Source organism: Dama dama, chromosome 28, assembly GCF_033118175.1.
Source record: "Dama dama isolate Ldn47 chromosome 28, ASM3311817v1, whole genome shotgun sequence".
In the NCBI taxonomy this organism is placed as follows: Eukaryota; Metazoa; Chordata; class Mammalia; order Artiodactyla; family Cervidae; genus Dama; species Dama dama.
In genome coordinates, this window is record NC_083708.1 from 34,571,122 (window position 1) to 34,643,210 (window position 72,089).

The window sequence follows — 72,089 nt, forward strand, 5'->3', positions numbered from 1 at the left end:
GCAGCCATCCTGACTGGCGTGTAATGGTACCTCATTGTGGTTTTGATTTGCATTTCTCTAATAATGAGTGATGTTGAGCATCTTTTCATGTGTTTGTTAGCCATCTGTATGTCTTCTTTGGAGAAATGTCTGTTTAGTTCTTTGGCCCATTTTTTGATTGGGTCATTTATTTTTCTGGAATTGAGCTGCAGGAGTTGCTTGTATATTTTTGAGATTAATCCTTTGTCTGTTTCTTCATTTGCTATTATTTTCTCCCAATCTGAGGGCTGTCTTTTCACCTGACTTATAGTTTCCTTTGTAGTGCAAAAGCTTTTAAGTTTCATTAGGTCCCATTTGTTTAGTTTTGCTTGTATTTCCAATATTCTGGGAGGTGGGTCATAGAGGATCTTGCTTTGATTTATGTCGGAGAGTGTTTTGCCTATGTTCTCCTCTAGGAGTTTTATAGTTTCTGGTCTTACATTTAGATCTTTAATCCATTTTGAGTTTATTTTTGTGTATGGTGTTAGAAAGTGTTCTAGTTTCATTCTTTTACAAGTGGTTGACCAGTTTTCCCAGCACCACTTGTTAAAGAGGTTGTCAATTTTCCATTGTATATCCTTGCCTCCTTTGTCAAAGATAAGGTGTCCATAGGTTCGTGGATTTATCTCTGGGCTTTCTATTCTGTTCCATTGATCTATATTTCTGTCTTTGTGCCAGTACCATACTGTCTTGATGACTGTGGCTTTGTAGTAGAGTCTGAAGTCAGGGATGGCTGCTATCCAAAAGTCTACAAGCAATAAATGCTGGAGAGGGTGTGGAGAAAAGGGAACCCTCTTACACTGTTGGTGGGAATGCAAACTAGTACAGCCGCTATGGAAAACAGTGTGGAGATTTCTTAAAAAACTGGAAATAGAACTGCCATATGACCCAGCAATCCCACTTCTGGGCATACACACTGAGGAAACCAGATCTGAAAGAGACACGTGCACCCCAATGTTCATCGCAGCACTGTTTATAATAGCCAGGACATGGAAGCAAGCTAGATGCCCACCAGCAGATGAATGGATAAGGAAGCTGTGGTACATATACACCATGGAATATTACTCAGCCATTAAAAAGAATTCATTTGAACCAGTCCTAATGAGATGGATGAAGCTGGAGCCCATTATACAGAGTGAAGTAAGCCAGAAAGATAAAGAACATTACAGCATACTGACACATGTATATGGAATTTAGAAAGGTGATAACGATAACCCTATATGCAGAACAGAAAAAGAGACACAGAAATACAGAACAGACTTTTGAACTTTGTGGGAGAATGTGAGGGTGGGATATTTCAAAAGAACAGCATGTATGCTATCTATGGTGAAACAGATCACCAGCCCAGGTGGGATGCACGAGACAAGTGCTCCGGCCTGGTGCACTGGGAAGACCCAGAGGAATCGAGTGGAGAGGGAGGTGGGAGGGGGGATCGGGATTGGGAATACATGTAAATCCATGGCTGATTCATATCAATATATGACAAAACCCACTGGAAAAAAAAAATAAAAATAATAAAAAAAAAAAGAAAAAAAACCAGAAAAAAAAAAAAAGATGAAAGACATATAGGAAGTATGATCTCTTTACCAATATGGAAGCCATGCCTTACTTAACAGATGCCCCAGTATGTGTTAGTATGGGATGTTGGGAAGCTGGGAACGTAGCATCTCTCTCTTGCTTACTCTAACCTTGAGGCAGTCTAGTTTCCAAAATAGCACCATAGCTGAACTCATTATATGATGCTGTGGATGTCATGATGAAGCCTGGTGTGTAATCTGGTGAAAAATAGAAAAATGATTCCAATAGGAAAACTATTTCAAACAAGAGATAAACAACTGCAAAGGCAGATTTAATCAAGATTTTAATATGATAGATCCAACAAAATGCTATTATCTTCTTTTCCTTTTTTAAAATTAATCTTGCCTCTCAAAGAAATATAGACTGAAATTATTGCTTACCTTCCTATAGGTTTTCTATCATCCTTGAAGACTGAAAACATAAGGAGGAGGAGACAGAGGGGGAGGGGAGCAGAAGAGGAGAAAAATAACTAAAACAACTACTGGAGTTCCAATAAACATGGTTCACTACCTTGTCAGTGAGAATTCAATGGCCATTAATGTCACCATTCCGAAAGAAAAATTACCCCCCACTTTATCTATCAAATCAATATCTACACAGAAGAGGGAGAGTATCATAGATTGCAATCAGCAAGCAGCTCGATAAATTGTCTTAGGTTCCTAAGCCACATTAATCAGATCCTTGTTTTAACTGATATTAATGCAACATTTTCACAAACTGTATTGAATATTCACCTCTGCTATTTCAGGGATATTCTTGGAACCCCTTCAAACATTAAATTGTGGTTTATAATTCTATGGAGGTGAGGGACAGAAGTGGGGAGACAATATTTACATATTTGCTAAGTAATATTAAATTTTATATAACATTTCTTAATGCAGAAATTGAATAAATATGTTAATGCTGAGAGAAAACGACTCAGGTTACCTTCATAAAAATGATGCAGTGTGGTTGTGTTATATTGGATAAATCATTTTCTTCCTTACTGATTCTAGTTTGGCTATTGACTGTCAAGTATATGTTTTCTGTATCTCAGTCCTTGAACCTTTTAAAAATATTTAAAAGAAAAATCTTTTATTCACTTAATTTTTCACTTATAAGCTACCATTATTTTCCTAGAATACACTGATGAGAGATTCACTTGTTTTGTAGAAGCTATCATTAACTGCATGATCTGGGCATCCTACTTGATGAGGTAGCGTACTCTAAAGTACTCCCTCCCATATACCTTCAAGTACAAATTTCCTTAAGTGAAATGTTTCTTCTCACATAATGTCTTTCCTAAGTGCATTTTGTTCTCAGCTAGACACTGTTTTGCTAGGGGCCAGTTAAATTCCTGCTGAGTATAGGTATAGATATAGAAACAGCAAGTAGGGAAGGCTTTGCCTTCTGGAAATACTTTATTAATTCTAACAAGGAAGTTAGATACAAGCACCAAAATACTGAATGGAATGTCACTAAATGCTAGGGTTCTGCAAGAAGAAAGTGAATTTGCAGACAAGGCTAAATATGACTATTTTAGGGATAGGTGGGTCATTTTATTAAACAGTTTCTTTAGTGTTCAAGAATGAAACAAACAAGCCTCTCGAAAGATTCTGTGAGCTGGACTTCTCTTGTTTCCCCAGAACCCTGGTGGCCCAGAACACTGACAAAGAAGCATCAAGTGGCAAAAACTGATGGTCGGTATCAAACACTGGCCAGGGGAAAGGGTAAGTAAGACAGACATTGTCCTTTATGGCATGCAGCGTAGTGTGTTATGGGGGAGATCAAATAATATGAAAAGAAAATAATAATAAACCATGAGTGATTCAAATCTCATCTATCCCAGCTTCTGTGCTTTTTGTTTGCTGGGTCTAGTGATTGTAAAAGTGGCAATTAGTATCAGATTTTGGTTGTTACACTTTGTTTTTTTGGTATTGTGATTTTACACTATATAGAGGTTGAACTCTAGGTTGAAACATAGTGGCCCAACAGTGTCCAAAACATTGGTTACATAAAACATTGTGAGGAAATATGGAAGTAGAAATAGAAATGTAGTAAAAACACAATGCAGTGTCCCATCCTCTATTCCATGGAACCAGAGAAGATGCCTTGGGAAAATAAGCTTAAACTGATTCCTCTTATGTAAATCAGAATTAGCCAGGGAAAATAAGGTAACAAGGGTGTTTCACTCAGATGTGTATAGGTCTACAAATGAGAGTTTTAGATGAATGAAGGCTGTGGATGTATGCAGTCTAATTTTCAACACTGGAATATTTTCTAGATACATTTCTGTTATTAACTTCTGGTTTGATTCACTATGGTCTGAAAAAATGTTTTATATAGTTTTATTCCTTTTAAATGTGCTAAGGCTTGCCTTATAGCTTATGATATGATCTACTTTGATGAAGTCTATATACATGTGAACTGAATGTATATTCTGCTATTGTTGAATATGAGGCTATTTATTAGTTGGATAAATTAAGCTGATGATATCATTTAGTTCTATAATGTTCAGTTAAGTATTGAACAATTGATTATAGAGAAAAAAAAGTGGAAGATGCCATGTGCAATTGTACATTTATTTTTTATTTCAGCTTTATCAGCTGTGGCTTTATGTCTTTTGAACTCCTCTATAAAGCACTTAAAAATTACTGTTTTGTGGTGAATTTATGACTTTTTCATTATGAAATTTACCTGTTTATCCCTGATGAGTTTCCTTGTTTTGGAAGTTGCTTTTTTCTGCAACTAACATAGTTACTAGTCTTTTGATTAATGTTTGCATGATTTTTGCTCATTTTTTTTTATCTTTAATTTACCTGTAGCACTACAGTTTAATTTTTTAGGGTAGTAGGTCATTCAGTCTTGGTACTTTACACTATCCAACAATTTTTGTCTTTTAAATAGTGTTTAGACTATCTTTTTTTTTTTTTAATAATAAAATTAATTTTTATTGGGTTGTAGTTGCTTTACAATTTTGTGTTAGTTTATAATGTATAGCAAAATGAATCAGCATACTAATACATATATTTCCACCCTTTTGCACTTCCTTCTTACTCAGGTCACCACAGAGAATTAAGTAGAGTTTCCTGTGCTGTACATTATGTTCTCATTATTTATGTTTTTAAAATATATAAAATATTACATTATACTACTATTGAGTTGTCTTAATAGTAATTGTTGTTGCTGTTATTCAGTCGCTCAATTGTGTCTGACACTGCGACCCCATGGACTGCAGCATGCCAGGCTACACCAATTCTTGTCACAGTCTCAGAGGCATGACATCCCTGGAAGAATCAGCCTGTTGTCTAAAACTGTGGATAGGGAAACAATTTCAGGCAAGACCCTAAATTGTATATATCTCTTCTAGTTTATGTTAAAAATGAGTGCTCAATTTAAAAGACAGCTCCATTATTTCAGGAAACTCATAAAGATCATTTTCAATTACTTCCATGTAATCAATTGCTTCCCCAAAGGGCAATTCCATTCATGGGACTGGAGATGTGCTGAATTCTTTCTTTCTTTTTTTTTTTTTTAAATTTTTTTATTAGTTGGAGGCTAATTACTTCACAACATTTCAGTGGGTTTTGTCATACATTGATATGAATCAGCCATGGATTTACACCTCTTCCCCATCCCAATCCCCGCTCCCACCTCCCTCTCCACCCAATTCCTCTCGAAACATCCCACCCTCGCCTTCTCCCAGAGAGTTCAAAAGTCTGTTCTGTATTTCTGTGTCTCTTTTTCTGTTTTGCATATAGGGTTATTATTACCATCTTTCTAAATTCCATATATATGTGTTAGTATGCTGTAATGTTCTTTATCTTTCTGGCTTACTTCACTCTGTATAATGGGCTCCAGCTTCATCCATCTCATTAGAACTGATTCAAATGAATTCCTTTTAATGGCTGAGTAATAGTCCATGGTGTATATGTACCACAGCTTCCTTATCCATTCGTCTGCTGATGGGCATCTAGGTTGCTTCCATGTCCTGGCTATTATAAACAGTGCTGTGATGAACATTGGGGTGCATGTGTCTCTTTCAGATCTGGTTTCCTCAGTGTGTATGCCCAGAAGTGGGATTGCTGGGTCATATGGCAGTTCTATTTCCAGTTTTTTAAGAAATCTCCACACTGTTTTCCATAGCGGCTATACTAGTTTGCATTCCCACCAACAGTGTAAGAGGGTTCCTTTTTCTCCACACCCTCTCCAGCATTTATTGCTTGTAGACTTTTGGATAGCAGCCATCCTGACTGGCGTGTAATGGTACCTCATTGTGGTTTTGATTTGCATTTCTCTAATAATGAGTGATGTTGAGCATCTTTTCATGTGTTTGTTAGCCATCTGTATGTCTTCTTTGGAGAAATGTCTGTTTAGTTCTTTGGCCCATTTTTTGATTGGGTCATTTATTTTTCTGGAATTGAGCTGCAGGAGTTGCTTGTATATTTTTGAGATTAATCCTTTGTCTGTTTCTTCATTTGCTATTATTTTCTCCCAATCTGAGGGCTGTCTTTTCACCTGACTTATAGTTTCCTTTGTAGTGCAAAAGCTTTTAAGTTTCATTAGGTCCCATTTGTTTAGTTTTGCTTGTATTTCCAATATTCTGGGAGGTGGGTCATAGAGGATCTTGCTTTGATTTATGTCGGAGAGTGTTTTGCCTATGTTCTCCTCTAGGAGTTTTATAGTTTCTGGTCTTACATTTAGATCTTTAATCCATTTTGAGTTTATTTTTGTGTATGGTGTTAGAAAGTGTTCTAGTTTCATTCTTTTACAAGTGGTTGACCAGTTTTCCCAGCACCACTTGTTAAAGAGGTTGTCTTTTTTCCATTGTATATCCTTGCCTCCTTTGTCGAAGATAAGGTGTCCATAGGTTCGTGGATTTATCTCTGGGCTTTCTATTCTGTTCCATTGATCTATATTTCTGTCTTTGTGCCAGTACCATACTGTCTTGATGACTGTGGCTTTGTAGTAGAGTCTGAAGTCAGGCAGGTTGATTCCTCCAGTTCCATTCTTCTTTCTCAAGATTACTTTGGCTATTCGAGGTTTTTTGTATTTCCATACAAATTGTGAAATTCTTTGGTCTAGTTCTGTGAAAAATACCGTTGGTAGCTTGATAGGGATTGCATTGAATCTATAGACTGCTTTGGGTAGAATAGCCATTTTGACAATATTGATTCTTCCAATCCATGAACACGGTATGTTTCTCCATCTGTTTGTGTCCTCTTTGATTTCTTTCATCAGTGTTTTATAGTTTTCTATGTATAGGTCTTTTGTTTCTTTAGGTAGATATACTCCTAAGTATTTTATTCTTTTTGTTGCAATGGTGAATGGTATTGTTTCCTTAATTTCTCTTTCTGTTTTTTCATTGTTAGTATATAGGAATGCAAGGGATTTCTGTGTGTTAATTTTATATCCTGCAACTTTACTATATTTATTGATTAGCTCTAGTAATTTTCTGGTAGAGTCTTTAGGGTTTTCTATGTAGAGGATCATGTCATCTGCAAACAGTGAGAGTTTCACTTCTTCTTTTCCTATCTGGATTCCTTTTACTTCTTTTTCTGCTCTGATTGATGTGGCCAAAACTTCCAACACTATGTTGAATAGTAGTGGTGAGAGTGGGCATCCTTGTCTTGTTCCTGATTTCAGGGGAAATGCTTTCAATTTTTCACCATTGAGGGTGATGCTTGCTGTGGGTTTGTCATATATAGCTTTTATTATGTTGAGGTATGTTCCTTCTATGCCTGCTTTCTGGAGAGTTTTAATCATAAATGAGTGTTGAATTTTGTCAAAGGCTTTCTCTGCATCTATTGAGATAATCATATGGTTTTTATCTTTCAATTTGTTAATGTGGTGTATTACATTGATTGATTTGTGGATATTGAAGAATCCTTGCATTCCTGGGATAAAGCCCACTTGGTCGTGGTGTATGATTTTTTTAATATGTTGTTGGATTCTGTTTGCTAGAATTTTGTTAAGGATATTTGCATCTATGTTCATCAGTGATATTGGCCTGTAGTTTTCTTTTTTTGTGGCATGTTTGTCTGGTTTTGGAATTAGGGTGATGGTGGCCTCATAGAATGAGTTTGGAAGCTTACCTTCATCTGCAATTTTCTGGAAGAGTTTGAGTAAGATAGGTGTTAGGTCTTCTCTAAATTTTTGGTAGAATTCAGCTGTGAAGCCATCTGGTTCTGGGCTTTTGTTTGCTGGAAGATTTTTGATTACAGTTTCGATTTCCTTGCTTGTGATGGGTCTGTTAAGATCTTCTATTTCTTCCTGGTTCAGTTTTGGAAAGTTATACTTTTCTAAGAATTTGTCCATTTCATCCAAGTTGTCCATTTTATTGGCATAGAGCTGCTGGTAGTAGTCTCTTATGATCCTTTGTATTTCAGTGTTGTCTGTTGTGATCTCTCCATTTTCATTTCTAATTTTGCTAATTTGGTTCTTCTCTCTTTGTTTCTTAATGAGTCTTGCTAATGGTTTGTCAATTTTGTTTATTTTTTCAAAAAACCAGGTTTTAGCTTTGTTGATTTTTGCTATGGTCTCTTTAGTTTCTATTGCATTTATTTCTGCCTTAATTTTTAAGATTTCTTTCCTTCTGCTAACCCTGGGGTTCTTCATTTCTTCCTTCTCTAATTGCTTTAGGTGTAGAGTTAGGTTATTTATTTGGTTTTTTTCTTGTTTCTTGATGTAAGCATGTAATGCTATGAACCTTCCCCTTAGCACTGCTTTTACAGTGTCCCATAGGTTTTGGGTTGTTGTGTTTTCATTTTCATTCATTTCTATACATATTTTGATTTCTTTTTTGATTTCTTCTATGATTTGTTGGTTATTCAGAAGCATGTTATTTAGCCTCCATGTGTTTGAATTTTTAACAATTTTTTTCCTGTAATTGAGATCTAATCTTACTGCACTGTGGTCAGAAAAGATGACTGGAATGATTTCAATTTTTTTGAATTTTCCAAGACTAGATTTATGGCCCAGGATGTGATCTATTCTGGAGAAGGTTCCATGTGCACTTGAGAAAAAGGTGAAGTTGATTGTTTTGGGGTGAAATGTCCTATAGATATCAATTAGGTCTAGCTGGTCCATTGTGTCATTTAAGGTTTGTGTTTCCTTGTTAATTTGAAGATATAACAATTATAAATATATATGCACCCAACATAGGAGCACCACAATATATATGGCAAACACTAACGAGTATGAAAGAGGAAATTAATAGCAACACAATAATAGTGGGAGACTTTAATACCCCACTCACAACTATGGATAGATCAACTAAATAGACTATCTGTTTTTAATGTATTTATTTTATGGTTACATTATGACTCATTATTTTACTTTTTGATTTTTGTTTTTCTTTTCTTCTTTTTCCCATTTCCTATCTTCTTTTGGATTATGTCAATATTTTTTAGAATTTAATTTTTACTTACATTTGTGTTTTCTCTTTCTATTTTTTAAATATTTTATTTGATAAACATAATATATATACATTTTTATACCCTCTTCAGAGTTAATATTCTACACCTTCAGTTAAAAATCCAGAAATCTTACAACTGTACAGTCCTTTTGTCATAAATAAGACTTAAAGAAAAAAATAATTTATTCTAATTATCCAGAAATATACAGCTTCTGTGACCCTTCCTTATAGCTTTCCCCCTGTTAAGTCTCCCTTTTTTGAAGAACTACCTTTAGTTTTTCTTTTATATCAGTTCTGTTGGCAATGGGAAAATTCTTATACTTTTCCTTCAGCTGAAAATGTCTATCTTTCTTTTTCCTGAAGATATTTTCATTGGATACAAGACTCTGCATTAATATTTATTTTGTTTCAGTCCTTTAAGAAAAGTGTTTCCCTCTTCTGTTATTCTCTATTTTAATTTATTCTGGTAAGAAATCTAAATACATTCAAATATAGTTTCCTCTTTGTGTAATGTATCATTTTTTTTCCCCCTGCCTGTTTCAAGATTTAATCCTTATATTTGTTTTCTGATAGTTTTATTTTGATGATTCAGAGAATGATTTTCTTTAGGTTTAGCCTTTTGAGGATTGGCTGAGCTTTTTAATATATACATATATGTCCTTTGTCAAATTAAGTTTTCAGTCATTATTTCTCCAAATAGTTTTCCTTATCTCTTTCTATTTCTCTCAGTGACTCAAATGTTAGGATTTTGGTATTGTTCCTTCAAACTTGGGCTTCCTAGGTGCTAGTGGTAAAAAGTCTGCCAGCCAGTGCAGGAGAGGTGGGTTTGATCCCAGGGTGGGGAAGATACCCTGGAGGAGGAAATGGCAACCCACTCCAATATTCTTGCTTGGGAAATACCATGGACAGTGGAGCCTGGTGGGCTACACAGTCCTTGGGGCTGCAAAGAGCTGGACAGGACTGAGTACACACACATGACACCCTCCTCTACCAAACTCAGTTCCCTGAGTTTCCATTCATTTATTTACAGTCTTTTTTATTTTGTTTGCTTCTACTATTCATAGTGGTTAATTTCTATCAGCCTATCTTAAAATTTGTTGATTATTTACTTTGCTGTCTCCTCTCCCTTATTGAATGCATTCAGTGAATTTTTATTTTAGATATCATACATTTTAGTTCTCTAACCTCCTCTCTTTTCTCTTTTTATGGTCTTTCTTTGTCTCTGTTACTGAAAACATATATATATATTTCCACACATTTCTAGAGCCTTCATTTTTAACTCATAAAGCATGATTATAATACCTGCTTTTACAGTCTTTGATATTTTTTGCTTTTGGCATTTGTTTATATTCTTTTCTCTTCTTATTTTGGGTTGTGTCTTTGATGTTTTTATATCATGTTGTGGGACTTAAGCCCTGTTAAAGTCATCTGGAGAATTTTAATTTGTGTGTGTTTGCTGTCAATAAGTTCTGTTAGATTTAGAATACAAAGTTGATCTCCTCTTCTGTGTGCAGTGGTTCCAATTTCAAGTTCAGTTTTCAAATTCATTGCTATGCTCTTTAGATCTGTGCTATGCATGCCCCACTCTGAAGTTAATTTAGGACTTGGCCATTGATTTATATAACAGTTCAAAGCCTGTGCTATTGTGTCTTTGGATCTGTTTCACACATGTGCAGCTCAAGACTTAGTTCACCTGGAGCCTAAGACTTATGTTGTTCTGTATATAGAAATTAGTGTATAAATGTCTTTAGCTCTCCTTCTTTGAGAGTTCCCCTGTATTCTCTAGCTCCTGGAAGTCCTTTCCCATTTCATCTAGCCAGGAAAATTGGTTTACTTCATGGTTTAAGACCCTATGCTCTTGTTCAGCAGTGGGCAGTGGGGTTGCCTTTGAGGCAACAGAGTAATACAAAAGGGCAAAAGAAAAAAGAGTTCTCTGAAACCCTAACCTAACCCTTTTCTTGGTTCTTCTGACCAGAATACTGGATTTCCTGTCTGAACTTTAGGTACCCACACTATTGTTTTTCTTTGGGTAATGCAGTTTAGAAAAGGGACTAACTTCTTTTCAAAACCAAATATCAAAGGAGGAAAAAATAACTAGGAAACTCACCATTGATTTATCTTTCAAGTCTTGACTTTCCTTGTGAACCCTTCTGTATGTAGTTCCTTCTTGTTCATGCTTTCAGTTTATATTCTGCCCAGAGTTTACAGAAGTAATTCATGGTGGAAATAGGCTGTAGTTGGCTTACTCCAGGTGACTGGCATTTGGAAGTAAATAAAATGATTTTAAAGGACCTATGGACTTATGGGCGATCCCTATGGTTATCTCTCGTTAGAGCTATACTTCTGCATTGTAAGGGCTCTCATGGGGTTCAATTTGAGATTCATATATAAGTAGATAGTAGTTGAATCCATAGAAGTAACTGAGAATACCCAATTTGTTGAGTGTAAACTGAAGAAAAAGAAGAGAATCTTGGCACCAGCAACATTTAAGTGGCATTTGAAGGAAAGAGCTGCGCAAAAGACAGACTGAAGGGGATGTGAAATCTATGTATGTCATAAGAAAATTACAGAGTATGGGTTCTCAAAACCTATAAATTTGAATGCCCCAGGTTTGACAAATGAAATTTTGAAAAGAAAGGAGTTGTTAAAAGTTTTAAGTTCTACCCAGAGATCAAGAAGGATTAACATCTGAAAAGTATCCATTTAAGGACATAGATGTCATTGGTAACCTTGGCAAGAACAGTTTACATAAAAAGTCACTAGGGCCAAATGATAGTGATTGATTGGTAAATGGGAGTTGAAATAGATACTTCAAGTTTAGACAATGCAAAATGGAATGTGGCTGTGCAAAGGAGAAGATAGGACAGACGCTGGAGGAAGAAGTTTTAGATTTGAGATATTTCTTTTTAAGTTTTATTTTTAGGGGACTTTCTTTGTTCCTAAACTGGAAGTGGCCTCAGTACTTTAAAATGCTAATAGGATGAAACCAGTAAAAAAGGAAAGGCTAAAAGCAGAGAAAGAAATGAAGTCTCTGAGATGGTGATAAAAAAAGGGATCCTAAGCACAGGTGGAGCAACTCATTAAGAATGAAGAAAATAAAACTTCAGAATAATGAAAAATCTTCAGAAAAACTCTGGAGAACTCCAGTGAATTACTGGCATATAAGTGGCTTATTCCTGAGTCTATTTCTGAAAAACCCAAACTAGACAACTCTACAAGTATTAATCTAGCCCTGATTTCACATTCTTTACAATGTTCCAACTTCATCTATGCAAATGTCTATTTTATAACTATACTTTTTAAAAGAAAAAGTATCTCAAGCCTAATATGTTCAAGGCAGAACTCTTCATTTTTTTTAAATGCTGTTCTTTTTTTTGTTTTTTTTCCAGCCTTCCTCCTTGTAGTAAAACCCATCCCTCCTTTTAAGACAAATAATCATCTTTCATTTCTCCCTTCCCCTTTCAATTTTCCCTTTAACCATCAGTAAGTAGAGTTGACTTTGAGATTTCCAGAATTTGTTTAAAAACGTCCATGTACTTTCATTTGTATTGCTGCTGCTATACTAAGCCCCTATTAACCTTCTATCTGTATTAACACAATTGTCACTTGTTTTCTCTAATTGCTGCATCTTTACAATCTAATTAATCAAATAATTGCCACAAAGGTCTTTGTAAATACACCTGAAATCACATGCTTTGATATTTAGGAAACCAGTGGTTTCTTGCTGAACTTAGAAATTTCTGCTTATTACCATGTGTACATGCAGAAGGATATGAAATAAATATTTAACAGCTGGTGTGGAATGACCATTCACCCGTGGGACAATACACTAATCAGATGTATAATGCTGAAGTACTTCCTAATAATGAATTATCAATCTTTCCTGAAAGTGCTACATGCCCACATTCCTCACTCATGCTTCTCCATCATGGTGTCCTTCCAAACATTGCATTTGACTAGAATCTTCCAATTCCTTGCTCTCCCTTTCCCGTCATGTATTATCTGAAACATTATATTCTCTGTGAAGCATTCTCTTACCTATTAATATCAAGTGCTTACCTTGCCTGGCTTAGTCACTATTTCACCTGTTTGTTTCATTTTCTTCATTGGGCTGAAAACTATATATGAAATTATGTTATACATTTACTTGTATCTTTTGTTCCCCTCAAATAGAATTTAAATTTATCAAGAATATGGATCTTGGCTTGTATTCTCACCATAACCAAGGACACTGTCTGTCATAGGGCAGACATATAAGGCTCACTTATTAAATGATTGAACCTAAACAGCATGTTGAAAAGCAGAGACACTACTTTGCCAACAAAAGTCTGTCTAGTCAAAGCTATAGTTTTTCCAGTAGTCATGTATGGATGTGAGAGCTGGACTACAAAGAAAGCTGAGCACTGAAGAATTGATGCTTTTGAACTATAGTGTTGAAGAAGACTCTTGAGAGTCCCTTGAACTGCAAGGAGATCCAACCAGTCTACCCTAGAAGAAATCAGTCCTGAATATTCATTGGAAGGAATGATGTTTAAGCTGAAACTCCAATACTTCAGCCACCTGATATGAAGAACTGACTCATTTGAAAAGACCCTGATGCCAGGGATGATTGTAGGCAAGAGGAGAAAGGGACGACAGAGGATGAGATAGTTGGATGGCATCACTGGCTTGAAGGACATGAGTTTGAGTAAGCTCTTGGAGTTGGTGATGGACAGGGAAGCCTGATGTGCTGCAGTCCATGGGGTCACAAAGAGTTGGACATGACTGAGTGACTGAAATGAACTGCTGAATAAATAAATGTAAGAATAGATGCATTAAAAAGTTGTTATAAAAATGCAAAATAAAAATAAATGATCAACTTTATAATCTATTGATTCTGTTTTTAGCCTACTCATGAGTGTCAGATCTATACTTTGGAATTCCTATTGAAACGCTCATCAGCAACTAAGTCCCACATGCATTCATCCCTTTACCTTGAAGTACTCTTCTTTTATTTGCTGTCATGTTACATGAGGCACACTCATCCCATCACATTTGCGATACAGTTTAAAAGGTGGGCTTTGAATTAGAATTTAATGGGTCCTAAATTCATTTCTGCCACTATCATGTGTGAAAAAGTTGCTTAACATCTTTGTGACTTAATATTCTTCTCTATAAAATAATGATAGTGAAACATTTTTAAAACATATTTGTTGGGAGTATTATAAAGTTAATTAATTCATGTAATTCTTTGAGATTATGCCTGGCAGAGAGTAAGCATTCTTTAAAGCATAGGATTAGTAGTTGCAAAATGAGAAATATGGAAGGAATCTTTGCTTCTCCAGCAAACTTACTTTCCTTATCTGCTTGGAACACGGAATCAGCAAACACTTCCCCAATTTAACTTCTCTAATAAGCTCTCATTACAATTCATATCTGCACCATATCTTCACTATTTACTGCTGGAAAAGCTTTACTATTCCCCTGTTGCTCTATCTCTGCCTTCTTGTCAATTCTATCATAATGTTCTTTCTAAAATAAAAACTGGTTTATGATTTTCCTGCTATAATTTCTCAATAACTTTGTATTGTCTTTAGGATAAAGCCTAAACCTAGAGAGATAACCTGTCATTTTCCATCACTTCCTTCTGGAATCCCATCCTTAATCCACACTGATGGTTCACAATTGTGCCCATGTTTCAGCTTCTCTCTGGCCTCTTGAGCTTTTGCTTATACTGCTCACTGTTTGAAGGATAGCCTTCTCCCAACACCCTTTTTATTTAGCAAATGCCAATTAGACTTTTCTAAAAAATTAATTTGAACTTCTAATTTTTAATTGGCATATAGTTGATTAACATGTTGTGTTAGTTTCAGGTGTATAACAAAATGATTCAGTTATACACATACATATATCCTTTTTCAAATACTTTTTCCATTTGTTGTTATTCAGTTGCTAAGTTATATCCGACTCTTGGGGGATTGCAGTGTTTCAGGCCCCCTTGTCCCTCACTGTGTCCAGAATTTGCCTAAGTTCATGTTGATTGAATCGGTGATGTTATCCAACCATCTTATCCTATTTATCCATTTAAGTTACTACATAATACTGAGCAGAGTTCCCTGAACATGCTGCTATATTTAAAATGGATAACCAACAAAGACCTACTGTATAGCACAGGGAAATCTAATCTGCCTTTAAATTTCTCATCACCTCTTTATTTGACTGACTTAATGAATGAAGATCTATTAAGGGCCTATCACATGCCTGGGTACTTATGATTATTGTTGCCTAAATATTGTCAATACACTGTGAGCCAGATTTCTTCTTGTAGGCTCTTTTTTTTTATTCCAGACTACATTTGACTTAAGATTTAAGATCTCAGCCTTTATGTAGCTAGGAAAACTGCATTTTCACAAGTGATTATTTTTCCAAATAATTTTGATTTAATTGAACTTCCTTGTAGTTCCTCCTCCCAACAGCTGGAAATATCATTGAAAGGGTTTCTTAACTAATTTCCCAGATATCATTTTCAAGTTCCTGTATGTCTATGAATTTATGTGAATTTTAAAGTTAGAATAGACAAATATCAATAAGTGGTTATAAAATAGTTTTTCCATTGTTATTCAGAATTTAATTTAATAAATAAGAAAATTATTATAGTTTAATTACAGGTAGAACATTATTTTGTTATGATTGTTAAGTGGGAAGCAGGTAATGATAATCTAAATACGGTTGGTCACATTCATTGTAATTGTGAAAATTTGCTGATATTCCTGAAAAATAAAGCTAATGTAAATATGTTTGTTAACATGAGAGATCTCTGTCATATTCAGTTCAATTTCAAATTCTTCTTTTTAACAGGTTAAGGTGCATTAACTTCTAAGCTACAGGAATCACTTGGTGAGTGAAATAAGAACTCCCTGGTTATTTAAAAAACTGCACTTCTCTAAACAACTTCTCATCAATAAACCAAAATGAGACCGGTAAAGGATCATAGTTTGACGCAGAGGTTGTAAACGTTTCTGGGTTGCTAAAGATGAGGAAATTCTGAGTTGTTGACTAGAAACATTTATTTTTTGATGAAATGTCCTCCAAATGTTAATTACATAGACCCTGAAAGAACAATTCAGTTTCCAAATCATCATGAAGATAGATTGAGATCTTGAAGTTATGGCACAAAAGTTTCTGTTATTTTAATTCTGTTGTCCACATTACCATAGGTCTTTAAAATTGCCCAATATTTAGTAACAACATCTTATATTTCAAAAATAATGTTTTTCTTGACAGGATTCTCTTCAGCCTGGCCATGAAGCCATTGTTATAAAAATTCACAAATGGTACATCACCCAAAACGGAGACTTCTATATTGTTCCCCTGGGCCCTGAGGGGATTTTCAAGAGCAGTTCCAGTGCTGCTCTGTTTGGAGGAAGTACCGGGGCAGAGCTGAGTGGATGGACTCCAGTCTGAGCTAATATTTTCACTAGAGTGACCCTTCTCTTACATAATTATACCAGGGATGTCTACCTAAAGTTTGAAAATTGGATTCCAGTAAATATTAAGGACAGGATAGAGGTTGAGGTATTTCAAAAACCTTGTACCTCAGCTCCTCATAAATTGTGCATTTGTTAGTTTTATAAACTTATTTTTTAAAGTTAAAATGGATTCTGAGGCTATTGAATGTTTTAAATACATTATTCTCAAGTAAGCCTATTTACCCTTTGAGTACATTAGAAGCCTCTAAATACACTTTCAATTCAATAGTGTTTATTTGAAGCATTTTATAGTATAAGTAGTATACTTATCTTCAGTGAACATTTCATAATCAAAATTACAAATGAATTACAACTTAAAATGATATAAATATGTTTAGGGTAATCTGGGAGTAGTTGTAACCATTTCATAAACCATCCATGGAATAGAAAGTTGTACACAGACACAAACATTCTAATTATTTAACAAACATTTCACAATACAATTCATAACTTTTACAATAACTTGAGTGGTTTCTGGTGTGTTACAATTGTTCTTTGCTTGTAAACCTTACATAAATAATTTGTAAGTTCTCTATGCAATGCTGTTTTTCCCCTTCTACATATCTGGAAGTCATTTTTAAACATATAACTCTTCTTTGCTAAATGGGAATATATCACCATGCAGTAGTACAAGCGCATTTTGGGGGATAATTGTCTTGAGTTTTGGAAATTATGAGTTAAAGCCAGAAATTTAAGCATATACCTCTGTATCAAGACTAACATGAGAAAATTCACAAAGTAAGGAACATCATGTTTGAAACTTACAAAATGAGTCATTATCAATGAATTATTTCTGTATGTGTAGCAGGCACCTACAAAATATTAAGCATCATGGAAAATTCACAAGTAATAAATAACATGATATGGCTCCTTCACTCAAGAAACTTAAATTTCATCTGAGGCAATAGTTATTAAACATGAAATAGTGAGATGGTAATGACATATTCAGCTAATTGCTCCATTTCTAATACGTCACTGCTGTAACAGTCTACCACAAATTCACATAAATGTGGAATTAATAGGCTCTCAATTCTCCTAGTCAAATGTTTTATACAACTCTTTCATCTAATTCTCTGTAAGTTTGTTGTCAAAAGTCCCTGCTTGTTAATACCTTTGAATCATAACCTCACAACCTTCATCATTGGGAAATCAAGTGCATGATAGGAAAAATATCAAAGCCATTCAACACATATTCCAGTTCACTCCTTAAAGCTCAAACAAACAAAATCATCATTTTTACCCCATGTTTATTTGCTTTTTTCCTGGTGGAAAGGTAGGCCAAATTTTTATAGAAGTAAATATTTTCACATACAACTAATACGTACTAATTTCTTTTTCTACGACTTTGAGTCATCATTTTTTTTTCTCTTACATCCTTCAGGCTGTTTCCATCAACTGTATTTTCACTTATCAGTAAACATGCTCAGATCTTAGCTATACTAATCATGCACAAACAAAAAGCAGTAACCACCAAAATAACAACAAATAAAACTTTTCCTCCTAAATTAGTGGCCTTTTTTCCTCTTATAACCACATTTCTTGAAAAAAAATAATCAACCTCTCAGACACATTTTATCACCGTTCAGTCTTCACTTTGAACTCTACTTTCATCCTTAACTATTAAACTGAAATTTTTCTCCTGAAGGTTTCCCAGGTCCTAGCAATAATTCTACTGAAATTGTATTAAGGATCATAGGTGAAACTAAAAGTCATGATGATACTTATTTTGTAAGTATGTGCTTTAAGCCATGAATCTTTGTGATAAAAATGAGTAGAATTTAACACACCAGCCTTTAATACATATGTGCTGAAATGAATATAAAAAATTCTTTAGTCTGTGAAATCCAAGAAAGCCATAAAAGAATCAAATTAGCAGTGGTTCTAGTTGAATTTCCTGTCACTTCAATTTTAGTGTAGCATTTGGTGCTATTGAACCATAACGTTTTCCTTGGAACTTTTTCTCCTATTGACTTTCATTAAATTACTCACATTCTGTTGGTTAAACAGGACTTTGCAGAATATGCTCTCTTAAAAGTTGATGGGCCAAATTGAGTTTTAAAACGGATCTTGGATGGCCAGCGAGGTAGGTATAGGCTTTGCAGATAGATCTGAAAATCAGGAGCACTTAGGTACTGAAAAGATCAGGTTAAGCAGTGGATGAGAGCTGTCAGGCAGACATTACAGACGTGATTCATAACTAGGGAAATCTGCCAACACGCACATTCAGCATGGCAAATAGTGCTCAAGGAATAGGCAGATAGGCGGTTGACATTCAGGTATAAGAGGCCCACACTCAGCATCAGAGGTTTAGGAATGAGGGAGTCTCATCTCCACGCACAGACCAAGGTCTGGAGAAAGTGAGATGGCAATCTTGAGATCTTAGAATATATTATCGCAGAAGTACTCAGGTTCCGGTCTGAGACTCAGTTTTCCAATCTGGTACAGTGCCAGAGAGTGTAACAATTAGCAGATATTCCGATTGTTAAGATATCTGTCTACACAGCTTTTAAGGCCAAGGACAAAGCAAGCAAGATACTTTTCTTAGAAAAAAAATATTTAAGGGAAAGTCAAAATATTAAGTAAACAAGGTAAGTAATATTTCAATGCAATATTTTAAGAATCAAATTAAGGTAAACATTCATGATAAACAAAATATTGAAATTTAAACTGTTAATCTCTTTCAACTTAAGTAACAACATAAGATATACTGTAAAGCCTTGGGCAACTGTCAAACACCTGATATAAACAGTAAGTACTCTAAGTGCAAAAGAACAAAAGAAAATTCTGAATTTGTGAAAACTAGAAAGAGCTTGAGAGTAGGAACCGATATGGATTTTGAAAGAGAAACAGAAATAGCTGATATTAAAGCCAATAAATACAGCTATGTTTTGTAAGGATCACAAACATCCTGTAAAGAAAGGCAAAGTCAGTTTTATTCACCAGATTCTCTCTTGAAGGCCACATTGCCTGCCTTTGGAAAAATTATTTTGATTCGCATCACAGGGTGAGGATTAGATTTTAAGGACATACTTTGAGAAATAAGATACGGTTTATTAATGAGCTTGTTTAAGGTAACTGATAGCCATTTTTTTAATGTGGCAAAACAACCACTTAAATTCATGCTCCCAGCAATTTCTAAGTACAATATAAGACTGTCAACCACATGCATGTTGAGGTGGAACAGGTCTTCAACATCCATATTCTACCTGACTGAAACTCTATACCTACTAGGCAAGCAATAACTCCCCATACCCCTACCTCCAGTTCCTAAGTGAAAGTTTTGTTTGTTTGTTTGTTTTGAAGATTGTAAATGCTTTAACATACCTTTATGATGTTTGGAGACAGAAGCTGAGTAGATCTGAATCTTCTCTCTGTAAAAGAAGAAAGCATCATCAGAGACCAAGATGACTTACTCTTTGTCACTATTTCAGGACATAACACTGGATAGGAAAAGTTATACAGTCATCTCTTACTATGTTAAAAGCATTTTATGAACCAGAAAAAAAAAAAAATGCTGCTGCCTCTTCTTCCAAGAATTGACCTTCTAAAATATAACACAGACAAAAGGAGAAATGAATGAATATATACTGAAACCAAGATGTTTAGTTAGAGGGAAACTGAGAAGAAGGAAGAAGGGATGTCAAGTTCTGGGAACTAGGCAGATGGGGGTCTAGTTTTCCATACAGTAACGTTGACTCCAAAATCATCTGTACTCTTATCATGTGTGACCATATAATTCAAAGATTCTGCCTTTATTCAGCAGCCCTGAAGTAGAACTGATACTTTTCATTGCAATTGGACTACAGTTGTTAATAGAAACTATTCTATATTGCAAAATGTGAAAATATTGAGAAAGCATAAAATTCCACCTCTTCAATCAGTAGCAAACATGAGGTCTGGAAAACTTCTTTAAAATTCTAGGATAAAAATAAAATGAAATAGACGTGTAACTCTATGGCTGGTTCATATCAATGTATGACAAAACCCACTGAAATGTTGTGAAGTAATTAGCCTCCAACTAACAAAAAAAATTAAAAAAATAAAAATAATAAAATAAAATAAAATGAAATAGATAACACAAGAAACTTGAAAGACACTGAAGCATTAAAAAAAATATTTGAGAAAAATGGAACACATTCTTGAAAATAATTTCAAGAATATAAACAAAATAAATGTACTCAAATTTTTTGTTCAAAAACCATTCAAAGCTTTTCAACATAAATACCTCATACAACATTTCTTGCTAGAAGACAATGGAGTGATGTTTATTTAGAAGAAAATGTTGAATATGTATACAAGGGACAGAATGACATGAGTCAGAACATATAAAATTCCTGTGCATATTTTTTGAGAGTGGATTCAAAGATGAAAGAAAATGTTAAACTAATCAAAGTCAGGAATTCAAAAAATTGAAGCACATTATTCCATTGTATAGGTGTAGAATAGGTAAATAATCTCATATTTCTGGAACTAAGAAAAGTAATTAAATTTGCAATTGTTGAGAATTATCTGTTGTATTACTAGTCAAAGCCTGGATTGTAACACTAGATTGCTGCTGCTGCTGCTGCTAAGTCGCCTCAGCCGTGTCCGACTCTGTGCAACCCCATGGACGGCAGCCCACCAGGCTCCCCCGTCCCTGGGATTCTCCAGGTGAGATTACCTGGGTTCAAATTGGGCATGAACCATTACTAGTGTTATGAATTATTTTTCAGTCTGACAAACAGAAATATTAACAGTGCATACCTCTTTGGGTTGTTGTGAAATTATGCATGTAAAGTTATATGTCAGGCACTTTAGTAAGTCCTTGAAAAATGATGGATATTATTGTCAGACTTTCAGACGTCCTAATTTTTTCATTATTATAAGTAATGTTTGGTTCATTTGCTATGCTTCTTTGTATGGAAGCCATAATTTCCAATGAATTAAATAATAGAAGTAGAATCTCTGGGTCAAAATATATAAACATTTCAAAAGTTTTTTAATAACAATCAGACTATATGAGGATATATATATATAAGAATACATTTCCCTTCTTCCTTTTGAAGATGATTCCTTTAACACAAAATTTTAATTAATAGGCAACACTGATATACCATTACTTAAAAATGGAATTTGTAATCACTAAGTTGGCATGTTTTTACAATTTGAAATAATTTTCTGTGTGTGTGAATTGCCTGTCTCTGCAGGATATGCATATTTATACCGGGATATTGATATTTTTATTGTTGATAAACAATCCAAACATTATTGTTTACAAAACGAGAACCATATCATTAAAGTTATAATTATATAGTAGTATGTTGAGTATCTATAACAGTAGATTAAATTAACAATGACTGAAATGCACTGAGATAAACTCTTTATTCTTCATGGTGGAAAATCATGAATATTAGATTATCAATATAATAATAAGAAATAAAACACAGCCTAGCAAGTCAGAAAACAAAATAATAAGCAAGGGAATTTACTAAAAACCAAAAGAGAATTAGAAAATTTGCTTAAAACATGATGAAAGAAATTTTAAATATTAGATTTGACAGTGAATTTAAGTAAATTAATGTTCTATTAAATGATTAAGTATCTTTGAATGGGTTTTAGAAATGACTGAAGTATACAGTGTGGGGGAAAGGAAAAATTAACATCAAATGTTACAGAAAATTTAAAGTATACTTGAATTTTAAAGTAAAACAGAAATTTTTAGTTTCAAAGGAAAAATTAGAGGCTAATTTCCTCTAAGTCATTTTTAAATGTATAAATCTAGACCATTTTCTTTTTAATTTGATACTCAAATAAAAATAAATTAGATCAAATAGTCCCTATGTGAAAACATACCTGTGTAAATGAGGGCTTCCCTCACAGCTCAGTTGGTAAAGAATCTGCCTGAAATGCAGGAGACTCTGGTTCAATTCCTGGGTCAGGAAGATCCACTGCAGAAGGAATAGGCTACCCACTCCAGTATTCATGGGCTTCCCTTATGGCTCAGCTGGTAAATAATCTGCCTGTAATGTGGGAGACATGGGTTTGATCCCTGGTTTGGGAAGATTCCCTGGAGAAGGGAAAGGCTAACCACTCTGGTACTCTGGCCTGGAGAATTCCATGGACTGTATAGTCGTCCATGGGATAAATGAACCTGACTAAGAAATCTAAAAATTAAGGAATTAATTATTAAATAAATTGAGTATTTGGGGAAAAACCAAGTTAGCTGGTTTGTAACTCATACAATACCCAAATAAATCCAGATCATTTAGAAACTAAAAGTGAAAAGTAATCATTTAAAAGAAAAACAGAGGTAAATGTAATCATTTAAAAGAAAAGGGACATTTTAAAAATAAATTTAAAAGGAAAAGAGAGGAAAATGTAATCATTGAAAAGAAAATAGAGGTAAATTTTTACTGAACCTAACAGCACACAAAAGTTTTTCTAAGCTTATGAAGAATGATAGAAATTTTACATATTTACATCATTAAACTTGGCACTATAAAAATAAGATCATTTAGATGTAAAAGAAAACTATAAATAAGTTATACAGCAATTTAAAAACTATGAACATATGGGCCACAAATATGACAAACACTGGGTTAGTGTCATATATAAAGGGATCTTAAAATACACAGAATAGCATTGAAACATGTCTATTATCATATGTGAAATAGATTGCCAGTCCAGGTTTGATGCATGAGAAAGGGTGTTCAGGGCTGGTGCACTGGGATGACCCTGAGGGATGGGATGGGGAGGGAGGTGAGAGGGAGGGTCAGGATGGGGAACACATGTACAACCATGGCTGATTCATGTCAATGTATGGCAAAAACCACCACAATAGTGTAAAGTAATCAGCCTCCAATTAAAATTTAAAAAATAATTTAAAAATACATAGTAAACCAATAAAAGGCCATAACCTGACAATTCCCAGGATATTGATACTCATTAGTGATGAGACTAAAATTAAAATAGCAATGAAATGTTTTCAATATGAAGTTGCTTAAGATATTTAAAACTTATACATCAACATGGATGAAGAGAAAGTGAAAATAGTTACTCTCATGCTCTCCTAGTGAGCATGTTTATCATGTGAACTTCCAGTTATTGCAAAATATATGTTAGGAGCTTCAATAAGGTCCTCAGCCAACCTGGTTATTTTTTTCCCTATATGTTTTTGAATGAAAAGAATCAGACATAGGTGTGTATATGTGATCTTTATACATTATATTATCAGATCGTTATTTATTAAAGCAAATATTAGAAACAATCTCAACAGATTCATAGCAAAGAAGCTATAGATTATAGGGGAAAGCCATGTATAATAAAATTATATTGGAATAGCATACAATAACATGATAAAAAGTTAATTACATAATGTTCAGTGAAGAAAATGGAATATTCATTGAAAACAGTATACATAAAATATATATCTCAAAGACAAAATGGATAGACTATGACAAAATATGGATAATTACTTGTATCACATGGAGGCAAGATTGTTGGGAGAAATATCAATAATTTCAGATATTCATATGACATCACCCTAATGGCAGAAAGTGAAGAGGAACTAAAGAGCCTCTTGATGAAGGTGAAAGAGGAAAGTGAAAAAGCTGGCTTAAAATTCAACATTCAAAAAACTAAGATCATGGCATCCAGTCCCATCATTTCATGGCAAATCGATGGGGAAACAATGGAAACAGTGACAGATTTTATTTTCTTGGTCTCCAAAATCACTGCAGATGGTGACTGCAGCCATGAAATTTAAAAATGCTTGTTCCTTTGAAGAAAAGCTGTGACAAATTAGATAGCATATTACAAAGCAGAGACATTACTTTTCTGACAAAAATCCATATAGTCAAAGCTACGGTTTTTCCAGTAGTCATGTATGGATGTGAGAGCTGGACCATAAATAAGGCTGAGCACTGAAGAATTCATGCTTTGGAACTGGGGTGCTGGAGAAGACTCTGGAGAGTCTCTTGGACAGCAACGAGATCAAACCAGTCAATTCTAAAAGAAATCAACCCTGAATAACATTGGAAGAACTGATGCTGAAGCTGAAGCTCCAATACTTTGGCCACCTGAGGCAAAGAGCTGAATCACTGGAAAGGAACTACTGCTGGCAAAGATTGAGGGGAGAGGAGAAAAGGGCAACAAGGATGAGATGGCTGGATGACACCACCAACTCAATGGACATGAATTTGAGCAAACTCCTGGAGATAGTGAAGGATAGGTAAGCCTGGCATGCTATAGTCTACAGGTTCACACAGAGTTGGACACAACTGAGTGACTGAAAAACAACAACCACACATGGCTAAACATCAGAATTATTTAGGAAATTAAAAAAATAATAATATACCTCAGTTGCATCTACAGATATTTGAGTGGAATTGGGCATCTTCATGTGTAAAGGCCATGATTACTCTTTACTTGACTAAGCTGCACTGGGTAGGGAAGATCTCTTCCAGAAGGAAATGGCAACCCACACCAATCATCTTACCAGGAAAATCAAGACAGAAAAAACAGGATAGAGGAGACTGGTGGGCTATAGTCCATGGGTCACAAAAGTCAGATAAGACTTAGCGACTAAACAACAACAACAAAAACAACTTCATTACTTAAAGCTGAAAATGATTGAACATGGACTAAAAGAAGGATTTTCATTTACAGGTATATACTTCAATAATATGTTCAATAAGACTTATGGTACATTTGGCATTTTTTAAGAAATATACTTGGTGGCTTAGCTAGTAAAGAATCCATCTGCCAATGCAGAAGACACTAGAAATGTGGGTTTGATCCCTGAGGAGGGAAGATCCACTGGAGAAGGAAATGACAACCCACTCCAATATTCTTGCCTGGAAAATTCAATGGACAGAGGAGCCTGCTGGGCTAAAGTCCACGGGCTTGCAAAGAGTCAGACATGACTGAGCGTGCACACACACACATTCTATTGAGTTCCAAAGATTCTGTCTTGGTCTTTGTATTAGTCAAGGGTCTTCAGAAAAACAGAACTAATAGAACATGTATATAGAAAGAAAAAAGAGCTTTATTTTAAGTAGTTGGTTCATGCTACTGTAAGGGCTGGTGAGTTCAAACCCTGTAGCACAGACCAGAAGATGGGAGAGCGAGGAATAGTTGATGTTTCTGTCTTGATTCTGAAATGGATCTGGAGGCTGAATTCTTTGTTCCTCAGGGTACCTGTCTTTCCTATTAAGGCTTTCAAAGAAATGAACAAGGCCTACCTACATTGTAGATGGCAATCTGCTTTACTTAAAATCTTCTGATTTAAATGCTAATCACTTCTAAAAATTACCTTCACAGTAACATCTAGACTGATGTTTGTCTAAAGTTGAGATACCCTTGTGTAGCCAAGTTGACCTATTAAAATTTACCACACAATCTTCTAGTCAAAAATGATAAAATGTTATAAAGTCATTAAAATAAAATATTTTAATTTCCCCAAATGAGATGCTCTAATGATATCCAATAAAACCTTTCAGGAGTTTTCAATTAAATTACATGTCTAAGAAACTTATAAATGTCTACTTATATCTCAGATCAAGCTGCTAGGAGATATTCAACCTGGTGCTCTGTGATGACCTAGAGGGGTAGGATGGGAGGGGTGGATAGGGGCAGGGTCAGTGGCCAGGGCAGGGCAGGGCGGGGCGGGGTGTGGAATGTGTGTACTTATGGCTCATTCATACTATAGTATGTCAGAAGCCAACACAATGTATGTCAGAAGCAAACACAATATTGTAAAGCAATTGTCTTCCAATTAAAAATACATTTGAAAAGACTAAAAAAAATTTTTCAGATTATTAACTGGCATTCTGCAACTTTGTTTACATCAATGCCTCAAACTCATCTAAACTATAGTCAGCCTTTTCTCCAAGTGGGTAGGAAGAAAATAGTTCAGGAGACAGGAGCCTAGTAACAGTTAACTTTCAGTGGACTTAAAGAGCTCACTGTGGGCCATACTGTGTTTTATTTATTTTTAATTTCAGGAGTTAAAAGTGAGAATTTTCAGGTAGATGGGCATAGTCACTGCTTCTTCCCACCTCTGAGTTTCCATCTCATTTGCTTGGCAGTAAATGCTCCAATACATGTAACATTCTTTATTATTTTTCATCATTTCCTGTGGGATGTTTCCTTAGGGTCTCAAGTGAGATCCACCACCATGCTGCATGCTCTGTTTATTGCAGAACTAAATGAAGCATGCCAGGCAGCATCTGAAAACAATTAAAAATAATTGAAATGAGCTGTGGACTCTACTAGTCTCATTAAGTTTAATATTTCATCCTTCTCACATTGAGGGATTTAGATCTGAACTTCCAATCCCTCAGGTCGCCTGCTGGCAAAAGGGATCCATTTCCCAGGGCAGATAAATGGCCATCAGTTTAGGATTCTGGGACTGCAATCTACAACCAGCCAGGGAAAAGATCTGATCACTGCCAAGAGGTTTCTAGAGAGAGGAAGCAACGTCTCTCTCCACTAGCTGCCTTTGAGCAGCTGCTTTATGAATTAATAAACATCACCATGAATATGCACACATTCCTTATTAAGAATTCACAAGCACATTAATCAAGTAATTCACAGGCAACTCAGGATATTAAAGTTAGCTTTTCTATAGCTTTTCTTTGAGAGAAAGAGAGAGAGAGACAGGGACAGACAGAGAAGAAACTAAAATATTTAAAATATCTCTTTATAGGGAAGTTAAAGTAATTTAAAAAGTTTGAAAAATTCCTGAGATGAGACGGCATTACCGAAGCCCACATTATGATAACTTCAACACAAATAACTTTAATATTTCAAATGTTATGCTGGGATCAATTTGATAGTTATGTCAAAATAATATGTATACTCTTCTGCAGAATATAAAATGCCTATCCTCGATGACAGTGTTTCTGAGTGGATAAAGCCATTCCCTTTTTTTTTGTACCCAGAAAGGCCAGGGAAATTTAGTTGTGAGGCAATTATTCTTAGCGAGATATTTAACATGATTCAGTGACAGGTATGAGGAAATGAGATTAGCTCTTACTGTGAAGAATGACTTAGATGTAAGCTTGGAATAATGTGTGTATAAGAAAGATAAAGGCAGGTATTTTATTAAACCGATAGTACTTGTGAAGATTATTCTATAGACAGCACTGCGGATTTGCATGTTTCACAAAAAAGAGCACTGGGAAGCTTCAAAGGACAATTGACCTTTTAATTTTTCTATTTCAGGAAGATCTGATTACCCTTAGGCTTATCTTACAATGTTCTTCCCCTGTCAACTGTGGAACACTAATATTACAATTTATTCTGAATGATCATGTTGATGAGGCTTGGAGAGTTAGAATCCCTTTAATTTCTTCTTAAATGTGTATGAGTAAATAAGCCACTGGAGAAACTCCAACATTTAAAATAAAAGACCCTTTTTACATAATATTGTAAATTATGCTTATTCTCATCAGCGCTATATTTGGCAATAACCCATACCTTTCTGCCTCGTCTAATTTTTTTCCTCCTTGCAAGACATGTTCTTTATGATAATAACACTGAGAATTTATTGAACACTTTCTATGTGGCAAACACTATTCTCAGTATGTTACTTGCACTTTATCAAGGCAGATAGCAGACACAGGAGAGGGAATATTATTATCTCCATTGTTGCACAGAAGAAAAGTTCAGGTAAAGTGGGAATAGTAACTTACTTACATAACAACTGAGGCAGAGATAAGCCTCAGATGCTGATATTCTGGCTTCTATTCATGTACTTGATCATCATACCTACTGCCCTTATGGATCTTGTGTATTCTCCACTGGCCTAATATAGACACAAAGTCTAAAAGAAAAGAGAGGATAGGGCACTTCTGAGGAACCAAAAGAAGTTCAACAAATCTGAAATGGGGAAGCATAGACTAAGAGGGAGATAGTGGTTAGTGACTTAAAAAGAAGCTGAAGACTAAACCAGGTTCTGGAATGTCACTGTTCTCACAATCCCTGGAAAGAAATAGGGGGCTTGTGGAGAGTTTTAATCATGGTAGTTTAACCCTGATTTTTTGAGAAAATACTGACTGAAAATCAAAATCTGTATTAAGAGGCTATTGCCATGGTCTACTGAGAGATACACTTCTATTTTTTGCCTGAGTATGCTAGGAGAGTGACTTATATGAACTTAAACAATGTGTAGATAGATGGAGTCATAATAAATAGTCAGTGACAACATATGTATGAATTATAGTAGTGCTTAAGTATAGAGATAGATAGTTTTTGTTTTGTTTTGTTTGACGTGGGGCTGTGGGGTATGCAGGATCTTGGTTCCCCAAACAGGGATCAAACCCATGGGCCCTGAAGTGGAAGCATGGAGTACCAACCACTGAACAGCAAAGGAAGTCCTGGTCCTAAATACATTTTAATCTATTCATCTCTTTCATAGAACTAAATTGATATATTTGCCTACTTCTTTCTCTTAATAAATGTGTTACATAGATACTCAGGGCTTCCTAGGTGGTGCTAGTGGTAAAGAATCTGCCTGCTAATGCAGGATGTAGAGATACAGGTATGTATGTAAGAGATACAGGTTCAATCCCTGGACCAGGAAGATCCCCTGGAGGAGCGAACAGCAACCAACTCCAGTATTCTTGCCTGGAGAATCCAACAGACAGAGGAGCCTGGCTGGTTATAGTCCACTAAGTTGCAAAGAATGAGATAGGACTGAAGCAACTTACCACATACACATGTACGTAGATATCCAGGTAAGCAAGTATACAAAACAAAGAAAAGATTATTTTCTATAGAAGAGTGGATTTCAAATTTTATTAGCAAACAATAATTCTCAGTGAAAACTTTTCTAGTTGTGTCATTCTTTTTCCTTTTAGGCTGATGGCCAACACTAATCTCCATGACTACATGCAATTACAACTCCCTATTGAGAGGAAAGTGAAAATGATTTTGAGATGATTATTGCTCCATCAATATGCTTCTTGCATAATAAATCTCAAATTTAAAGCATTAAGACAGTCTAAAGGACAGATAGCAATCAAGACTACAATAAAATAATATAAAACACATTTTTTTTGGTGTCCTTACAGTTCTTTTACTCTTTATTGTTCCTCTCCCATTTGTTTAGAAATACAAAAAATCTCACCTATAGATACAGTCCCTTTTTGAAATTCTAGTGTGAGGAAGTGACTCCTGTTGTCATCAGCAAGAAAATGAGACCAAGAATTTGCGGCGTGCAATAAAAAAACAGAACTAAAAGCTATTTTTATGAAATGGCTATGGTTGAAGGTAAAGTTTCTTAAAGTGTAAATATTATATCAAGAAACAGAGAGTATAAAATAACTGTGAAGAAAAAAACTGACACCTTATGCTTTGGAGATCAAACCAGTCAATCCTGAAGAAAATCAATCTTGAATATTCATTGGAAGAACTGATGCTGAAGCTGAAACTCCAATACCTTGGCCACCTGCTGTAGAGAGCAACATTGGAAAAGACCCTGATGCTGGGAAAGACTGAAGGCAGGAGGAGAAGGATGAGATGGTTGGAGGGCATCACTGACTTAATGGACATGCGCTTTTAGCAAGCTCTGGGAGATGCTGTAGGACAGGGAAGCCTGGCATGCGCAGTCCATGGGGTCACCAAGTGTAAGACATGACTAAGGGACTAAACAACAACAAAAATATTTATTTTTCCCTAGGATTTTAGCAGAGCTTCATATAGAGCAGACATGATATGAATGGTTAAACAAAAGTCATCTAAACTTAGCCAGTATTTTAAAACCTTAGGATCTATATAGCAGTCTAGGGAAACAAGTGTCAGACATTCAATTATGCCATCAGGAACATTTGGATAAAAGAGGAAATACAGAAGAAATGTTATTCATGGCTCTTTTTAGCTATAATTTGATTTGTTTTGATTAAGTCATTTTAGAACTAACAAGGAATGGAAGTGTGGTTCATGGATGTTATCTCAGAAGAAGGGAAAATGGAAACAATTGTTCATTTTTACTAACATACAATATCAAAATGCATTGAGATTGTGTTTAGTTGAAATATTTTCTTATAAATTAGTTATAAAATTCTCCTGAGGATTTATTTATGATGATTCTTACAAACTATTATTTTTTATTAACCTTTTTTTGTTAGTGAATATTCTTTTACAAAATGATAAATGTGTTTGTGAATTCCTTCTCTTTAAATAGTCCTTGAAAAAGCTCACTAATCCAACAACCATCTTGTTGCCTTATTATTGTCTGTTTAATCTGTTTTATACCTTGAACAGTACATGTCTATGTAGAAATTTACTTTCTCATAATTGGTTGGATTTGAGCCACCCTGGATTTGATTATATCATTTCTTCCTCACATTATACATGTCTACACCCAAAATTGAATGCTTCCAATTTAAGATGAACTGTAACCAAAATTCATAAATGAAATATGTATAGCAACATACTTTGTTATTGGCCAAGATAGCCTTGATTTTTTCCTCAGTTCCTTGACTAAAATTTAGGTAGGTTTCTTCCTGACAATAGACTCCTAACCTCCCATTTCTTAGAGCATTTACTCTAGAAAACTTGCAACTGTAAATTTTTAATCTGCCATTTTGTGATATAAATCTCTTCCCAGCCTTGACAGTTTTACAACCTAGGAATGCCTTTCTCAAGGAGCTGGAAGTCATCCCTTTGGAATGCAATTATCAAGAAAAATAGGGCCCCTATCTTCCAGGCTCTGTCTAAAGATAGGTGTTCAAGTTCAATAAGATAAACAGAATAAATGTCAATTGCTAAACACAGATAAACAAATCACATTGACTCCTACATCCTCCAGTACCTATCCACTAGCTCATTCCAGGTTTTAAACATTTTGCCTTATGTCTCACTGGAGTTAAGTTCAGTAATAAAGTTTTCATTGTCTAACTTGCCTAGTGTAATTTTCTTCAATGTTTCCAAGTTTTATGCTTTATTTTGATATATTTTATGGATGATATCAGGGACTTTTTATAAAGTTGAAAATGACATCAGAACTTAATAGGAAGAAGTAAAATTAGGAATTGTATGTCTCTACCACTCTGATTTTATATTTAATTACATAGCAAGTGTCATTAAATAAAAAACATAATTTTAATGAGTTTGATATGGACCCAGTTTTATGAGGGAAGTGTATCAGTGTATTTGTATGTGTACATAAATAAAGAAAAAAGATAAAGTAGCTATCATCAGAAGGAAAGATCATCAAATAATTGAAAACTGGTTTTTCTGTTTTCCTGAATGTTTTCCAAATTTTTAAACGATAGATGTCAATGTTTAAAATTACAACTAATATTTAACTCTTCAACTTTGAATTTTTATGCCAAAGTTGACTAACTTTGACTCTATCTATCAATTTGTGATAGAGTCTACTGTTGGCAACTGGCTTAGAGTATATTCATCAGTTGTGCTTGATGGGTCTCTTCCCCATAAAAACCAAACAAAGTGAACTTAGCATTCGCTGCAAAAGAAAAATTAAAATGATTAAGCTATGTTTTCTCAGTTTTCTAAAGGCAATATGGAAACTTGTCTATAGAACAACAACAAAAAAAAAATCCTTGGAAGTTTCTAATAAGCTAATATTGAGGGAGGGAAAGGGAAATCTGAGCTTCAAGATGTAGAAAATAAATACACCTTACAACCACCAGAGTCAGTCTCCACTGATTAAGCACAGGCAAAACAAAAAATTTCTGAACGAAAAATTCTATGTCTCTGTTCTCAAATTCCATTTGTATACTTGTCAAACTGAGATCTTCTTTCCAGGAAGAGTAATCTACCACTTGAATGACTTTCATTCTTGTTATATATGGACTTGGGAAATAAGCAGGCAGAAAGGCAGAGCTGCAGAGTTCAGGGTCTGAATTGTCAAGGTGCCAGAGCGACTGTCCATCATTTTTGTACTCAGGTAAATGTCGGTGTTGTTGGACAGATTTTCTCCCATTTTTATCAAACTTCTTCTCCTTTGTCTGGCTGAAACAGTCCATCACTATATTGCTGTGCTATAGCTATAAGCCCTGAAGGTGTTTATCAGAGGTTCACATGGCTGCCAAAATAGAATGCCCCCAGCTTTGTGAATAGCACTCATGCATGGGGGAAAAAGCAATAATATAGTAGGGAAAAAAGCAGTTTGCATTGTTGTGTTATTGTATTGTCTGTATTTTTTTTCCTTTTTGATGGAGAAGTGTTAAAAGGAGGCCAAGGAAATGCACAAGTTGACATGTTTTTTTTAAGTTATAAACATATTTAACAAACATGTTACTTTAAGAGAAGTTGAAAGGTTTAAGAAGATAAATGTAAGATTATTTGCATAATAAAAATATTTTTCACATCACAAAAAACTTCAAGGGAAATTTTAAAATAGATATCTCCTCTACACAGGAAACACAGAAAAGGTTTATAAACTCGAACCAAAAACAACAAAGTAAATGGCAACAGGATCATACTTATCAATAATTACCTTAAATGTAAATGAGTTGTATGCCCCCAACCAAAAGACATAGACTGGCTGTATGGATACAAAAACAAGACCCCTAAATATGCTGTCTACGAGAGACCCATCTCAAACCTAGGGACACATACAGGCTAAAGTGAAGGGCTGGAAAATGATATTTCATGCAAATGGAGGCCAAAAGAAAGCAGGAGTAGCAATACTCATATCAGATAAAATAGACTTTCAAATCAAGGATGTGAAAAGAGACAAAGAAGGACACTACATAATGATCAAAGGATCAATCCAAGAAGAAGATATAACAATTATAAATATATATGCACCCAACATAGGAACACTGCAATAAGTAAGGCAAATGCTAACAAGTATGAAAGGGGAAATTAACAGTAACACAATAATAGTGCAAGACTTTAATATCCCATTCACACCTACAGATAGATCAACTAAACAGAAAATTAGCAAGGAAACACAAACTTTAAATGATACAATGGACCAGTTAGACCTAATTGATATCTATAGGACATTTTACCCCAAAACAATGAATTTCACTTTTTTCTCAAGTGCACACAGAAAATTCTCCAGGATAGATCTCATCCTGGGCCATAAATCTAGCCTTGGTAAATTCAAAAAAATTGAAAACACTTCAAGCATCTCTTCTGATCACAATGGGGTAAGATTAGATGTCAACAACAGGAAAAAAAATTATTAAAAATATAAACATATGGAGGCTAAACAACACACTTCTGAATAACCAACAAACCACAGAAGAAATCAAAAAAGAAATCAAAATATGCATAGAAATGAATGAAAATGAAAACACAATAACCCAAAACCTATGGGATTCAATGAAAGCAGTGCTAAGGGGAAGGTTCATAGCAATACAAGCTTACCTCAGGAAACAAGAGAAAAATCAAATAAATAACTTAACTTTATACCTAAAGCAACTAGAAAAAGAAGAAATGAAGAACCCCAGGGTTAGTAGGAAAGAAATCATAAAAATTAGGGGAAAATAAATGGAAAAGAAACAAAGGAGACTATAGCAAAAAGCAGCAAAACTAAAAGTTGGTTCTTTGAGAAGATAAAGTAGACAAACCATCAGCCAGACTCATCAAGAAAAAAAGAGAGAAGAATCAAATTAACAAAATTAGAAATGAAAATGGAAAGATCACAACAGACAACACAGAAATACAAAGCCTCATAAGAGACTACTACCAGCAACTATACGTCAATAAAATGGACAACTTGGAAGAAATGGACAAATTCTTAGAAAAGTATAACCTTCCAAAACTGAACCAGGAAGAAACAGAAAATCTTAACAGACCCATCACAAGTATGGAAATTGAAACTGTAATCAAAAATCTTCTAACAAACAAAAACCCAGGATCAGATGGCTTCACAGGTGAACTGTACCAAAAATTTAGAAAAAAGCTAACACGTATCCTACTCAATCTCTTCCAGAAAATTGCAGAGGAAGGTAAACTGCCAAACTCATTCTATGAGGCCACCATCAGTCTAATACGAAAACCAGACAAAGATGCCACAAAAAAAGAAAACTACAGGCCAATATCATTGATGAACATAGAAGCAAAAATCTTTAACAAACTTCTAGCAAACAATCCAAAAACGTATTAAAAAGATCATACATCATGACCAAGTGGGCTTTATCCCAGAGATGCAAGGATTCTTCAGTATTCACAAATCAATCAATGTGATACACCACATTAGCAAATTGAAAGATAAAAACCATATGATTATCTCAATAGATGCAGAGAAAGCCTTTGACAAAATTCAACATCCATTTATGATAAAAACCCTCAAGAAAGCAGGCATATAAGGAACATACCTTAACAAAATAAAAGCCACATATGTCTAACCCACAGCAAACATTATCCTCAATGGTGAAAAATTGAAAGCAATTCCCCTAAAGTCAGGAACAAGACAAGGGTGCCCACTCTCACCACTACTATTCAACATAGTTTTGGAAGTTTTAGCCACAGCAATCATAAAAGAAAAAGAAATAAAAGGAATCCAGATTGGAAAAGAAAAAGTAAAACTCTCACTATTTGCAGATGACATAATCCTCTACATAGAAAACCCTAAAGACACCATCAGAAAATTACTACAGCTAATCACTGAATATAGTAAAGTTGCAGGATATAAAATGAACACACAGAAATCTCCTATACACTAACAATGAGAAAACAGAAAGAGAAATTAAGGAAACAATATCATTCACCATTGTGACAAAAAGAATAAAATACTTAGGAATAAATCTACCTAAAGAAACAAAAGACCTATATACAGAAAACTATAAAACACTGATGAAAGAATTCAAAGATGATACAAATAGATGGAGAAATATACCATGTTCATGGATCATAAGAATCAATATAGTGAAAATGAGTATACTACCCAAAGCAATCTATAGATTTAATACAATCCCTATCAAGCTACCAACAGTATTTTTCACAGAACTAGAACAAAAAATTTCACAATTTGTATGGAAATACAAAAAACCTCGAATAGCCAAAGTAATCTTGAGAAAGAAGAATGGAACTGGAGGAATCAACGTGCCTGACTTCAGACTATACTACAAAGCTATGGTCATTAAGACAGTATGATCCTGGCACAAAAACAGAAGTCTAGATCAATGGAACAAAATAGAAAGCCCAGAGATAAATCCACGCACCTATGGACACCTTATCTTTGACAAAGGAGGCAAGAATATACAATGGAGAAAAGACAACCTCTTTAACAAGTGGTGCTGGGAAAACTTGTCAATCATCTATAAAAAAATGAAACTAGAACATTTTCTAACACCATACGCAAAAATAAATTCAAAATGCATTGAAGATCTAGACGTAAGACCAGAAAATATAAAACTTCTAGGGGAAAACATAGGCAAAATACTCTCTGACATAAATCACAGCAGGATCCTCTATGACCCACCTCCAAAAATAAAAAAGCAAAATAAAAGCAAAAACAAACAAATGGAGCCTAATTAAACTTTTGCACAATGAAGGAAACTATAAGCAAGGTGAAAAGAGAGCCTTCAGAATGGGAGAAAATGATAGCAAATGACAAAGAATAAATCTCAAAAATATACAAGCATCTCAGTTCCAGAAAAATAAACGACCCAATCAAAAACTGTGGCAGAGAACTAAACAGACATTTCTCCAAAGACAACATACAGATGGCTAACAAACACATGAAAAGATGCTCAACATCACTCATTATCAGAGAAATGCAAATCAAAACCACAATGAGGTACCATCTCACACTTGTCAGAATGGCTATTATCAAAAAGTCTACAAGCAATAAATGCTAGAGAGGGTGTAGAGAAAATGGAACCCTATTACACTGTTGGTGGGAATGCAAACTAGTACAGCCACTCTGGAGAACAGTATGGGGATTCTTTAAAAAACTGGAAATAGAACTACCATATGACCCAGCAATCCCACTGCTGGGCTTACACACCAAGGAAACCAGAATTGAAAGAGACATGTGTACCCCAATGTTCATTGCAACACTGTTTAAAATAGCCAGGACATAGAAGCAACCTAGATGTCCATCAGCAGATGAACGGATAAGAAAACTGTGGTATATATACACAATGGAACATTACTCAGCTATTAAAAAGAATGCATTTGAGTGAGTTCTAATGAGGTGGATGTAACTGGAGCCTATTATACAGAGTGAAGTAAGTCATAAAGAAAAACACCAATACAGTGTATTAACATATATATATGGAATTTAGAAAGATGGTAACAATGATCCTATATGCGAGACAGCAAAAGAGACTCAGATGTAAAGAACAGACTTTTGAACTCTATAGGAGAAGGCAAGGGTGGGATAATTTGAAAGAATAGCATTGAAACACGTATATTACCATATGTGAAAGAGACTGCCAGTTTAGGTTCGATGTATGAAACAGGGAGCTCAGGGCTGGTGCACTGGGATGACCCTGAGAGGTGGGATGGGGACAGGGGTGGATGGGGGTTCAGGATGGGGAACACATGTACACCCATGGCTGATTCATGTCAATGTACGGCAAAAACCACTACAATATTGTAAAGTAACTAGCCTTCAATTAAAATAAATAAATAAATAAGTTTTTAAAAAGTAAAAATAAAATAAAATAGATATCTCTTTTTCTTGAATTTTAACTACATTTTGATTTCCCAAATTAGTTTCAAGTAAACATTTAAAAATTCCATCAGATTACAAATTTAGAAATTAAAAAAATAACATCTCTTTCTAAATATAGGGACAAATTTCATGGACATTATTAACTGCCAACAAATAATTATAAAAATTATCATTTTTTATTCATAGATAACACTGATCACAGGAAATTTTCTCCATCTACCTTTAAACCCAAGTGAAAAGAATAGATACTAAATGAGTTATGTTGTCTTAAAATATAACACTTTTGAAAATATATGTATATTCTGTGATCTAGTGTTTCCTTTAGTTGTGAAATATTGCAATATGATTCCACAAGAGTGTCTGACTTGTAAAATAGCTGGAATCTCATTCTTGTCCTTAAACAGTCTTACAGGGTTCAGCAGCTATCTGCTGGTGAAATCACAGATATGGATGATTGTTTTTTGATTTCTAACCTCTGTGTAATAGAGATTAAGTGCTACTTGAGTGGAGTTAATGATGTCTAGTATTGTAACTCTAATAACTACATTAGAATCATTGGAGAGAAGTAGAGCAGGGGGGTGTTTGATTGGGTGGCGGATTAGCACAACTAGCTTTCATTTCTCTTATCTCCTTTATTAAATCCTAGAATAAGTAGTTTATAACCTGTGTGTCCATTTTTGCTTGTATAATTAGCTACTGGGTGCTACTGAATTTATTGGGTTTTATTTGTTGACCTGATCATTCTATCGTTTTTGAGATTGAATCCAAGTACTGCATTTCAGACTCTTTTAAACTATGATGGCTATATCATTTCTTCTAACTAATTCTTGCCCACAATAGTAGATATAATGGTCATCTGAGTTAAATTCATGCATTCCAGTCCATTTTAGTTCACTAATACTGAAAATGTCGATGTTTACACTTGCCATCTCCTGTTTGGCCACTTCCAATTTACCTTGATTCATGGATCTAAATTTCCAGGTTCCTATGCAAAGAAGAAAAGGAAAGGTATACCCATCTGAATGCAGTGTTCCAAAGGAGAGATAAGAAAAGTTTCCTCAGTGATCAGTGCAAAGAAATAGAGGAAAATTTTAGAATGGGAAAGATTAGAGGTCTCTTCAAGAAAATTAGAGATACCAAAGGAACATGTCATGCAAAGATGGGCACAATAAAGGACAGAAATGGCATGGACCTAAGAGAAGCAGAAGATATTAGAAGAGGTGGCAAGAATACACAGAAGAACTATACAAAAAAGATATTCATGACCTAGATAACCAAAGATGTGATCACTCACCTAGAGTGATTCATCCTGGAATGTGAAGTCAAGTGGACCTTATTAGGAAGCATCACTACAAACAAAGCTAGTGGAGGTGATGGAATTCCCGTTGAGCTATTTCAAATCCTAAAAGATGATGCTGTGAAAGGGAAGCACTCAATATGGCAGCAAATTTGGAAAACTCAGGAATGGCTACAGAACTGGAAAAGGTCAGTTTCCATACCAATCCCAAAGAAGAGTAGTGCCAAAGAATTTTCAAACCACTGCACAATAGCACTCAACTCACACACTAGCTGAAAATCCTTCAAGCCAGGCTTCAACAGTATGTGAACCATGAACATCCAGATGTTTAAGCTGGTTTTAGAAAAGGCAGAGGAACCAGAGATCAAACTGTCAACATCTGTTGGATCATCAAAAAAGCAAGAGGGTTCCAGAAAAACATCTACTTCTGCTTTATTGACTATGCCAAAGCCTTTGATTGTGTGGGTCACAACAAACGGTGGGAGATTCTTAAACAGATGGGAATACCAGACCACCTGACCTGCCTCCTGAGAAATCTGTATGCGGGTCAAGAAGAAACAGTTAGAACTGGACATGGAACAACTGACTGATTCCAAATCGAGAAAGTAGTACATCAAGGCTGTATGTTGTCACCTTGCTTATTTAACTCATATGCAGAGTACGTCATGTGAAATGCCAGGCTGGATGACCCACAAGATGGAATCAAGATTGCCAGGAGAAATATCAATAACCTCAGATATGCAGATGACACCACCTTATGGCAGAAAGCGAAGAAGGACTAAAGAGCTTCCTGATGAAAGTGAAAGAGGAGAGTGAAAAAGTTGGCTTAAAACTCAACATTCAAAAACTATATTCATGGCATCTGGCCTTATCACTTCATGGCAAATAGATGTGGAAACAATGGAAATAGTGAGAGACATTATTTTCTGGGTCTCCAAAATCACTGCAGATGATGACTGCAGCCATGAAATTAAAAGACGCCTGCTCCTTGGAAGAAAAGCTATGACCAAGGTAGACAGCATATTAAAAAGGAGAGACATTACTTTGCCAACAAAGGTCTATCTAGTGAAAGTTATTTTTTTTTCCAGGAGTCATGTATGGATGTGAGTTGTACTATCAAGAAAGCTGAGTGCCGAAGAATTGATGCTTTTGAACCATGGTGTTGAAGAATGTTGAAAGTCCCTTGGACTGCAGGGAGATCCAGCCAGTCCATCCTAAAGAAAATCAGTCCTGAATATTCATTGGAAGGACTGATGCTGAAGCTGAAACTCCAATAGTTTGGCCACCTGATGCAGAGAACTGACACATTAGAAAATATCCTGATTCTGGGAAAGATTGAAGGTAGGAGGAGAAAGGGACAACAAAGGATGAGATGGTTGGATGGCATAACCTACTCGATGGACATGAGTTTGAGTAAGCCCCGGGAGTTGGTGATCAACAGGGAAGCCTGGCGCGCTGCAGTCCATGGGGTCACAAAGAGTCAGAAATGTCTGAGTAACTGAAATGAAGTGAATATTCCTTGCCAATGGTAACAATAAGTATTAATTGACATTTTTTGCATACTGTCTTTGGAAGCAAAAATTACAGAGGACATTCCTTTCAGCAACCTGAAAATAAATTAACAAAGAGATAGCAAAGTGATCAATTATGATTAGTAGTAGTGTTAGTCTTTCAGTTGTGTATGACTCTTTGGGACCCCATGGACTGTAGCCCACCAGGTTCCTCTGTCCATGGAATTCTCCAGGCAAGAATACTGAAGAATTCACCAGGGGATCTTCCCAAACCAGGGATCAAACCCAGGTCTCCCACATTGCAGGCAAATTCTTTTCTATTTGAGCCATGAGGAAAGCCCCATTAGAAACTTGGAAAAGATTGGGAAAGTTACTCTGAAAAATACAATGGAACTGAATTTTATTATTTTCAGTCAGGTAAATCCACATACAAAGCCAAATTTGAAAAAAAAAAAAAAACAACGAAGCTTAAATTTTGTTTGTAGAGTTTGCCGACAGAGCAAAGGGAGTGAGTTGAATGACTACAGAGACTTGTCATGGAGCTATGAAAGCTTGATGCATTCATCTCCCTCTAGAAATCTACCTGTCAAGCAGATGAGAAGGCTTATATTTACTGTTCAGATGTACTCAACTCAGGATGTATTAAAGAGATAATGTCAATTTTTTCACAAGGTATTTTGATACTCAAATGATGCTCATGTAATGGGATACTAAGTGCACTTTTTCTATTGCACATATAATTAACCCATAACTGAAGACATAGAAACTTTATAATATTTACATTTAGAAAAAAAGAAAAAAACGATCAGTGCTGGATAGCTCTCCAAGTCCTTTAAAGATGTTCCAATCATCGTTAGAGTTAGGTTTTGCTAACTCTACAATTACCTCTTCCTTGTCCCCGCATGAAACACACACACCTTTCATCTCTACAGGCAGATCATTCAGGGAAGACAAGATCATTTCATTATCCTTATAGCTGAGAGACATGCAGTGGCCCTTTCTTTTTCCTGTGGGGGCTGGGGAATACTCCACCTTTACCCACTCCAAGTAGTGAGAGGAGGCACTGAGGAAGGGCCAACAACAAGGGAGGCCAGAGCTCCTTCCCACACCTGGATGATTGCTGCTGCTGAGGAAGCAAGTGACTTTTACTAACTTCAGAATAGAGTGTGGTGAGGTCATCCTCGAGAAAACACGACTACTACCTCCTATCATTTGGGTTCTAGGACATCGGTTTGATTCTGGTCAGTACTGTATGCTATTTGCCTGCAAAATTCTGACAGCAGGATGCTTGTTAAAGAGCCACATTATTAAGCAAATAAAGATTTGAATGCTTCATATTATGAAGCAAATGTTCCATGCCTGGAATGAGAATCCCATGATTTCCCCATAGTTTTCAATGGTTCTTGGAAACCTGGAAAGCTCAGTAATGGTTTCTGTGGCTCCTTCTGAACAAACGTAATGGTAAAAGAACGGGCATAATTAGAGATGGCATAGGTGGCTTCCAAAACAGATTTCCCACTAAAATCTGGGGTTGGCAGCATGGTCTACTGCCAGAGACTGAGAGAGACTGGGCTGAGCCTGCCTGAGGAGATACTAGTGATGCTTGAGGAGGCATAAAGGAGGACATTGTCCACAGGAAAACCAGACATGTCATCTACATGGAGATCATGCCATCAATAAAGATTATGAGGAGCAAGCAGACCAGGCTGGGCTCAGGTGAAAGCTGCAGTGTCCTTCCACAACAAAGAGGCAGAGCCACGCACTGCTGTCTCTCCAGTTCCTTCTGTCCATCTCAGCACAGGAAAGAGGAGAATCAGGCACATGCACTTTCCCATGGCAGGAGCCCAGACCCAGGGTAAAGCATGATGTGGAGGGACGGGGCAATGGGGTATGTGAGAAAAATGTGAGATAAGAATATGTAACTGGACAGACTGGATGATTTTACAAACATCTGAAACTGGCCAGGAAATTATAAATATCCCTGGGATGTCATTAAAGGTGGAAAAGAGAGAGAATCTCCAGACCATGATTAAGGGCAATCTTAGAGAAAATAAAATAATTTTGTATCTACGTCACCCATGTTGATTCAGTGCAATAAGTCTGAGAGAATTCCAAATTTAATGTGGAAAATAAAAGGCCAAAAAAGGACGTTTTTCATTTCTGGCTGTTTATGTTCTAATTTATTTATTTCAGTCAATTGATGAATTTAACACACTCATTTGATTACAACAGAAAGCAGGTCCCACATGTCACACTACACCTGATCCCTGTGTAGTACCAAATGAGTCTTTCAAACTGGTTTTTAGCTCAGAGATCTAGTTGTTTTAGTTCTGTTAGGAATTGAACAAAACAAACAAAAAACAAATTATGTTTCATTTTTGCTTATAGAAGCCAAATTTATAATATTTAATTTATTTGAATACAAATCTTTCCAATAGGGGCTTATGTTTCTGAGATTTGGGCATCAGGAAGCAATATGTTATAGCTGAAGAAACACAAGCTTTAAAAACAAAAAAACAAAAAATTTGGCTCTAATCCTTCTTCCACAATTTAATTTCATGAGACTTTGAATGAGATTATTCTAATCCTTAGCTTATTTAGAGGTAAAGGCTGCTGTTACCTGGCAAGGATGAGACTGATTGAAAAAGCAAAGGCAACAAGCATAATATTTATAGAGAACCTAGTGCGCGCTGAGCTGTTATTACTGAGTCTCTGCTGTGGTTACGATCCCTTACTATAATTCTCTGTGCTGGGCATATTTTGAACTAGTGGAATGCTCCCTCCTGCAGGCATATACATGAGGTGCAGGGACCCTCTTGGAGACTTATGGTTAAGAGAAGCTAGAACTAGGTAAGTGTCAGTTTGATAAGGGGCAGAGTGATTTCTGGGCATAGAGTCGTATCAAAATGATGTCTAGTTACCATGTACTTCTGCCTGAGTCAGCAGAGGACCATGAGGTCTGGGATAGGAAAAGAATAAACAAAAAGAAACATCTTTTAATAAAAGTTATGCCATATATTAGACTTCCCTGGTGACTCAGCTGGTAAAGAATCTGCCTGCAATGCAGGAGACCTGGGTTCAATTCCTGGGTCTAGAAGATTCCCTGGAGAAGAGAAAGGCAACCCACTCTAGTATTCTTGTCTGGAAAATTCCATGGACAGAGGAGCCTGGCAGCTATAGAACATGGGGTCACAAAGAGTCAGACAAGACTGAATGCCTGACACACACATGCCATATATTAGAATTAAACAGTAGCATTACTGTGACATTTCTTTTTTTTTTAGTGACTGAACAACAACAACTTTTTTTCTTTCCTTTATATAAGCTTTTATTTTTATTTTTTATTTTTTTTACTAGTTGGACGCTAATTACTCACAACATTTCAGTGGGTTTTGTCATACATTGATATGAATCAGCCATAGAGTTACACGCATTCCCCATCCCAATTCCCCCTCCCACCTCCCTCTCCACCCGATTCCTCTGGGTCTTCCCAGTGCACCAGGCCCGAGCACTTGTCTCATGCATCCCACGTGGGCTGGTGATCTGTTTCACCATAGATAATATATATGCTGTTCTTTTGAAACATCCCACCCTCACCTTCTCCCACAGAGTTCAAAAGTCTATTCTGTACTTCTGTGTCTCTTTTTCTGTTTTGCATATAGGGTTATTATTACCATCTTTCTAAATTCCATATATATGTGTTAGTATGCTGTAATGTTCTTTATCTTTCTGGCTTACTTCACTCTGTATAATGGGCTCCAGCTTCATCCATCTCATTAGAACTGATTCAAATGAATTCTTTTTAATGGCTGAGTAATATTCCATGGTATATATATACCACAGCTTCCTTATCGATTCATCTGCTGATGGGCATCTAGGTTGCTTCCATGTCGTGCCTATTATAAACAGTGCTGCGATGAACACTGGGGTGAATGTGTCTCTTTCAGATCTGGTTTCCTCAGTGTGTATGCCCAGAAGTGGGATTGCTGGGTCATATGGCAGTTCTATTTCCAGTTTTTTAAGAAATCTCCACACTGTTTTCCATAGCGGCTGTACTAGTTTGCATTCCCACCAACAGTGTAAGAGGGTTCCCTTTTCTCCTCACCCTCTCCAGCATTTATTGCTTGTAGACTTTTGGATAGCAGCCATCCTGACTGGCGTGTAATGGTACCTCATTGTGGTTTTGATTTGCATTTCTCTAATAATGAGTGATGTTGAGCATCTTTTCATGTGTTTGTTAGCCATCTGTATGTCTTCTTTGGAGAAATGTCTGTGTAGTTCTTTGGCCCATTTTTTTGATTGGGTCATTTATTTTTCTGGAATTGAGCTGCAGAAGTTGCTTGTATATTTTTGAGATTAATCCTTTGTCTGTTTCTTCATTTGCTATTATTTTCTCCCAATCTGAGGGCTGTCTTTTCACCTGACTTATAGTTTCCTTTGTAGTGCAAAAGCTTTTAAGTTTCATTAGGTCCCATTTGTTTAGTTTTGCTTTTATTTCCAATATTCTGGGAGGTGGGTCATAGAGGATCTTGCTTTGATTTATGTCGGAGAGTGTTTTGCCTATGTTCTCCTCTAGGAGTTTTATAGTTTCTGGTCTTACATTTAGATCTTTAATCCATTTTGAGTTTATTTTGGTGTATGGTGTTAGAAAGTGTTCTAGTTTCATTCTTTTACAAGTGGTTGACCAGTTTTCCCAGCACCACTTGTTAAAGAGGTTGTCTTTCTTCCATTGTATATTCTTGCCTCCTTTGTCGAAGATAAGGTGTCCATAGGTTCGTGGATTTATCTCTGGGCTTTCTATTCTGTTCCATTGATCTATATTTCTGTCTTTGTGCCAGTACCACACTGTCTTGATGACTGTGGCTTTGTAGTAGAGTCTGAAGTCAGGCAGGTTGATTCCTCCAGTTCCATTCTTCTTTCTCAAGATTACTTTGGCTATTCGAGGTTTTTTGTATTTCCATACAAATTGTGAAATTATTTGTTCTAGTTCTGTGAAAAATACCATTGGTAGCTTGATAGGGATTGCATTGAATCTATAGATTGCTTTGGGTAGAATAGCCATTTTGACAATATTGATTCTTCCAATCAATGAACACGGTATGTTTCTCCATCTGTTTGTGTCCTCTTTGATTTCTTTCATCAGTGTTTATAGTTTTCTATGTATAGGTCTTTTGTTTCTTTAGGTAGATATACTCCTAAGTATTTTATTCTTTTTGTTGCAATGGTGAATGATATTGTTTCCTTAATTTCTCTTTCTGTTTTTTCATTGTTAGTATATAGGAATGCAAGGGATTTCTGTGTGTTAATTTTATATCCTGCAACTTCACTATATTCATTGATTAGCTCTAGTAATTTTCTGGAAGAGTCTTTAGGGTTTTCTATGTAGAGGATCATGTTATCTGCAAACAGCGAGAGTTTCAATTCTTCTTTTCCTATCTGGATTCGTTTTACTTCTTTTTCTACTCTGATTGCTGTGGCCAGAACTTCCAACAATATGTTGAATAGTAGTGGTGAGAGTGGGCACCCTTGTCTTATTCCTGATTTCAGGGGAAATGCTTTCAATTTTTCACCATTGAGGGTGATGCTTGCTGTGGGTTTGTCATATATAGCTTTTATTATGTTGAGGTATGTTCCTTCTATGCCTGCTTTCTGGAGAGTTTTAATCATAAATGAGTGTTGAATTTTGTCAAAGGCTTTCTCTGCATCTATTGAGATAATCATATGGTTTTTATCTTTCAATTTGTTAATGTGGTGTATTACATTGATTGATTTGCGGATATTAAAGAGTCCTTGCATTCCTGGGATAAAGCCCACTTGGTCATGGTGTATGATTTTTTTTAATATGTTGTTGGATTCTGTTTGCTAGAATTTTGTTAAGGATTTTTGCACCTATGTTCATCAGTGATATTGGCCTGTAGTTTTCTTTTTTTGTGGCATCTTTGTCTGGTTTTGGAATTAGGGTGATGGTGGCCTCATAGAATGAGTTTGGAAGTTTACCTTCATCTGCAATTTTCTGGAAGAGTTTGAGTAAGATAGGTGTTAGGTCTTCTCTAAATTTTTGGTAGAATTCAGCTGTGAAGCCATCTGGTCCTGGGCTTTTGTTTGCTGGAAGATTTTTGATTACAGTTTCGATTTCCTTGCTTGTGATGGGTCTGTTAAGATCTTCTATTTCTTCCTGGTTCAGTTTTGGAAAGTTATACTTTTCTAAGAATTTGTCCATTTCATCCAAGTTGTCCATTTTATTGGCATAGAGCTGCTGGTAGTAGTCTCTTATGATCCTTTGTATTTCAGTGTTGTCTGTTGTGATCTCTCCATTTTCATTTCTAAAATAATGCCCACCAAGTCAAACAAAAGAGGAGGAGATAGGGAATCTACCTGAAAAAGAATTTAGAATAATGATAAACCACAATGAGGTACCATTACACGCCAGTCAGGATGGCTGCTATCCAAAAGTCTACAAGCAATAAATGCTGGAGAGGGTGTGGAGAAAAGGGAACCCTCTTACACTGTTGGTGGGAATGCAAACTAGTACAGCCGCTATGGAAAACAGTGTGGAGATTTCTTAAAAAACTGGAAATAGAACTGCCATATGACCCAGCAATCCCACTTCTGGGCATACACACTGAGGAAACCAGATCTGAAAGAGACACGTGCACCCCAATGTTCATCGCAGCACTATTTATAATAGGCAGGACATGGAAGCAACCTAGATGCCCATCAGCAGATGAATGGGTAAGGAAGCTGTGGTACATATACACCATGGAATATTACTCAGCCGTTAAAAAGAATTCATTTGAATCAGTTCTAATGAGATGGATGAAGCTGGAGCCCCTTATACAGAGTGAAGTAAGCCAGAAAGATAAAGAACATTACAGCATACTGACACATGTATATGGAATTTAGAAAGGTGATAACGATAACCCTATATGCAAAACAGAAAAAGAGACACAGAAGTACAGAACAGACTTTTGAACTTTGTGGGAGAATGTGAGGGTGGGATATTTCAAAAGAACAGCATGTATACTATCTATGGTGAAACAGATCACCAGCCCAGGTGGGATGCATGAGACAAGTGCTCGGACCTGGTGCACTGGGAAGACCCAGAGGAGTCTGGTGGAGAGGGAGGTGGGAGGGGGGATCGGGATGGGGAATACGTGTAAATCTATGGCTGATTCATATCAACATATGACAAAAAAAATAATAATAAAATAAAATAAAATAAAATAAAAATGATCCAAAATCTTGAAAACAAAATGGAGTTACAGATAAATAGCCTGGAGACAAAGATTGAAAAAATGCAAGAAATGTTTAATTAAGACCTAGAAGAAATAAAAAAGAGTCAATTAAAAATGAATAATTCAATGAATGAGATCAAAAGCACTCTGGAGGGAACCAAGAATAGAATAATGGAGACAGAAGATAGGATAAGTGAGGTAGAAGATAAAATGGTGGAAATAAATGAAGCAGAGAGGAAAAAAGAAACAAAAGAAATGAGGACAACCTCAGGGACCTCTGGGATAATGTGAAACGCCCCAACATTCGAATCATAGGAGACCCAGCAGAAGAAGACAAAAAGAAAGGCCATGAGAAAATACTCGAGGAGATAATAGCTGAAAACTTCCCTAAAATGGGGAAGGAAATAGCCACCCAAGTCCAAGAAACCCAGAGAGTCCCAAACAGGATAAACCCAAGGTGAAACACCCCAAGACACATATTAATCAAATTAACAAAGATCAAACACAAAGAACAAATACTAAAAGCAGCAAGGGAGAAACAACAAATAACACACAAAGGGATTCCCATAAGGATAACAGCTGATCTATCAATAGAAACCCTCCAGGCCAGAAGGGAATGGCAGGACATACTAAAAGTAATGAAAGAGAATAACCTACAACCTAGATTACTGTACCCAGCAAGGATCTCATTCAGATATGAAGGAGAATTCAAAAGCTTTACAGACAAGCAAAAGCTGAGAGAATTCAGCACCACCAAACCACCTCTTCAACAAATGCTAAAGGATCTTCTCTAGACAGGAAATGCAGAAAGGTTGTATAAATGTGAACCCAAAACAACAAAGTAAATGGCAACGGGACCACACCTATCAATAATTACCCTAAATGTAAATGGGATGAATGCCCCAACCAAAAGACAAAGATTGGCTGTATGGATACAAAAACAAGACCCCTATATATGCTGTCTACAAGAGACCCACCTCAAAACAAGAGACACATACAGACTAAAAGTGAAGGGCTGGAAAAAAATATTTCATGCAAACGGAGACCAAAAGAAAGCAGGAGTCGCAATACTCATATCAGATAAAATAGACTTTCAAATCAAGGATGTGAAAAGAGACAAAGAAGGACACTACATAATGATCAAAGGATCAATCCAAGAAGAAGATATAACAATTATAAATATATATGCACCCAACATAGGAGCACCGCAATATGTACGGCAAACGCTAACGAGTATGAAAGAGGAAATTAATAGTAACACAATAATAGTGGGAGACTTTAATACCCCACTCACAACTATGGATAGGTCAACTAAACAGAAAATTAACAAGGAAACACAAACCTTAAATGACACAATGGACCAGCTAGACCTAGTTGATATCTATAGGACATTTCACCCCAAAACAATCAACTTCACCTTTTTCTCAAGTGCACACGGAACCTTCTCCAGAATAGATCACATCCTGGGCCATAAATCTGGTCTTGGAAAATTCAAAAAAATTGAAATCATTCCAGCCATCTTTTCTGACCACAGTGCAGTAAGATTAGATCTCAATTACAGGAAAAAAATTGTTAAAAATTCAAACATATGGAGGTTAAATAACACGCTTCTGAATAACCAACAAATCATAGAAGAAACCAAAAAAGAAATCAAAATATGTATAGAAATGAATGAAAATGAAAACACAACAACCCAAAACCTATGGGACACTGTAAAAGCAGTGCTAAGGGGAAGGTTCATAGCATTACAGGCTTACATCAAGAAACAAGGAAAAAACCAAATAAATAACCTAACTCTACACCTAAAGCAATTAGAGAAGGAAGAAATGAAGAACCCCAGGGTTAGCAGAAGGAAAGAAATCTTAAAAATTAGGGCAGAAATAAATGCAAAGGAAACTAAGGAGACCATAGCAAAAATCAACAAAGCTAAAAGCTGGTTTTTTTGAAAAAAATAAACAAAATTGACAAACCATTAACAAGACTCATTAAGAAACAAAGAGAGAAGAACCAAATTAACAAAATTAGAAATGAAAATGGAGAGATCACAACAGACAACACTGAAATACAAAGGATCATAAGTGACATTTCTTATCAAGCAAACTGTGAAACTAAATATAACATACATAAAAGTCAAAGGAAAAAATTTGAAAATTTGATAAAGAAAATGACAGATTTCAGGTATAAGAGGTATAATTTCTGGGACATTCAGGAATTATGAGAAAGACATTATAGAGGCTGATATGTCCTACAATAATAGTGGATGCAAGAGTTAGTGTAAAATATGTTGTGTTTTACCTAATGTTAAAATCTTATTCAAAGTTCTCATGAGCAGTTTGAATAGATAAAGCTAAAATGAGAAGGTTCTCATTTTTTGATGGTAGTCTTTTGTCCTATGCAATCCTAACCCACCCACTTTATAATTTATACTGTGAGTAGGAATTTTGAATGATTGTGTCCTATACAGTCTTTTTTGTACTACAGATATTAAGTTTATGTTAAATATCTTGTGTTTTTAAATGTAAATTATTTTTTTTTTAATTTTTGCAAATGTTTCTGTGTGACAGTATTGCAACTGAGTACTTTCACTGGCTTAAATAATGACTCTGAAACCATGATAGAAGCATAATGCTCTAGACATATATATAATAAGATAAGTAAGATAAACTGTAGCAGGGATTAGAATTTCTCAAATGTACAACAAATTCCATGAGATGAATATTGCTTGTGCTCAGTTGCTCAGTAATGTCCGACTCTTTGTGGCCCCATGGACTATAGCCTGCCAGACCCCTCTGCCCATGGAATTTTCCAGGCAATAATGCTTTCATACGGTGCCATTTCCTACCCCAGGGGATCTTTTCAACCTAGGAATTGAACCCCCATCTCTGGAGTCTCCTGTATTGGCAGGTGGATTCTTTACCACTAGCACCATATACTGAACATAATTTTAAAAGTTTTCATGTAAGGTGCATTTATTCAGCCACCAAGGAGTAGGTATATTTTATAGATGTCTAGTGATTTGCTTTGTGATAATCTCTTTCTAAATAAAATCCTTGACTTTAATTTTTTCCTTCTTAGCCACTACTGTTGATGTTAAATTTTTATAGTATCATTGATTATTAACCATATTATAACATCATTGATTATTAACTCTAAAAATTTTGAGGAAGTAATGAAAAAGATAAATCATTATGAACCAAGATGCCAAAACATTAGGAAACTATAAGATAATAGCTTTTCACTAGTGACACCTCAAAGGGAAGTATAAATCTCATCTCAGGAAATTAAAAACAGATTTTCTTGTACATATGTTCTAGTCCATAGACTGAAGGCCCACATTATATTTACAGTAGAAAATGTGCTCTGAGTGTCCCAAGATGATATGTTTAATTTAATGTGTATATTGAATGTGAAACTTAAAGATAAGGAAAATAATTACTGATAGGGTGCAGAGAACAAAATAAACCTTGGTTGATGAATCTCAGATCAGAAAGGTACCTAAGTTATTAAGGGCCCCCATAGCACAGGTCCAATACAGGTAAATTATTTCCAACATAAAATATTACTCTATCTTATCATCTGTATGATAGTTAGAAACTGTCAAATAATATATCTGTAAAGACTTTCATTAAATAAAAAAAGGTACAGGAAAATGAACATGACTTGCCATATCCATTTTATTCTTCTTTCACCATTTTACAAAATAGGAGCAACCATCAAATTTCAGACGTTACAGTCAGATTCAGGTTAACATCCCGTTCTGAAGAAATACATGAGCTGAAAGGATGCAGTTCCGTTTTCTAGTGGTCCACAGGGAAATTTCACTTATGGATACTTCTTGGCTTTGACTATGTCATTTTCTGAACCTGACATAAATCAGAGGAAGTGGAAATTTAAGGAAAATAACAGTCTAAATTATATTTGGCATGGCATATAATCATAATGTCATTTTCCCTGCTAAGTTTTTAAATGCATAAGTGACTTAGCTTTCAGTACTTAGAACATGTTCACAATGCTTTAAAACATTGTTTCTAAATCCCTTTTATTTTTTTCCACTGAAGAGTTGTTGTATTCTATAATTGAAAAATCATATAGCAGTAGGAAAAATGCAATATGATCAATATAAACTGTGATGGTCTTAAGGTATTTTAGAACTAGTAAGAAAGAACTTTTTTTCCTTATAATCTTCTACGCCTTGCATAATTCTTTCATTTTATTGATTTTTTTGTCACTGTTAATAAATTCTTCAGGTCTGGTAATATATAAGTGGTTGATGTTTTAGGGTTTGCTTTTTCTAACATGTATTTTCACCTATTTCCCTTTTTGGCTTCCTTCATAAGATATTCTTACTATCCTGCAAGTGATTACTTATTTGAAAGAAAAGCTTCTGAAAGACAATATTTTGTGAAAAAAATAAAAATAAAAAAGTAGATCAAGTGCTGGGCCTCCCTGAGAGATAACAGATTTGCTCTGCATTATGCAGCAAATGGTCTTACCTTTGCTCAAGCAAAAAATGATTCATTATCTTAGGTGCAATTATTATTTAACTCACAGTTGTCTTCTTCACATTTCTGTTAGCATTTAGATTTTTTCAACGTATTTTAAATTAATTTTATCTGTTTATCTAGATATTATGTTATATAGATGCAAGATACAAATTCAATTATAGAAAAAATAAAATCTATTGTTGTTGCAGTCACTCAGTCATGTCCGACTCTTTGCGACCCCACAGGACTGCACCAAGCCAGGCTTCCCTGTCCTTCACCATCTCCTGGAGTTTGTTCAAACTCACATCCATTGAGTCAGTGATGCCATCCAACCATCTCATCCTCTGTTTCCCCCTTCTCCTCCTGACTTCAATCTTTCCCAGCATCTGGGTCTTTTCCAATGAGTCAGCTTTTCACATCAGGTGGCAAAGTATTGGAGCTTTGGCTTCAGTATCAGTCCTTCCAGTGAGTATTCAGGGTTGATTTCCTTTAGGATTGACTGGTTTGAACTCCTTACTGTCCAAGGGACTCTACAGAGTCTTCTCCAGCACCACAGTGTGAAGGCATCAGTTCTTTGGCACTCAGCCTTTTTTATTGTTCAGCTCTCACATCCATGAGATGTAATATAATATTTGTCCAAATGAATGTAATGAACTCAGTATATGCTGGGTGCTTTTAATATATAAATATGGGATCTGATACTATAGCATTTGGTATTAACATAAAGCATATTCCAACCCTTAGATCTAAAGGTTTTATAGCTTGGGAGATTAAAATTTATTTATCTCTGAAGAACTCAAAGGAACATGTGTGACCACTGGGTAGAAATATAAAAGAGCATTCAACCATATGGATTGTCAACCTATATATCCTTACAATTTTAGAAAGTGTAAATCTGCCAGTAAGAAAATTTATCTGTCTGTTCCCAAAATGTTTTATTAATTAGATTCTCAGTGCAATGAAGATGCTGTAGAGGATCCAAAGAAAAATGCTTAGCAGTTGGAAATAGAAATCTGTAACATGGCATAAATGTCTGATTTAGGAGAGCTGTCATTAAAAAATTACCAAAACAGCCAATATGAAGAGATACTCAAGGAACCCACACATATGAAGGCCCTTTGGAGGGCAATGACAACCAACAAATACAGAAGGGAAATGAATAGGGATGAATGATGTTATATGACTGGCTAATTCTCTTTCCTTCCGCCCTCCTCTCCAGAATGATGGAGATATTCCATGTACCTGGATGAAAGGTACACAATGCTCTTCAATATTTATAAACACACATGTGTGCTCTCACACACACACACACCCAGAGAGGCCTATGTTCCAGAATCCAGATTAAGATAGAAATATTTCCAACATCTCAAAAGCTCTTTTCCCCTTTCCAGGTGAGTTAATGCCTCCAACATCATCAGTGACTACCATTTTGGCTTCTATTGCCACATTCCGTACTTTTAGAATATGCCTTCTCTACTAAACAGTGTTTTTTATGTTGTTTTAATTCATAGTAAACATATGTATAAATTACCAAAAAAATGAAATAGACAATTGTGTATTCATCAACTATGTTAAAAATTAGAACAGTGAGCATAATATGCTCTAGGTTCATCCATATTGTTGTATGGCTGAGTAATAGTCCAATGTGTGTGTGTGTGTGTATCACATCATTTTTATCCATTCATCTGTTGATGGACACTAAGTTTGTTATGGTCAATTAATCTATAATGAAGGAGACAAGTATATAAAATGGAGAAAACACAGTCTCTTCCAGTAAGTGGTCCTGGAAAAACTGGACAGCCACATGTAAAACAATCAGATTAGAACATTATCCCACACCATATACACAAATAAGCTAAACATGGATTAAATACATAAATATAATATGAATATCATAAAATTCCTAGGAAAAAAACATAGAACATTCTTTGACATAATTCATGGCAGTATTTTTTGGATCTGCCTCCCCTGTCTAGTCAAAAGAAACAAAAATGAAAATAAACACATTAGACCTAATTAAACCAAAAAGCTTTCACACAGCAAAGGAAATCATTCACAAAATGAAAAGATAGCCTATTGAAATATCTGAGGTGAAAATATTTGCAAATGATATGACTGACAAGGAGTTAATATCAAAAACATATGAATAGCTTATGCAGCTCAATATAAAAAAGTAAAACCCAATTAAAATATATGCAGAAGACTTGAATAGATATTCTTCCAAAGAAGATACACAGATGTCAACAGACACATAAAAATATGTTCAAAACCACAATGAGATATCACCTCACAAATATCAGAATGGCCATAAACAAAAACTCTACAAATAACGAATGAGGAAGAGGGTGTTGAGAAAGGGAATCCTAGTACACTGACGGGGGAAAGTATAATGGGACAGCCACTAAGGAACCTAGTATGAATATTCCTCAAAAAACTAAAAATAGAACTATTATATAATCCAGGAATTCTGCTGTTGGCTATATATCTGAGGAAAATGAAAACACTAATTAAAAAAGATACATGCAGCCCACAATACTATATATAAAATAGATAATAAATAAGGACCTACTGTATATATAGAACAGAAAACTCTACTCAATACTCTAATTACCTATGTGGGAAAAGAATTTGAAAAAGAACAAATATATGTGTATATATATTTCAATCACTTTGCTATACACTTGAAACCAACACAGTATTGTAAATTAATTATATTCCTAGATAAAACAAAACAAAAATTAAAGAAAATATTTTTAAATACATAAATTTAAATGAATTATGAAAATGAAAACAAATGAAAAAGCCAAAAAGATACATACAGCCCCAATGTTCAGAGCAGCACTATTTATGAGTCAAGATATGAAAGCAACCTACTGAAAGCTTGTTGCTGAACCTCAAAAAGACACCAGGATTCTTGGCCTTCGGAGGAGAAAATTTCAATCCGGGGCCAGAGATGAGGCTTGATAGCTCAGAGCTTTTGTGTAATAAAGTTTTATTAAAGTATAAAGGAGATAGAGAAAGCTTCTGACATAGACATCAGAAAGGGGTAGACAGAGTACCCGCTTGCTAGTGTTAGCAATGCAGTTATATATTCTCCAATGAACCCAAAGAATGTCTGAAGGTTGTAAAGACCTCACCAGACCTACTCCCATAATTTACATTTTAAGGTAACAGAATTAGCCAGAAGGTTTAATCCAGAGACTGTCCTCAGGGAGGATACATTACTGTTATATAATCCTAAGGAATATAGAGGAAAAAAAGTTTGCCCTTTCTTCCTCCTTGAGAATTCCAGACCCCTCTCTTCTTGGGGACCCCTAGACTTCTTATCAACCTGCCTAGGAAATGACTCTCTCACTATTAAATGCTTTTTAACATAACTTCCTTTTCCCTACACCTTTGTTTTGCATCTACTACTCAGAAACACTCTCAACTCCTCTTTCTTGAAAACTTCCTCCTCCAATCAATCTGTCCTGCTCAATAAGACCAACTCTTACTACTACATTTAAACTTGCAGTAAGACCCTCATTACCACCCATGCCCCTACTCTTCAGCCATCTTATACTTTTGTCATGAAAATGTTAATCTTCCAACAAACTACATAGTTTACTTATTTATTGTGTCTATTATCAATCTCCTTCTGCTAGAACGAAAACTTCATAAGGGTATGTATCCTTGTTTCTTTTATCTTGTTTCTTACAGGTATAGAAGGCACCATACCTGTAGTTCACCATCAATAAATATTTCTTTTATGGCAGCTTGTGAGCCAAGCATTGTATTTCAGCACTTTGCATATTTCTCCTCCTCCTCCTACTCCACAGTCCCTGTCCTTCACCACTCTCTTTGCATCCGTTTTATGAAAGTCTCAGTGCTGTCTTTTAAAAGCCTAGGTGGGGGGCAGGATGATGAGGTTCTGATATGAAATTGGCTTCTCTTTGAGGCACTGGAGAGGAAGGACATTTGTAAATACTCCCAAAGCAATTATTTATTTTTCTTTCTCATTAACCCCATGGTTGTATTGTATTGTTATTATATTAATTCTTTTTCTTAACTGCAAAGAAAAGGTATTGGAAAAAAATTAAGTTCCTTGCCTGACACTTAAAACTTTCATATGTTAGAATAAGAAGTAAGTGGAGCAAATTGCAGGACAAAAATCATTGAATTAGCTTCCAAATTATTCAATGACTCCCTACTGTCATACTAATTAGCCATATATACCTAAATTATGACATATACTTAGTTTTCCACTTTATATTTAACAAAAGTTTTTAAGCTATTGATTTCTTAAATGTAATTTAAACCCACAGCAAGTTGAACTACAGGAAGCTGCAAAGATAGGTTTGATATGATATCAAAAACGTTTTCAGAAAGACTTGAATGGAAGGTAGTGATGCTGAGTTTCTGGAGGTATACATGGGATTGATGCAAGTCAGGGGAATCTGTGTAAAAATCTAAACTCAAACACTCCCTTGTTTGCAGAAACCTGAGGACTGAAAATGTTCAAGTTAATCCAAAATACAAATACAAATGATTATTTTGATGAACTATTTTATAATACAAGGAATTATATGCAAAGTCCATGCTTTGTTGAAAAAAAAAAAAAGGTTAGGACCAAATTTAAAATCATTCTATTCACTGATGTCTTAACACTGGTTATTGTAGAATCTGTAAATAATACATGAAGTATAAAATCTCAACAGCCAAAAAGTTAGTATTATTATTTCAGACTTTATAAAATTTCTTTGGCTCAAGTCCCACAGATGTATGACAGTGAATATGTCAAATGATTTATATTTTTCATCTTTTGAGAATATTTGAATTCTCAACTCTGAGGAAACATAGATGTAAAATTTCCATTTAGAGTAAACAGAAACTGAAGAATTGCTGAGAGGCCCACAAATGATTAAGCTGCACCAATAAAGAATTTATTAGAAATATGGAAACTTTACATGCTTGGAGAGACTTTCCTGCTGAGCCAGGTTAATGGGTTCAGATAAGCATGTGGCCTAAGTAGGTTCTTCACTACCTAGCTTTTTCCTTTAAGGACGCCTCCAGGTGTGTCTGCTGCGACAGCAGTTTCAGTACTTCAACAACACTTTTCAACCTTTTGATTTCATTTTAGCTGCTGTGATTAAATAGACACACATCACTTGCTGTGCCACAGCAAAAGAAGCTTGTGGTTCACCTTTGCTGAATTAGTACCCACTGAGCACTGCAAATATTTAAAATGTCAGTCCATTTGATAATGTCAGAGAGGGCTGCAAATACCACCACATAGCACCAAAAAAGCACTCAATACAGACAAAAGAACATTTAACATCTCTCTCCTTCAAGGTAAAATGAGAGTTAAATAGAAACAGTAAAACTCTGATGGAGTTACTAAGGCCAGAAAATTTAATAACCATAAGTGGGACTTTAGGCTTATAACTCACTGCTTTAGTACATGCTCTCACAAAAATTGTTCTGTTGCTGATCTTAAACCTAGTGCTGTTGCAGGAGAATTAATTTATATTGATACAAGATTAGAGAGTTCTTACAACAAAATCCATCTGGTGTCATTCTTGGGCAAACTGCAGATACTTGTTCCAAGAGCCAAGCTTCAAGTGGAGACTTCACGTTTCAAGTGATGTCTTTATTTAATGTTCAAGTATTTAATTCCAAAAGGCAATAAAGGAAGACACCATACTGATGTGAAGTTTGGAAATGTCAGAAAAACCATAGACCCCCCCATGGGTTTCAAGATCTTTCTATTACTCAGACCCAAAATGCAACTATGTTTAGGGGATATTTTTGTTTTGTTTAGGTTAAAGTTACGGTGCTTGTGGTAAAGAACCCACCTGCCTATGCAGGAGACATGAGATGCTGGTTCGATCCCTGTATTGGGAAGATCCCCTGGAGAATGGAAGGGCAACTTACTCCAGTATTCCTGCCTGGAGAATCCCATGGACAGACGAGCCTGGAGGGACACAGTCCAGAGGGTCACAAAGAGTCCAGAACCACTGAAATGACTTAGCACACAGCACATCAATATATAGTGAATAAAATTTCCAAACTTGTTTTGTACTCACATATGTATGAATGAGGATAAAAGGTTTAACTTCTCTATGAAAGTACCCAGGTCATTCCTCAAGCAAATAACATTTAGAAGCAAGTGTTCACTGTCTGTGGGCAGCTCTGATCCAAAGGCAGTGTACTGTCCAGAAGGACAACTCTGCAATGTTTACAGAACTTTCCCAACACCATCTGAGTCACTATCATTCTTGCCTTTGGAAAAGGGGGGAAAGCTCTAGATTTTCTCTCAAAACGTAAGGTGGAAGTTGTACATCTCCCTTTCTCTCACATTCTATTTGTTTGAACTTGGTCAATGATCACACTTAGCTACAATTCTGCAAAATGTAATCTAGTGTCCAAGGAATGGGCAAGGAAATTAATTTTTCTTCACAGAATATCTGTTCATCAATGTGTTTCAAAGTGATTCTACTCTGTCATTACATAGGAAAGAGGATGAGATTTTGAATTGAACCTGACAAACAGAGAGAAAAAGAATACATGAACACAGATGTCAAGAATATTCCAATATTGGTAAATATAAAATTCTCATATAAAATTTTAAAATAATATTGAGACAGCCATTTCAGCATCAAAGGTCACACATCTCTATTAATGAACCCAACATTATTTTTATTCTAAAAAAAATAGTAAATTTTATTTTTGTCTTTAAACCCTTCTTATGTGATGTCAAAAAATGAAAAGATAGAATCAAACTTAAAATGTAGTAAATATTTATAATGATCAAAAATTTGAAAACTATAGGAAATTCATGTTTGAAAGTAAAAGATTATGAACTCAATATTTCCAATATTTGCTTTTTAAAATTTTATTTATAAGGCCCCATCCTCAAAACCACTCCAGTCTAGCTTTAAATTGCTACATAATAGATACTGAACATTTACTCAACATATTTTGGAAAGGAATTTTGTGCTTGATTGAAAATTTCCCAAGTGTATTTTCACCCTGTGAATCTTAGAACTAATTCTTCTACCTAATACTTATTATCCTCAACTGGTGTTTGCATGCTTTCAATAAACACAAATTATTATCATATTTCCTTTAAACTATCTCTGAACCATCCTATTGAAATGTAGTTACTTTCTTTGGAAAAGAACAGTCTAATTAAATGTGTCACAATTAAAATAGTAAGAGTGGAGACATGATGTAGAAAACAAGCTCTGTCTAATCTATGTAGAATGCTACTTCGAATTCAGTACTAAAGCTGATCACTACTATTCTCCCCACATGAGTCAATCCCTCTAATTCATTAAGCATTTCACTGACTTTCTTAGAAGTTGCCCCACTTTGTATTTATCACAACCATTTTTCTAACACATTATGCATAAAAGATATTATTGTTTTAACTTTAGTCTTAGCAAAAAAATCAAAGAGTGATATACTATCACACTTTCAGAGTTGGTAATTGTTCTTAATTTTTTTTTTTTTTTTGCAAGGGTGGGATGTTTTGAGAGAACAGCATCAAAACATGCATATTATCAAGGGTGAAACAGATCACCAGCCCAGGTTGGATGCATGAGACGAGTGCTCAGGGCTGGTGCCCTGGGAAGACCCAGAGGGATGGGGTGGGGAGGGAGGTGGGAGGTGGGATCGGGATGGGGAATACATGTAAATTGTTCTTAATTTTTAAATTTATGTCAACCCAGCAGTTATAATAAAAATTCCTTCTCATCAGAATTTCATATGGCTGATTCATGTTGATATTTGACAGAAAACAACAACATTCTGTAAAGCAATTATCCTTCAATAAAAAAAGATTAATTTTTTAAAATTCCAATTCTTCTAAGTATAATACCCATAATTCATTCATTTATTTTGTCATACAGTGAATATTTCTTGAGTTCCTACTAAGTGCTACTAAGAATGGGGGCTTCCATGATGAGAACAAAGAAACACAGAACCTGCTCACAGAGTTTATGAGTTTATGGTCCAGTAGGGAAGACAGATGTCAAATATTTAAATACAAAACTTAGATGTAATAATCACTTTGAGGAAGAGTTACTAAGGATTCTCCAATCTGCAATAAAGAAAACTGACCTATTCAGTGAGGAAAGGAAGCACTCCCTAAAGATGATCTGATTAAGCTATGATTCAGGGAAACACTGGAAATAATTAGGTAAAAGCTAAGGCTGAGAGAAGTGTCAGACAGTCTGTGTCATAAAAACATTATAGGTGCATCCTGAAAAACTAGATATAAACTGGTCTTTAAAGACCATGTTACAAACACAGGGGATATAGGGGGGAAATTACAAAACTAAGCCATATCAAGAATTTGTTTCTTTACCTGGCTCTTAGAATTATTTTCAGCCGGTGGGTGATAGTAAAAATGTCACTCTTACAAACAGTTGACTATGAAAGTGAGAGGGCTAATTCTTCAGTTCAGTTCAGTTGCTCAGTCATGTCTGACTCTTTGTGACCCCATGGACTGCAACATGGGGTGCATGTTGATGGCATGGTGATGGCTTCCCTGTTCATCACCAGCTCCCAGAGCTTGCTCAAACTCATGTCCATAGAGTCAGTGATGCCATCCAACCATCTCTTCCTCCATCAGTCTCCCTTTCCTTTGGCCTTTAATCTTTCCCAGCATCAGGGTCTTTTCCAATGAGTCAGTTCTTCCCATCAGGTGGCCAAAGTGTTGGAGCTTCAGCTTCAGCATCAGTCCTTCCAATGAATATTCAGGACTGATTTCCTTTAGGATGGACTGGTTGGATCTCCTTGCAGTCCAAGGGACTCTCAAGAGTCTTCTCCAACAACACAATTCAAAAGCATCAATTCTTTGGCGCTCAGCTTTCTTTATAGTCCAACATTCACATCCATACATGACTACTGGAAAAACCATAGCTTTGACTAGAAGGTAGGTCAATAAGGAGACCAGGACCCTCAAAGAGGAGAAAGGGACAGACCTTTTTTTTTTTTTTTTTTTCCCCTACATTGCTTTGTGTTAGTCACATAAGATGTTTTTTCCTTAAACTCTGAGTTGTTATGACAACAATCTATTTCACCTAAGACTAACTTTCTTTAAGCTGAGAGCTAAGGATTTCACAACAAACAACACATCTTGCTCAAGCTATGTTTTTCCTTAAGCTCTGAGCTAATGATTACATAACAACAATGTATCTTGCCCAAGGACACGTTTCTCCTTCTTAAGAAAAACCTTCTGACCAATCCTGTTATTTTAAGATATATGTTGCGGGCATGAGTCTGGTAAGACCTTTACAACCTTGTGATATTCTTTTGATCTATTGTTGGTAACCAATTGAAAAAGTATATATATATAAAAAAAAAAGTATATAAAGCCCCACCCCAACTAGTGAGTGGGGCACTATCCAACCCCTTCTGATGTCTATGTCAGAAGCTTTCACTATCCCTTTTTCAGTGTAATAAAACATTAGCTGCACAAAGGTCTAAGTGAACTTAAGCTGTGACTTTGGTCCCAAAGAGAAATTCTCTCCTTCAGAGATCACAAATCTGACACCCTTCACTGTAAGCTATCAAAAGGTTGGGTGAGATCAAGCAGCAACTGGAAGGACTACTGTATTCATTGTTTTTATTCATCTGTTTGTTGATACCTTTAGAGATGTTTGAATTAGAAATATTTGATTATGTTTAAAGATTGTTGAAAAGAAACAAATGAGCTGAATACAGAAATGAGAGAAGGTTAATCAAAGTGGAGAGAGGTGTGAAGTCTCAGGTTACAAAACATTGATGGGAAAGAAGACTGTTTTTCAGTAATGAAGGAGAAAACAGTGGGTGAGTTTAATAGCGAGGGTTTACATGTTCAGTGAAGCTAATATTAGGCATTTGACCTTCTGATAGCTTTCATCTTGTATGTAAAATAGGGGCTTTTTTGTCTGGAAGTTGAGAAAATTGGAAGGTTTTAAAAAGTCCTTGCAGAAAGGAAAGAGTTAAGGAAGTTAACAAGTTAAGGAAGCAACTGGAAATGTTGGTGCATCTCTTGCTGGGAGGCATCTCCTTTGGTGCATACTAATTTTATTGGTTATTACATCAATAGAAAGAAAAATAAATGTATTTCTGTTTTCAGTATTTATCTGTATGCGCATGACACTAAAGCTTACAGAAAAAAAAAGTTTATTATAAAATTTGAGATTGAAAGCAATTTGACATTTAGATTGAAAAACTTTCCCTTTTATCAAATATGTCCCTTTCTATTTGACTAGAATATTATTTCAACTATCTTCAAATGTGTTTAGTACATAAATACTTTTTCAACAGCTTTTTAGCTTAATTGCTAAAAGCAAGGCTTTTAGAAAAGACACTACAGTTTGTAAATTGTAAGCACTGTGTATACTGTATAAGAGTGTTTCAGATCCTTTTCTTGGATGCCACTTCTTCAAAATATTCTGAAGAAAGTTTCACATTCAAAAAGGAGAAATTAAAAAAAAATGTTGACAAAAATATATCTAAATGTGTACTTTGCAAATGACTCAAATCTTTAAAAATCAGGGGTGAGAATAAAATGTAAAATCTATTAAATTTTAATCAAAACTGTTCATATAGGTGTTATCATCATATATTCTAATTATACCAGGCACAGCAAATAAAAGGATTAGGCAGATTCTCTAACTACTATACTAAGAATCTAATAAAATCTCTTACTCTTTTCCCCAAAAGAATGAGTTGGTGTTTTCACAACATTTTTCTTTCTCTTTAATTTTGTTATCATTCAACTTTGATATCAGTGGTTTCATACTGACTTCAAGATGACAGATGGACAACAAATCATTAGAGATATATTCTCATCTCACTCAAGATGAAATGTTTTTTGAAATGCCAATAAATTTTGAGTAGAAAAATGAACACATTTATTTCTGCAAATGTAGAAGGATCCTACATTTTCAAAGACAAATTGTAAAATTATAGGTTTATGGTGATCCTCAAGCTTCTCTGCCTTATGTGTCTGGCATAACTGAGGATCTCACAGAACATGATTAATAACTGTTATCTATGGCAATATTTCTTGAAAGGGGAAATAAACTGAGGAAAGGAAACAAAGTCTGGTTACATATAAGAATGAAAACAGTGTATATGGTTCATGGAGACAAGGTAAACAATTTTGAAAAATATCTATTCATGTATCAAAAAACTTCTTAAGGGGTAATAACCTTAAAACTGCAATTGAATATCACTGGTTTCAATATTTGATTCTGGAGAAGAAATCTGGCTTATTTACTGGCACACATTTCTTTTAGTGGATACAAGAGAAAGAGAGAGAAACAGAGACTCAGATATCAATCTCTGGGGAGATTCTGTTAGAGTCTCAACTGTTATTTCTTTATTTTTTTTTTTTAGAAATTTATTTAGAAATATTTAGTTATTTTACCACTAGCTCAAATGTCCATCAACAGATGAATGGATAAGCAAATTGTGGTGCATAGAGACAGAGCCAGAACTGCCTTTGAGTTTTTTAGTGTCTCCTGCAGAGGTACAACCCACTCCAGTGCTCTTGCCTGGAGAATCCCAGGGATGGAGGAGCCTGGGGGGCTGCCATCTCTGGGGTCACACAGAGTCGGACACGACTGAAGTGACTTAGCAGCAGCAGCAGAGGTACAGATCAGCAGTGGGCTGCTTCAGGGGCAGGGCTCTGGGTGCAGCAGACCTGGGTGTGGCATAAACCCTCTTGGAGGAGGTCACCATTAACCCCACCATAAAGCCATCAAGTAGACAACCCACAAACTGCAGAACAATTATACCAAATAAATTGTCACACTGTTAAGAAAGTTCTAGGACCCACAACAGATTTCCCAACCTGCAGATCAGGCAAAGGGACTGAGATGCCCCAGGGAATTTGACTATGGAGGCCAGTGGGATTTGATTACAGAACTTACACAGGACTGGGGAAACAGACTCTTGGAGGGCACAAACAAAACCTTGTGTGCACCAGGACCCAGAAGAAAGGAGTAGTGACCCCACAAGAGACTGACCCAGGCTTTTCTATGAGTGTCCAGGAGTCTCCAGCAGAGGCGTGGGTCGGCGGTGGCCTGCTGCAGGGTCGCGGCACTGAATGCAGCAGTGTGGCAGTGTGTGCATGGGACCTTTTGAAAGAGGTTACCATTATCTTCATTACTTCCACCATTGTTTGGTTTCAGGGCAAACAACAGGGAAGGAACACAGCCACCCCACCCATCAACCAAAAATTGGATTAAAGATTTACTGAGCAAGTCCCTGCCCAACAGAACAAGACCCAGTTTCCCCACAGTCAGTCTCTCCTATCAGGAAGCTTCCATAAGCCTTTTATTCTTATCCTTCAGAGGATAGACAGAATGAAAACCACCATCACAGAAAACTAATCAAACTGATTAAATGGACCACAGCCTTATCTAACTCAGTGAAACTATGAGCCATGCCATGTAGCGCCACCCAAGATGGACAGGTCATAGTGGAGAGTTCTGACAAAACGTGGTCCACTAGAAAAGGGAATGGCAAAACATGTGAGTATTCTTGCCTTGGGAACCCCATGAACAGTATGAAAATGCAAACAAGATAGGGCACAGAAAGATGAACTCCCGAGTAGTAAGTAGGTGCCCAATACGCTACTGGAGAAGAGTGGAGAAATAACTCCAGAAATAGTGAAGAAACGGAGCCAAAGCATAAACAATGACCAGCTGTGGATGTGACTGGTGGTGGAAGTAAAGTCCGATGTTGTAAAGAACAATATTGCATAGGAACCTGGAATGTTAGGACCATGTATCAAGGTAAATTCAGTTCAGTTCAGTTCAGTTCAGTCGCTCAGTCATGTCTGACTCTTTGCAACCCCATGGATTGCAGCACGCCAGGCCTCCCTGTCCATCACCAGCTCCTGGAGTTTACTCAAACTAATGTCCGTTGAGTCGGTGATGCCATCCAGCCATCTCATCCTCTGTCATTTCCTTCTCCTCCTGCCTTCAATCTTTCCCAACATCAGGGTCTTTTCAAATGAATAAGTTCTTTGCATCAGGTGGCCAAAGTATTGGAATTTCAGCTTCAGCATCAGTCCTTCCAATGAATATTCAGGACTGATTTCCTTTAGCATGGACTGATTGGATCTCCTCGCAGTCCAAGGGACTCTTGAGAGTCTTCTCCAACACCACAGTTCAAAAGCATCAATTCTTCGGCACTCAGCTTTCTTTATAGTCCAACTCTCACATCCATACATGACTACTGGAAAAAACATAGCTTTGACTAGACGGACCTTTGTTGGCAAATAATGTCTCTGCTTTTTAATATGCTGTCTAGGTTGCTCACAATTTTTCTTCCAAGGAGTAGCATCTTTTAATTTCATGGCTGCAGTCACCATCTGCAGTGATTTTTAGGGCCCGTCAAAATTACGTCTGTCACTGTTTCCACTGTTCCCCCATCTATTTGTCATGAAGTGATGGGACCGGATACCATGATCTTAGTTTTCTGAACGTTGAGCTTTAAGCCAAGTGTTTCACTCTCCCCTTTCACTTTCATGGAAGTGGTCAAACAGGAGATGGCAAGAATGAACATTGAAATTTTAGCAATCAGTGAACTAAAATGGACTGGAATGGGGGAATTTAATTCACATGACCATTATATCTAAACTGTGGGCAAGAATCCCTTAGAAGAAATGGAGTAGCCCTCATAGTTGACAAGAGTCCAAAATGCAGTACTTGGGTACAGTCTCAAAAAAGACAGAATGATTTCTGTTTGTTTCCAAGGCAAATCATTTAATATCATGGTAATCCCATTCTATGCCCCAACCAGTAATGCTGAAGAAGACCTACAAGACCTTCTAGAACTAACACCCAAAAAGATGTTCTTTTCATCATAGGGGACTGGAATGCAAAAGTAGGAAGTCAAGAGATACCTGGAGTAATAGGCAAATTTAACTTTGGAGTACAAAATGAAGCACGGCAAAGGCTAATAGAGTTTTGCCAAGAGAACGCACTGGTCATAGCAAACATTCTCTTCCAACAACACAAGAGAAGGCTCTACACAGGGACATCAGCAGATGGTCAATACCAAAATCAGATTGATCATATTCTTTGCAGCTAAAGATAGAGAAGCTCTATACAGTCAGCAAAAAACAAGACCAGGAGCTGATGGTGGCTCAGATCATGAACTCCTTATTGCAAACTACAGGATTACATTGAAGAAATAAATTAGACCATTCAGGTAAGATCTAAATCAAATCCTTTATGATTATACAGTGAAAGTGACAAATAGATTCAAGGGATTAGATCTGATAGACAGAGTACCTGAAGAACTATAGACAGAGGTTCCTGACATTGTACAGGAGGCAGTGATTAAGACCATCCCCCAAAATGAAATGCAAAAAGGCAAAATGGTTGTCTGAGGTTAGATGGCATCACCGACTCAATGGACATGAGTTTGAGCAAGCTCCAGGAGTTGGTGATGGACAGGAAAGCCTGGTGTGCTGCAGTCCATGGGGTTGCAAAGAGTGACACCACTATGTGACTGAACTCAACTGATAAACAATATTTTATTAAATATTATTAAATCCATTGAGCCCTTATGATTGGGATTAGTGTGCTGATATTAATAAAAGAAGTGCCAGAGAGCTAGACTGAACCTTCCACCGTGTGACAATACAATGAGAAGACTGACATCTATGAATCAGAAAGTGATGTCTCACCAGACACCAAATTTATCAGCACATTGATCATGGACATCTCAGCCTACAGAGTAGTGATAAATAAATTTATATTGTTTATATAAAAGCTACCTAGCCTCTGGTATTTTTTAATAGCAGTACAAACAGACCATGATGTTGAATTTCAGCTCAATATGTTAGTTTAAAAACTTACTGTACTATAAGTGAGATTTTACCAACATAATAAACACTGGTGAAACCTAAAGTCTGTATTTATTACATGATAATTCTCATTCATTGAGCATTTATGTTATTTCATTGAATTTACCCAGTGATCTTTTAAGTTATGCATTATTCTAGAAGTAACATTATATATTACTAGAAGTAATTCTTTTACTGATATGTTAAGCCTTTGAAAGTGTAAATACTGCATTTTTGAATCATTCTTACTCTCTTTTTTATAATTTACTTTTAATTTTCTATTTTAATAAAACTACTTTTTCTAAATTATTAAATTGAGAATTTACTTTTGTCTTTCTTTTTAAGTAATAAACTAATTTAAATCATGTATTTTCTTTGATTACCATTTTAATTGCAGCCCTTAGGTCTTCTTATGAAGAATTCATGGTGATTTGTTATTTTATTTTTGAATGCCTCATTTATGTAGAGAGATTTATCAGTATATTTTTTAATATTGAAGAAGCTTTTGTTGGTTGACATTTTATGCTTACAAGCATTTGAAAATCATAAAAAAGACTTTATTCAAAAATTCTTTTTGGCCATACTGATTTCTGCTTGAGGGTAAAAGGGCCTGTATTAAATTGGGCTCCTTATACTTATAGTACATAAAAACTATGAATTATTTAATTAAAATTATAAAAGTATACTTTATATTAATTCAGGTTATGATTTAGTATCTGATTCTGACAATGCAATGTCGAATGTAAATATGAAACCAGAAAGATAAAACTAGAATGACAGATAGAAAGGGAATGACAAGAGAAATCTAAAAAATATAGAGAAAATGGAAACTATCTTTTAATGTCTATTTGATTACTATAACATCTTAATTCTCTTCTAAAAGGAGTTTAAAACTTTAAATTTTTTAAGAACATATGCTAACTTATTTAATTTAATATATTTGAAGTGGAAATGTACTAAGAGTAGGCACTGTAAGGAAATGATTATATAGTTATCAATATTAATCCTACTTTAACTGTCATTCTTAAAAAATTGGCCAAAAAAATAGACATTTAATATCCATAATGGGTAAAATTACTTAGTTGTTTTATTGCAGTACTTACTTTTAAGACCTAAAATTCTAAAGAACCCCAAAAACAAAACTCTGCCCCAATTTCTAAGTGAAATAATTCAAAATTCAGGCAGATCAGGCAATAATAATATTCCCTAGTAAGAGTTAATAATATAGCAAGATAAGAATAAATCTATGGAAATATAAATATCATAATAATAGATGTTTATTCACAATATGTCAGGTGATATATTGTAAGTCAGTTAATCCTAAAACATCCATACACAATAGTTATTATTATCTGCATTTAACAAAGAGAAAAATGAATCTGGAGAATTATTTTGCCAAGGTTAATTTTTTCTATCAACCTTAGGTGTCTCCTGTGGTGCCTATTAAAGTAAAAACACCAAAGCTAAGATAAAACTCTAAAGAGAGGGTAATTTTTTGAGTATTTTGTAGCAGAAACAATCTCAAGGAAGTAAAAGAGGTAGTTTGTTTTAATTATTGAAAGTTATCCCATGAAATCCAATGGCAAGAATGATAATGATGTCAGCTCACATTTATCAAGTGCTTACTAAGTGCCAAAATCTGCTCTAGGACATTACATATATTAGCTCATTTAATCTTTGGAAACACCCCATAGTAATACCATTGAGATAATATACTACAATTATTATAGTAATATATAGCTATTACTATGGAGTAATATTACTATCACTTCCTTTCTATAAATGAGGAAACAGGTGTACAAAAAGTTAATTTCCTTGTGTTGGTCACAAGGACAGAGCTAGAAAGGCTGTGATGGAAAGGCTGTTGGTCTGGTAGTACAGAGCTCTTGCCTTCCTGGAATTAGAGAACAACAACAAAAAATCCATTAGAATGTTCTTTCTCAGATCGCCTCTTCTCTTTTTTGTACATATTGTAGTCTCTAGATGCGACTTTCTCTCGTCATTGAGCCAAAAGAGTATGAACCACTGCCTCCAAATTTACATGACTTAGCATGGTCATAAGCCACTCACAATCACTTCTAAACTTTGCAGTTCTAATAATGTGCAAGGGAAAATCTATTTAGCTCAGTTTGAGTCAACTGTCCAAACTTGGTCAAATAAGTTATGAACAGAAAGAAGAGAACAGATATCTCCATTGCAGGTAGAGGGGAGAAAACGTTCTCCCAAAAGAGTCATTCTGAGTAGACAAAATAAAAGCTACTACTGAGGGAAAAGTAAGAATCAAGGAAAAGAGAAAGGACCATTAGCTATGGTGAAGTAAGATCATTATTCTGTTCCATGCTAGTTTCTCTTTCTAGACAGCCAATTCCTTCAAGTCATTAACTGTGTCTTACTCAGCTTTCCACATTTGGAAGCACTGTCTCATATAAGAAGCTGCCTTAAAATGTTTTTGGAAGTGAACTGAATGTCATACTAATTATTATTCTCCCCATGATATGTGTATAATTTGTTAAGTATTCTTCCTAGGAGTAAATTTGTCAGAGAAAATGACTATAGATTTCTAAATAATTATTTTCTTTTTATTTCTATAAGTTAATTAGCTGGATATTTTCTTAATCACATTAACTGAGAGTGGAGTTAAAGAAATAAGAGGAAGCAATGTGTTCACAAAAAACAGACATTAAGGAGCCTACAAACAGAATCGGTATGGTGTAAGCTTCATCCCATTCTTCAGGGAGCCCAGGAGCACAATGAAAAATTTTACAACCTCCCACAAGTCAGCAGGTTACTAAAGAGTCAGAAAGTTTTTAGGACTGGACCATTCTTTAAAAGAACTCAGAAGGAAATAGAAATTGTCTAGTTTAATTTACATAAATAACAGAGGTTCCCCTAAAATTTTCATGCTGTAATTTAAATATATATATATATATATATATATATAAAATGTTAAATAGACACAGAGATGTGTAACAGGAAGTAAAAAGTGCATGAATTCTAAGAAAAAAAAGTAGCATTTTTCAAGGATATTTGGGTCTACAGAGGACTTGTCCATTTTCCCAGATGTACTAGCCTATTCCTTTCTGCCAAACTGTGCTCCTTCACCTTACTCTGGATCACAAATAGGTTATTGGATTTGATTAAGTTATTTTTGAAATTATTAATATGTGCATAAAGACAAAACTTTACATATAATTTTAGGGAGTCTTGATCCAGTCATGTATTCTTTATTGGTTATTGACTCTCCAAATAAGAAGACTCATTGGATTAGTACATCCATAGAAAACACCAGAGCATCTTGCACAAAGCATAGTCCAAGGGCAGAGGAGGGACTTCTTAAGCTGTTGTCAATAATTAGCATTTTACTGCAAATATTTTCCATTCAGTAGCTGACTAAGGCACAGATGCATGTGTGCTCAGTTATGTCTAACTTTTTTTGACCCTGCGGACCTGTTATGGACTGTAGCCAGCCAGGTTCCTCTGTCCATAGGATTCTCCAGGCAAGAATAGTGGAGTGGGTTGCCATGCCTGCCTCCAGGGATCTTTCCCAGGGATCAAACTGGCATCTGCTGCACTGGCAGGTGAATTCTTTATAGCTGAGCCACCTGGGAAGCCGAGGCACATACAGAAAGTAGGAAATTTGACTAGATACACTAATCTTAAACTAGAATTACCTGAGATGAACCAAATACTACAGAAATCAGAGGGAGTTTAAGAATATGGTCAAGGACAGAGGCCACTTTTTACCAACTTTTTATTCATCTCATCTCTGAACACAGCATGATTTTAAAAGGATAGTAGAAATGTATTTCCTCACCAATATAGAAAATTTGATCTAATCTGTAATTTAAAAGAAAAATATTTAAGAAGTCCAGGATGATCATTCAAGTTATGTATGAATATTTGTGTGGGCCGGGGGGCAGAGAGAGAGAAAAAATTGAGGAGAAGGAGAGATTAAGACGAACTCACAGTCACAAATTAAAGAACTAAATAATTGTGAAATTTATTTTAAATATGTTCATGAAGCACATATTTAAAAAAATCTTAGAATCTTAAGTATTAAGACAATTGCTAGAAACACTAAAATTTGAAAGAATTGGTGATGACTTCTGACATGATTATCAATTATTTTTGGATATGTAATTTTTACTTAAAAGTATCAATTAATAATTACTTGTAGGTTAAAGTTTTTGGTCATATCAATATTCAGGTTTCTGAAAATATTTTCTTTAGGAGATGTGAGAGTCAGAATTTATGAGAATCTATTTGCAGAAAACAACTTACCACTTTGTCCCTTTTAAAGGCATATAATTCTCTCATCAACATATGATTCCAAAAGTGTAAATTTTAATTTAAAAAGTGCATTAATTTTTTAGGAACTAATGGTACCGCTCAGTTTGTTACACAGTGTTCCCCAGGGGGCTCAGTGGTAAAGAATCTGTCTGCCAATGCAAAAGCCTCAGGAGACATGTGTTTGATCCCTGGGTGAGGAAGATCTCCTGGTGAAGGAAATAGCAACCCACTCCAGTATTCTTGCCTCAAAAAGCCCATGGATGGAGGAGACTGGTGGGCTATAGACCATGGGGTCCCAAAGTTGGACACAACTGAATAATTGTGCATGCACACATGCAGTTTGTTATGTATGTGTTATTAAAATAAAAACAATAATTAATGAGTTCAAATAATTCAATTAAATACATATATTTATAAAGTCATTAAAATTAGAGATTTTGTTTTCAGCATAAATAATTTTTGGTTAAGTGTAATTCACCATCATTAATAAATCCTTATTCTCCTCACATTTTCTTATAACACCACTGAGTAGCACTCTGATCATTTTGCTATAAAGCAATTTTTTTATTGTACTCAAAAGTAAAAACCTACTGATTAATATATTCTAATTATTGAGAAGTACTTAAGAACCATTTTCAATGCATTGTACTATAAATTTTATGATGACCCAGCAAAAAAGAGTTATATTACAGCAAATAAAAATATGAATTGCTAACATGAAATTTGTATTTCTTTCACAAGAGCACATCAGCTTAAAAAAATCGTCTTTCTTACATGCAACTCACCAAGACAATGAAATAAAGAAATTAGCTTAATTACGATTGCTTGTAATTACATAGGGCTTCTCAGGTGACTCAGGCAGTAAAGAATCTTCCTGCAATACAGGAGACCCAGGTTTGATATCTGGGTTGGGAAGAACCCTGGAGAAGGAAATGGCAACTCACTCCAGGATCCTTGCCTGGGGAAATCCCACGGACACAGGAGCCTGGCAGGCTACAGTCCATGTGGTCGCAAAGAGTCAGACATGACTGAGCAACTAACATTTCCACTTCCAACTGTTTGTAATTATTCTGATAATGAAACCCATTAAGTTATTTTGAAAAGTGTATTTGCAAATAGGCCATACTAGCTATGAGAGCCATTGCCTATATGCATATCTTCCTGTTTCTAATCCATTCAGTTTCTTGCAGCAAAAACATATATTTTGAATTATTTCTTTCTCTGTCTTGTTTCCCTTCTCAAACTAATCATAATGATTTCCAATCAAATCCTATATCAAATTCAAGCACAATCTGTAGTTTTCATAATTCTTTGTATCTGGATTTCATATCTGGACTTCA